Genomic DNA, 59,999 nt, shown 5'->3' with positions numbered 1-59,999 from the left:
CTCAAAATGTGCTGTTGGCAGGCAATTACAGCGCCTTGTGCATTTTGTATAGTAATGAGGGGTACTAAAGGCAATTTCTTTTTCCATTTCTTGTACAAGTAGTATAAATGACTGCTTTTCGGTCTATTAATGCAACGCTCACTTGCATGTGCCTGAAGCTAAGCTGAACATAATGCAAAGTGTGCTGGCTATCAGGAATTATACATGCACTCGCATGGCAACAGTTATTCTGTAATTAAAGTAAACTCTGAAATAACGTCACTGTGCAACATATGTCATGCAATAAATACACTTATTCTTTATTACCGTTTCTCAGCAACACTCATTTCTCGGCAAATTTGGATATGGGCAACCTGTTGTTCCAATGTTGATTGTGGGTTTACTTGTGAAGCTCATGCTTCAAAGCACTTCCTGGGTGACACTCCGACCTTAAGTTAATACGAATCTTTTAAGTGTGTCTCTATTCCCACAGAACTTTTGCCGAAAATAATTGACGAGTATGGCCTTGCCTATGGGTCTTTGAAGTGAATCTTCTGTTAAAAAGTGCTCGTAATTGTCTGTGGCCAGTATTTCAATGAAGGCTAAAATTTCAGGAAACGAATTTACATGCAGTGCATCACTTGTTACACCACTAAAACAAAATAATTTATGAGCTCGTGGCAATTTCTATTCAGGCCACATGGTTTTGAGAACACTGAAGAACTGATAGTTTTTGGTGCAAAGTTAAAAAAAGCAATTTGTACCATTCTTTTCCCTCTTAATAACATACTGCCATGAAACCAAGGCGAGTAAAAGTCCTTGAGTACTTTATCAATAAAAACTAAGTCAGTGTTTCAGATTAGCAAGCCTTTAATGTTGAAGTAAGGCCCATATTCTGAAATGCCCCTTGCCTCAGCGAGGAGGCCATAACTGCTTCAGGACGCCTTGCCGTGTATTCTATAACCCTTCTTACCAAGGTTCCCTCACTGAGGCCTTCCTTGGTGCTCTCTTGAGTTAAGGTAGCACTAGGGCAACCTTCGTGCCTCCTTACCTCGCTCCTCGCACTAAAAGGGTGCTTCTCTGCAGTACTTTGTCAGTGACACTGTGTCCGATCTTTTTTTTTTTCGATCGATTCCTTGCACTTCTGCACGAGCTCTGTAATTATATCCTTCCCATTGCCAATCAAAAATTGCTTGTCGGGCATGTTTTTTAATGTGCGGCTGAACAGCGGCCAAAATTTTCATTAAGGTGGTGCAGCACGAAGAGGACAGGGTACACAGAGACGACGAAGATGGAACGCTTACTGCCAACTCATGCTTTGCACCTCAAAGGGTTAAACATTCTTTAGCGAGACCCGTATTACACCTTTGAATGCGTACCACCCTGTGTTTGTGACATCATATACTACGTCCTACCTTCCCGTGCAGGCAGTCAAAAACAAATGGTGATCCTCCTGCACACAAATCGTTATTGCAGTCACCGCTGTCGGGTTCCCAAAAGCTGTCGAAGCTCACTGCAGTGTCAAATGAAAAGAACCACATGTCCTGCATGGTTTCCTACTTGTCATTCGGGCTGGCTATCACAGGAAAATATTAGCAACTGTCTTAAAACGGGCGAAATTCAGTGAAAACAGCTCTCAATGGCACAAAATAACTTCATACCAGTAAGCACACATGAAGTGAGAACAGCTAAGATGCAAGCATTTATGACAAGAGAAATCAACAAGAAAGGAGACATGGTGAAAAAAAAATTTCCACACTCCATTAACATTGGTCCTTGCCTTATTAACTGAAACGCCATGCTTCCTTGTTTAGAGGGTACAGGTATATATGGCTTTGTTGGTAGGTGGGTAGCTACAATTTGAAAACAGCTACATTTTTCCATTTGTGTGAATGTAAAAAAAATAACGTTCAGCAAAGCTTCAATTTGGGCTAGTTGGTGCGGCATACCAATGTAGATGCGCTGAGTGAAGCACAGACGAGAAACGTAACAAGGGACAGGACCACCACTGCGCACCACTAGTCCTGTCCCTTGTTACGCTTCTCGTCTGTGCTTCACTCAGTGCATCTACATTGCTATGTAAAAAAATGCTGAAAGTACACGGTAAACCATTCATGTGTGTCACTTTGTGAACCATTAAAGCAGCATATGCGAAATCGGCAACAGACATGCAAGTACACTTTTGCAACAGAGCATCGCAAAAGCAAAGGTCAAGGGATGAAGCAACACAAGTCAAAGGTCACAGGTTCTCAGTCAAGAAACAAACCAAACAACACAAGTGACATTCCCATTTCTGTTGTTTTGATGTCAAGTACAAGAGCAACACATGAAAAAAAAAAACTAATTTCAGTATAACAAAGGAGCAAGCATTTGCAGCTACAAATGTTGGTTGTGTGCATCTGCTCTAGTCTGCAAATGGCAGTTGTAGGTAGAAGAAAGTGCAGTAGCAATTGAAGGGGTGCATTCGTGGAATGGTGAAAGTTACAGTGCTGGGCTGAACTGAACGAAATGAAGTATCCCATGCCTATAGAAGTGTGTCACCCATCTAGAAGTTAAATGTACCATCTAATCTAATGATGGTGCATTTAACTTCACATTTTGCATTAAGCCAGTTATAAAGTCTCATGACCAAAGGAAAACTTGTCCTAAAAAGGTGCACCTTTACCAACCACCAACTAGAAACAAAGTTGCAGGTGCATTCACACCACTGATACACCCGTGCGACAACATGAATGAAAGCAGTCATGCTGCTTCTCAAAACATTTCGCTTCTCTTTATGTACTCACCATTAGACATATCCTTGTCATTGTATGTCCAAATATTGAACATTAGCAATGTGATTTAGAATAACAGAGAGCTGAGCTAGTTGGTACGTATTCATTCTAAAAAGAGACAGGGCGTGCAAACACGGACACAAGAAAGAGATCAGGACACCACAAACGCCGACTAACCTGATCCTGATCCTAACCTGGTCCTGATCTCTTTCTTGTGTCCGTGTTTGCACGCCCTGTCTCTTTTTAGCAATGTGATGTAACTAGCAGTTGCAATTATTTCTTATTACCACCTGGCGTCTAAGGATCCTGCTCGCCTCTTTTTTATAGAAGCATGGACACTTCCATTACTTTGAGTGCACGTGCCCTAGATATTTAGCATCAACTATATTAAAACTCAATCACATGCGCGGGCAGAATAGCTATTGCAAGCAATACCGGTGACACGCAGGCACTTTTGATCGCAGTCAAGGTTGACCCGGACCGGATTTCTTGATCGCGATCATCAATCATTGCTGCTGCTCGGTCCAGGCTAATCCGGATCGAGTTTGACGCAGACATCAGTCAAATCGCGATCTGGGAGCCAGATATCGATGCGCAGATCGCTGATCGCAATTAAAAGTGACCGTGTAGGTACACTTGATCCGGATCGAGCCCAATCCCGATCGGTCGTGATCGCGATCAATTGCCCGCGATCAGCGAAGTGCTTTCGTTCATGCCAATTTCCAAAAATGCACAATATTCTCAGCTACACTGATAATGGCAAAGAAAACGCATCTCGAGGCGTTCGACGGGATTAAAGACAAGGACGGACGGTAAGTGACAGCGCGACTATGGTGGCTACCATAGCGCGACAGGGCTACGTGGGATCATACACACCCGGCGAGCACGGACGCACCGTCCGCCAGCAACGTCAACAACACAAACCTCGCGCGCCAACCCGCGGTACCCGCGGGCCGCAGACGAGCAGCAAAGCTCTCCTAGGGATAAAAAGAGCATTGCACGTGTTCCTAGGTAGTACCCAGACATAGGGAGATCTTCAAGAAGCAAACGGGGAAAATGTCCCCAGATCCAAGTTACCCGGATGGAGTCTGTGAGAAAAGAAACGCTCGTCGAATACGAAGTTTGTGCGCGCGCGGATGGTGATCTGCGGCCGAGGTGTGTTTACTTTCCGTCCGTTCCAGTTTTTACACCCATCGAACGCTTCGAGATTGCCCTCTGCTTTAGTTAAAGGGCCTCGCAATTTCTGAAGATGTCGATCTTGTAGACGACGAACTTTTTGCATGTGGGTAGTCTCCCCGAGTGACAATCCACGTATGCTGGCGAAGTGAGTCAAGTGCGCTCCGTGAGCGACACACTGGACGGTACTTCAGCAACTGTTAATCGTTACGTCTGGGCGTAACGCTAGACACCGCCTTTACATCGCGTTTGAGCCCTATGGGTATTAAATTTATGAACAGCGATGGCCGCCTTCTTCAGCTTGAGTAAAAGACCCAATCATGATCAAGAAATTCGATGTGGATCAGGCCCGATTGTGATCGAAAGGGGTTGTGTGACACCGGTATTATGTTTTTCACCGCTTGTCTGAAAGGCTGAGTGAGGAAATCGTTGTCATATTCTCAAAACGCTGCCTAATGCATCCAGCAAAGCTGCTATTGCCGTGGCAGTGAAATCATGCCAGCTAGACATGTATTCAAATGTGCATGGTCATTCTTTTAGAACTGACCTGTTTCATTGGGCTGTAGTTTTCCTGCAAATTATTCGATTTTAATGCAGCTTACGGTCAAAGATTCAGGAAGGATAAAAATTGACTGGCTCGTCCCATTTTTTTATGCGCAATGCAAAAAAAAAAAGTAAGAAATAAGGAAAAGTGCGAAAAAACTCTGAATGTCATGCTGCATGCCACACACGACTCGTAAAGGTTTGTAAAAGTTATAAATCACTTGCCCTACCACAGGTGTTGAAATGACCACCCTGCATGATCACACACTTTTTGATGCATTTATTAGCATGCACAAATTTTAATGGACAAGTGGCATCGGTATTGCAAATTATTTGACACCATGATGCTGTCACCACATGCTCTAACTAGGACTTTTATATTTTTCATATTAGTGTAACGTAAAAGTTGCCCATGCAGACTTGCAGGGAGTACTGAAAAACCCAAACGACATTACAGACAAGCACAAGCAAGGTTTGGGGCTTTGCGTAGGCAGAGTTGCTTTGGGGAACGCAACATATAAATCTGCAAGAATTGGGCACACACCCAACAGCCAGTATCAAGCATGCTCTTTACCTTTCCATTGAGTTCGTAAAAACTTGCTTCGCAATAGGTAAGCAGATATAAACACATCACAAAATGGAGTAGAAGTTTTGTTTTATCTGTTACTGCAGGCCTTGAGCCCAGAACAGCAGGGCAAATGAACAGAAGTAGTTATATATGATACTTAAGTTCCTGTGTAGTAACGCCCTCATATTTCAAGTATCATGAATTGCCAACTCACCCAATCAGCCATTCTGTTAGGTATATCTGGATGTGTGTGCATGTGTGTTGTGTGTGTGTAAATAAGTAATGAACATAGAAAAAAAATAGTTGGTTTAATAAACACATGAAGCACAAGGCTAACGAATACACAATAAGAATAAACAATGATCAATAAAAACATATCATTCACATGCACCAACATCATAAACAAATGTACGACATGGAATCATACAGGTGTATTACAGTTCAAGATACATAGTTCTCATTCTCTTTGTGGACTGGTGGTAGTTCGTCCCAGTCACTTGATCGTTGAAAAAAAAAAAGTGTTTAAATGTCTTAGTGATCTCATTCATCTGATAGCTACAGGGTATAGATATGTAAATGCAGCGATCATAGGCTAGTGAGTGCAATCCTTGCCCCCAGTTTGAAGAACACACACAAAAAAATAACCACTAATGCACAGGCCAACCCAGGTATAGCCAGGAAAAAAAACAGAATACTTTAGAATTCCCCTAGAAAACAAATACGACACCTTAGAACAAGAAGAAACAAAAGACATAGAGGAAACCACAACTAGACCAATTTCTGAATCTGTAGTCGAAGTTGGAGGTAAAGCATCAATGCAAGAAGCAACATCTCTTGAACCACAAAAGACTGGATAAAGAAACAACAACAGATAAGTGGGTGGGCATAGATAAATAGAATTTGCTTAGCTATTAAAGCTATCAATAAATATAAGCCCAGTGACATATGGAATTATGATATCAAAGAGCAGTGAAAAAGGTGATGGCATCGAAACAGCTACCAGGTAACTCTATAGGAAAGACCGAAATGCATGCAGTGAAAGATAAGCATGGCAATATTAATGGTAAACTGAATGAGTGCATCACTTGTTACACCACTAAAACAAGATAATTTATGAGCTCGTGGCAATTTCTATTCAGGCCACATGGTTTTGAGAACACTGAAGAACTTATAGTTTTGGTGCAAAGTTAAAAAAAGCAATTTGTACCATTCTTTTCCCTCTTAATAACATACTGCCATGAAACCAAGGCGAGTAAAAGTCCTTGATTACTTCATCAATAAAAACTGATTCAGTGTTTCAGATTAGCAAGCCTTTAATGTTGAAGTAAGGCTCGTATTCTGAAATGCTCCTTGCCTCAGCGAGGAGGCCATAACTGCTTCAGGACGCCTTGCCATGTATTCTATAACACTTCTTACCAAGGTTCCCTCACTGAGGCCTTCCTTGGTGCTCTCTTGAGTTAAGGTAGCACTAGAGCAACCTTCGTGCCTCCTTACCTCGCTCCTCGCACTAAAAGGGTGCTTCTCTGAAGTACTTTGTCAGTGACACTGTGTCCGATCTTCTTTTTTTTTTTTTTCGATCGATTCCTTGTACTTCTGCACGAGCTCTGTAATTATATCCTTCCCATTGCCGATCAAAAATTGCTTGTCGGGCATGTTTTTTAATGTGCGGCTGAACACAGGGTGCACAGAGACGACGAAGATGGAATGCTTACTGCCAACTCATGCTTTGCACTTCAAAGGGTTAAACATTCTTTAGCGAGACCCGTATTACACCTTTGAATGCGTACCACCCTGTGTTTGTGACATCATATACTACGTCCTACCTTCCCGTGCAGGCAGTCAAAAACAAATGGTGATCCTCATGCACACAAATCGTTATTGCAGTCACCGCTGTCGGGTTCCCAAAAGCTGTCAAAGCTCACTGCAGTGTCCAATGAAAAAGAACCACATGTCCTGCATGGTTTCCTACTTCTCATTCGGGCTGGCTATCACAGGAAAATATTAGCAACTGTCTTAAAACGGGTGAAATTCAGTGAAAACAGCTCTCAATGGCACAAAATAAACTTCATACCAGTAAGCACACATAAAGTGAGAACAGCTAAGATGCAAGCATTTATGACAAGAGAAATCAACAAGAAAGGAGACATGGTGAGAAAAAAATTTCCACACTCCATTAAAATTGGTCCTTGCCTTATTAACTGAAACGTCACGCTTCCTTGTTTAGAGGGTACAGGTATATGTGGCTTTGTTGGTAGGTGGGCAGCTGAAATTTGAAAACAGCTACATTTTTCCACTTGTGTGGATGTAAAAAAAATGCTGAAAGTACACGGTAAACCATTCATCTGTGTCACTTTGTGAACCATTAAAGCAGCATATGCGGAATCGGCAACAGACAGGCAGGTACACTCTTGCGACAGAGCATCGCAAAAGCAAAGGTCAAGGGATGAAGCAACACAATAGACAAAGGTCACAGGTTCTCAGTCAGGAAACAAACCAAACAACACAAGTGACATTCCCATTTCTGTTGTTTTGATGTCAAGTACAAGAGCAACACATGAAAAAAAAAAACTAATTCCAGTATAACAAAGGAGCAATCATTTGCAGCTACAAATGTTGGTTGTGTGCATCTGCTCTAGTCTGCAAATGGCAGTTGTAGGTAGAAGAAACTGCAGTAGCAATTGAAGGGGTGCATTCGTGGAATGGTGAAAGTTACAGTGCTGGGCTGAACTGAACGAAATGAAGTATCCCATGCCTATAGAAGTGTGTCACCCATCTAGAAGTTAAATGTACCATCTAATCTAATAATGGTGCATTTAACTTCACATTTTGCATTAAGCCAGTTTATAAAGTCTCATGACCAAAGGAAAACTTGTCCTAAAAAGGAGCACCCTTTACCAACCACCAACTGTAGAAACAAAGTTGCAGGTGCATTCACACCACTGATACACCCGTGCGACAACATGAATGAAAGCAGTCATGCTGCTTCTCAAAACATTTCGCTTCTCTTTATTTACTCGCCATGTAGACGTATCCTTGTCATTGTATGTCCAAATATTGAACACTAGCAATGTGATGTAACCAGCAGTTGCAATTATTTCTTATTACCACCTGACGTCTAAGGATCCTGCTCGGCTCTTTTTTTATAGAAGCATGGACACTTTTCATTACTTTGAGTGCACGTGCCCTAGATTTTTAGCATCACTATATTAAAACTCAATCACATGCGCGGGAAGAATAGCTATTGCAAGTAATACCGGTGACACGCAGGCACTTTTGATCGCAGTCAAGGTTGACCCGGACCGGATTTCTTGATCGCGATCATCAATCATTTCTGCTGCTCGGTCCAGACTAATCCGGATCGAGTTTGGCGCAGACATCAGTCAAATCGCGATCTAGGAGCTAGATATCGATGCGCAGATCGCAATTAAACAATTAAAAATGACCGTGTAGGTACACCTGATCCGGATCGAGCCCAATCCCGATCGGTCGTGATCGCGATCAATTGCCCCTGTGGACACCGGTATAACGATTAGCGAAGTGCTTTCGTTCATGCCAACTTCCAAAAACGCACAATATTCTCAGCTACACTGATAATGGCAAGAAAACGCATCTCGAGGCGTTCGACGGGATTAAAGGGACACTAAAGGCAAATAACAATTTATGTCAGAGTGAAAGCCCAATGTATGACAACTTCTAAAACGGCAATATTATCAACAGCAGTGCCCTACTTACCGAGAAATTAAGCTAATGCATCACATGATGAGCGCCACGAGTGGGACATTTTCGAAGTGATCCCGATGACGTAGGGAAGTCGGCCTACAATAAATCACTAGTAATCAAACTAGCAGCAGTAAAAAAAAGAACTTTCCGAGCATCAAAAGACGTAATAAATTGCTGTTTGTTCGTTTCCGCTTGATTCATGGAAAACAAAACCTCCGTGGCGTTGCCATGGGGAACGGCGCGCGTGGTTCAAAGGTTCCGTTTTCGCCGAACTGCGCCTCGCCCGTCTCAGTGGTAGTTTCGGGATCGCGTACTGCCGTGCGTGTTTTGCGCGCTCGTGAAAGTCGCTCTGACAGAAAGTTCGACAAAATGCCGCATGCGTGTGATATTGCCGGATGCCCGAATGGTGCACAACGCCAGTGCTGCAGCAAGGAAACCGGTGTGTCTTTTCACTGGGTGCCGCGGAATGAACCCTTACGCTCGAAGTGGCTTAGTGTCATGCCATTGCGCCAGTGTGCTAAACAGTCAAAACCTCTGCGTGTGTGCTCGCTGCACTTTCGTACTGAGGATTACGAGACCAACCGCAACTTGGTGACGGCTTTGAATGTGCCCATCCGAGCAAGTCTTTGCCGCAGCGCCGTTGTTGCTACTGTGGGTCCCGCTACTTCCGCTCGGCTGCTACTAGTGTCGGCGGCCGCGTAGTAAAAGCGGGCAACGTTGAGCACGGCAGCAGTGACGTATGAGGGTCGTATTTTCAGGCGGGAGATTTGAAGCGCGCTAACGCGATGCGGACCACTAAAAACGTGATTTTATTTCAAAATAAGCACTTCCTTGGCACAAAAGCAGCACTACGAGGTTTCTGGACCGCTATTTCAACAATCAACGTCGACTTAATATTTGCCTTTAGTGTCCCTTTAAAGACAAGGGCGGACGGTAAGTGACAGCGCGACTATGGTGGCTACCATAGCGCGGCAGGGCCACAGAACACTTATGGCAGGGCTACATGGGATCATACACACCCGGCGAGCACGGACGCGCCGTCCGCCACCAACGTCAGCAACAAAAACCTCGCGCGCCAACCCGCAAAGCTCTCCTAGGGATAAAAAGAGCATTGCACGTGTTCCTAGGTAGTACCCAGACATAGGGAGATCTTCAAGAAGCAAACGGGGAAAATATCCCCAGATCCAAGTTACCCGGATGGAGTCTGTGATGGCATCTTCGACAAATCGCACTGGTGCGCACCGGGGCGCCCTGGTGCGCCGTTTCGTCCAATCGTCGTAGCGCCTGGGTGCCCCGGTGCGCACCGGTGCGATTTGTCGAAGATGGCATGAGAAAAGAAACGCTCGTTGGGTCGGCTGCTGCACGAGAGTAGAGTGACCTAGAATAGGGGGAGTGTCCAAAGCGCCGCGCGAATACATGGAAGGAGCGAGGGCCTTTTGCGGTGAACTTCCGCGCCGCGGCGCTGCCGTGCCGGACCCGTGGGCTTTCTCCGCGGCGGAAGCCGCGTCAAAGCGGCGGGCGTCTGCTACGCGCGTGATATTTTGGCCGCTAGTAGCTAAAATTGCGGAAACCTGGGCAATATTTAATACTGCGTCACTGCAACATAATACTGCAGCGACTCATCACACAGAGAGCGCGTTTGTTCGTCTGTGTGTTGTGAAACGGAGATTTTGTATATATCCTTTCAGCTGGTTTGTCACCGCATTGGTCCACACTTCCGCGGCTGTTTGAGGAACGCATCCTGCGCGCACTTCATCGTGAGAAAAGACGCTTAACTTACTTTCGTGTGGAATGACGAACGTAAATTTGCTGCAGGAAAGAATAAACTGGAGATAACCAGGAGAACGTAGCACATATGCACGTAGTAATTAGCTCATGCATGCTAACGCGTTTGCACCCTTCATATCCTATCTTTTATTTCGCGCATTCAATTTGTTTTACAAGGCTGCCTCCGGCGCTCTGCTGTTTCAAGCCATCTCATGCGAAGCCGAATGTGTCAGTCGGCGCGGCCGCGGTACCAAAAGTAAAAAATTACTCGCGTAACTCGCGTCTCGTTCACTTGGTATGCACGAAAATTGGCACAGAGGGGCACGAATGTACGTATGCCCAACACGACCGATAGGTCATGGCATCACTAACTTGACATGCTTGCCATTCGCGTAACGACTAACAATAATAATATGATGTGTGGCGCGCAAACCCGCTTTCTGTAGCCAGAAATAATTCTGACGATGTGTGGTCTGACGATTTTATTTCAGTCAGGTTATAAAAAATTTGGTGGTCACCAATATCGATGTCAACATGTTAGAGTTACCCATACATATTGAAGAACTGACCGCATAGGTAAAATGTATGCGAAAAAATTACATGAAAAAAAACATGATCCCTCATGCATTCGCCTGAGATGACTCGAAAACGAAAGCCATCGTCTTTTTCGTCAGTCAATGCACTGAACCTCCCTCGCCCCACTCCGAAAGCTTTCCTGCACATAACGTGGTTTCGACTGCCGACAGGATCGAAGGCATTGCAAGCTTTCTGCACCTCACCTGCTTTTACATTGCATCCGTGATCGGCCCCCGATCACGGAGGCAATGCAAAGCGACTATGTCATGTGATGGCGTCATCATATGACGTCATAGTGACGTCACAAGTTCTTTCGACGTCATCGCGTGGTGATTTTGTGCATCACTCGTGTTGGCTACGCGGGACTCCGACGGTCAATTTTCGTGTTTGATGATGTTTAGCCTTAAAAAAAAGACAAACCAAAGAAAATGAAACGATAACAGTGCAATATCGTGTATGCCTCACTTCATGTTACGAGCGATCGCCCGAAAACAAACGTGATTCTCAGTTCAAAGCATCTGATTGCACGCGTCTGCGGGACAAAGGAGGCTTGCTTTACCCGTCTGGTCATCTCTTTATATTTATTCAAGAGATGAGCAGACTCGCTATTTAGGTACTCCGTAGCTTCAGCACGAACTTGTGTTGGACGCTATAATGATTGAGGTCATCACGAAAAAGCGGGAAATTGCGGTCGGGTGCCCTGTTGGCGCGCACTCAACTGCCGCAGAAACTTGTATTTTATGTAACTACTCGTCCACATCTTTTCGTGAAGTCTCTGAACCGGGCGAATGCTAAGCTCCGAGAACCGTGAGAACATCTGAAGTTGAGAATGAGTTGTTTGAAATTGTTTTCATTTCGTATGGTTAAGGCTTGAAGCAATGCACGCATCTCGCGCGAACGTTTCATACTGACGTTCAGCGATCCAATGCAACATGCGATAATATATATATAATATTATCGCATGTTGCATTTTTTCTGGCTAGGTACATAAGGGATCTCTGCATTTGAACAATTTTCTGAAGTGATTGAGATATTACACTTTTATTTGTCAATTTCTTACCGTATTTTCGTTCAGACAGCTTGTGCAGCAAGAACGGGGGCACTTGTAACTTTGTTTCATGATATCTGGATATTTGTTAAGCATTTTCTACATTACGCCTGTTATGCAAAAACTTGTGGAATAAGGTTAGTTTACCTGGCATTGCTTTTCTTTCAAATGTTTGCGCACGGTGAACCTTGTCTTACGCTACCTCAGGAGCAAAAATAAGCCAACAGCATTGCGGTCGTATGGCCGTCTCTACTATTTTTTTTTTCTTTTTTTTCGTTTCCCTTGCGTCTTCCCGGTGTGCTCCGTCCATAATAAAGAGCTAGTGGAGGCTAACGAATTGTCGAATAAAGCGGTGTGCATATGGCTAGCAAACCAGTGGCGACCATGAGTAAAAAGCTCGTAGTGTGAAGCGGTCACTGCGCGCAAGTATTTCAGCTGACTGCGCGTGCAATTTATTTTTTTTATTACTCTTAATTCGCGCATGCGTGATGCTATTGCCCGATTACTCGTGCGAATAAGGTTTTTTTTTCGTTCTTTGCTTGTGCGTGTCTGTTTTGCGCGTTTTTACACACGCACCAACGTTCTCTAACTCTGTGACTGGAACTACGCCACGCTGATGCCGCTTGACACACTGATTTTTTGCGTTCTGTTGTTGCCCCAGCACTAACACAACGCCTAAAGATGGATAAGCTCCATTCCGCACCGCATTAGAAAAGTTAAGTAGACTTCAAGTGCCCTGTGCGGAAACGCGGCGCAAAAAAACTACAGCGCGTAGCAGACGCCCCTCGCTTTCCGCGCGCTTCCCGAGCGCGGAAAGCCCACGGGTCCGGCGCAGTAGCGGCGCGGCGCGGGAGTTCACGGCAAAAGGCCCACGCGGGAGCCGGCGCTTTGGACACTCCCCCTATTCTAGGTCACTCTAACGAGAGCCGCAAAAATGGCGCCCAGATGATGATGATGATGACTTGGGGCTATTCCCTTTGTATCGGGCGGGCAAGATTAATTTGCCCTAGCCAGCGAACAAAAAAAGAAGAAAAAAAAAACAAAAGAAACAAAAAAAACACACACACACACACACTCACTGCACCGTAAATAAGTCTGTACGGCTAATTCACTGCCGCTGCGTCGCTCGCCATCACCGCACCAGCCTTGCTTTGGTGGTGCAAACTGCTGCATAGTTCACTGCACCAGCCGTTTCATCGCCTGCGTGCAGCACGCGACATTTGTTTTCGTGGCCGCTACAGGGAGCGACCGCAGCGCCGCCATTCGGTAGAGCCTGAAACGCTCGTTTTAGGCACTTTTTCTCCCTGAAGACGGCCACTGGCCTAGGTACTGAGGAGAAGAACGCCCCTAGCTCCACATGTCCCTAGCAGTACTAGCAGCCTAGCTTGATCGGCAGCCATAGGCCATGCGCGCTTCACGCCGGTGTCAACCCGGGCCAAGGTAAGTTTTTGCATTCGCTGTCCTGCGGTGTTTTCTACCGCGCGACGGAGCAAATGAGTTAAACGGGCCAGGCCTTCTGCCTGGTGTGCTGTGTCTGTGTGCCGTTCGCCTTCGAACTCTACCTTTGTGAATTTGCACCCTGCGTGAGCATCGGCCCCAGTCAAGTATATGATTACACCACAGTACAAGTGCTTAGCTCAGGCCCGTAGCCAGGAATTTTTTTCGGGGGGGGGGGGGGCACTTGCTGAAAGCCTTGACTATTTGAGAAAAAAGCCTATTTTCCTTATTTATTTTCGGGGAAACGCCATGTATCACAAAAATTTCGAGGGGGGCCCGGGCCCTCCCCCCTGGCTATGGGCCTGGCTTAGCTCGAGCTCGGTTGTAGTCGAGGTGGAACTGCATTCAACAATTCATTATTTACGTGACGCTACGGCCTCAGTCCCGAAACTTGATTTGGTGCAATTATGTTACTGTTACTGCAGCTTCTGATCGGTGCAGCTATTTTGCTGGAGGGAGGCTTCAATGTAATGGAGTTACTGTTTTGTACTACATGTCCGTGTCGTTCTCTGCCATTGATATGTCATGATACACTTCAAGTGTAGATGGTCGACGCTACCATCTGTCCAATACATTACATGGTTCTCAGTGCAACTGACTAGCGCTAATTGTACCATTTTTATTACGTACCTCACTTCGCTGCAAGTGTGCTTCTTCACAGCTTTGTGCTTCTCCGCAGCACGGGGCACAGGCATAACAATTGCAGCACGTTTGGTGTAATGCAGTCCTACCATCAATTACATAGGACAGTGCACATTGGAACTTTGTGCAAAGTTTAGGTATTCCCTGTGACCTTGGGCGCTGCTGACAAATGTCCCATTTGTCTGGTTTGCGTAGAATGCTAAAATAATTTGCTGCATCAGCCAAGGCAAAGCAGAAAATTAAGCTGGAAATGGCCACTTCTCTGCATTACAAGCTCTGTGGAGTGGTGCTGTATATTCTGCATTGCCAGATATTGTTGCGTTAGAATCTGACTACCTGCAAAATTTTGACTGGCGCAAGCACCCAGTTGCTGCATTTCTGGTAGACCAGCTGCACTATTATTACAGCTGTCGTTTCCCTTGGTTTTGTCCTAGCAAAGACGCCACCTGGTTCAAACAGCCCACGTACAACTGTGATTAAAACTGTGAATAGCATGCACACATACACACTTTAATCGCTATGGTTTACCTTTAGATGCAACAGATTTCAAAGAACACTGACTGCAACGGTTGATACCACTTCCTTTAGAAACTTGCTCAAAGCACATATCATTTTGGTGTAAAGCAGCTTGCAGAGTTGTAAGAAAGCGGGCAGTTACCATTACAATTTGCAGTGTTCCACTACTTCATTCTTTGAGGGGCTCCTGAACCACTTTTCCAAGTAATCATCGAATGACCTCAGTATCGGGCCTCACAAATCGATTGCCGCAAAAATGTCTTGAATTCGTCAAGAACGAATAGAGTTACAGGGATTTGTCACACGCTTTCAGTGCTTCCCCTCTTCTCTCAGCTTGCTTGAAGGTACACGGAGGGATGGCATAGAGGAAAGAATTCACGTCATGAGCTTGAGCATGCATGATGAAACACGATTGCTCTCTGTTCTCATTATTCCTGTGCGTGAGTGTGGCTACTATAGAGCACAGGGCCAGCGTGTGGCAGCACCTTGGTGGCAAGAAACGCATCTTATCCAAATGCCGCTCTTTATTTATGTGGGATATTGGCCTGCCATGTGTTGTTCAATGTCAAACGGCAGGTGCCGACAGCTGCAAAGAGAGCGAGCACAGCCCCCTGTATGAAAAGAGGGTGCCTGTGAAAATGGCAACTTCACGCTCCACTTCTAATCTCTCCTCGTTGTGCATGACTGCAAGGCTTGGCTGAGCTTTTCATAGTGGTGTCTGCTTTCCACAGGATGTGGTTTCTGAGCAAAGAAACAACTGCTTGCAGCGCGAACTCAACACAAGGACAAAAGAAGACGCGGTGCTTGTTCGTGCCTTTTGTTTTTGTGTCAAGTTCACACTGCAACCAGTTGTTTCTAATGCTCTACCAACTTTCCAACTCTCGTTGACTATGTTTTCTCACCAAGACTACATTTTTTCACCAAGCTTGACGGGTGGTTCATGACCTCTTATAACAACTTTTTCATGAGCAGAGTATCCTTTAAAGCTTCATGCAACATTAAAAAAAATCATAGAATCGGCCCAAATTAGTAAACACAAAAAAGTGAAAAATTACATTTATTGAAATTCTACATCTGTCTTTCCACTACTTTCTTTTTCTATGTGCGATTTTCAACTTTAGAAGGCATCTGATTATTTATTTGAGAATACCTCACAGGCCCTGTAAGAGGCATAGGGTGAGGGGGGCATACAGTACAATTCAATACATTGTATGGTTGTATACACACTCTACATTTCAGAATTCTAAATGTGCATGGTGTGGCTGCACTATAACATGCATAAAATATACAGCTGTATCCTTACCAGGAAATGGCTATATTTTCACATTAAGCTGAGGCATCTGCATATTTAAACAAGTGTTGCAATACTTTATTGGATGGCTGTGCATTTGGGCACATGTGGCTGGCGGTTATCACAATCTTTGTATACAGGGCAATCTTGAGCGGTCATGCTTTATATCCTATAGATCTTCGACTAAGATTTTCTTGCTTGTCACTTTTATCAGTATCGAAACTTTGCAGTATTCATGCACCTTACAGTAGCTTTTTTTTTTGGCGAAACCGACCTGTTACTAGAAAATGTACTAATATGATAAAGGTCTTCAAACTTAGGTTACCTATTGGTGATTGTTGCCAGAAGAAATAATTTACTCCAGTAATCAGAGTGGAGTGTCTGGCAGTCCTATGCAATCTTTAGTGCTTGGGTGGTACTTTGTAAGTGTACACAATGATCTGCAGTGATGTTTTCAGGCTTGCTAACATGAAAGCAGTAAAACAAGCTGTATACAACTTATCCTGAAACAAGCAAATCACAGTGGTACCACTACCTGCAGCAGTGACACTTAGGGTGTATCACAGACTGTGCCCTGTACTGGTACATCATTGAAAGACTCATCTAGCCTGCACAGATGTAATTATTGTCGTTGCACCTCGAGGTGGCTAACTTCTTTTTAGTACTGTGTCATCTGTAACTCCGCTCATTCCCATTCTTTACTGGTTTGAAAAAATTTTGCGGCAATAGATTCATGAGGCAATAAACTGATAAGCTATTATATGATTACTTGGAAAAGTGTTTCAGGAACACTTTAACATACACTGTGTGTTCTAGCATGCTGCTGTTACCAAGGTTGATGCACAGCATGGTTTTGACACAAGAAAGAAGTCAAGACACCACAAATGCCAACTATCAACTGCAAAGGCACACAATGGCGGGAAAAAAAGAAGACATGAAAACTTATCTGCGCATGCTGATGCAATAGACGAACTTATCAATCCAGCACGTGTGGGGGTATATGTGAAAGATAACTGTTAAGGCAGTTGATTTATCTTTATGCAAGTTAATGGACGGTTAGCTCATGCATGCGCATGAGCTAATAGTGCGCATGCATGCGCACTATTATCGATATGCCATGGCTCGATTATTACATGAGTTTGTTCATTCATATGCCTGTAAAAAACTGCGTATTTATCGAATTTGGCGTGGACTTACACTCTCGACAATGTAAAGATAGATTAGAAGGTGAGCCTCTGCTTAACAGTATTTTATGTTCCAATAATCTCTGGTTAACACAGCGGCTCGTCTGTCCTATGTAGAAGCAGCCATAGCTAAAGGGAACCTTATAAACCACACCTGTACAGCAATCAGTGAATTTGTTGGCATGTTTTATGAAACAAATATTATTCCGCATCTTGTCTACTATTACTCGCTCATTCTTCCTCTGCACAGTGCACAAATCTTACCTAGATAATTGGCAGCCGTAAAGACAGCATTAACGCTGTATCTACTTCCCACTTTCTTTAGCCTATGAGACATGCAATGAATGTAAGCAATACCTACGACGTGTTTTTTTCTCATTGCTTTCTGCAACCATGCTCGGACTTAGCATAACGGACTTCTTTAAACATTCCGCAATAGTGGCCACCCTGTCTTTGCACGTCCTGTCCTTTACAATGAATACTTACCAACTAGCTCAGCTCTCTGTTATTCTAAACATTGTTTTATTCCACAGCCCTGGGGAAGGTCTTGGAATGCTTGTTCTGATTACAGACTGAAATGTTGCTAATCTGTGGGTCCTTATTTCTTCTTGGGCACCTTGTGCACTTGTTTCAGTACATGTGCTAGGTCAATACAAATTTAAGTGAGTCAGGATATGCACTTTAAATGATGTCTTCAAGTAAACAACAAAAGCGAGCTTTCCACATTGTAACTTTTATTGGCATTTCAGAAGCAACACCAGCAAGATGACCAAAGGACGTACCACTTCAAGATGGAAATGGCTATGTTCAAAGATATTTTAGAGATGTACAACAAGGAAGATATTGGGATCCTCGTTGCATCGATATATGCGATCTGCAATAGCAATGTCCAAAGCTTAATGGGCACTTTCACGTAGAGAGCCTTCCTTATTACAGCACTTATTCACAAAATTCTTGCAGCAACATGTTCACATCGTACAAGTACGCATTTATCTCTCCATGAGAAATTTTGGACCGCAAGGTTGTTTACTGCCACTTGAAGAAACACCGAAGCATGAAAGCCTCCAACCCGATAAACAGTAAACAAGAGTAAGGTAGCCAACATAAGAAGGTGCAATATGGAGAGAATTGAACATGCTCTAAAGAACAGAAGAAGCCTAAAAGCAGCGAAGAGAAAATTGGGCACAGGCAAAAACCATATGTATGCGCTAAGAGAAAGTCAAGGCAGTTTCACTACTAATATGTATAAGGTTGTCAAAGCAGCTATGATTTTCTACAGAGATCAGCCAGGACAACAATGGTAGTAATAATAGTATTAGTAGTAGTCCAGACGAGTCTCACCAGCAATGGCAGGTGAAGGAACGAAACTTCTTGTTAGAAGAATTGGTATCTGTTCATCTTAAAACCGCTTCATGCACAAAAAACACACCCCTAGAGAAGATTCTGCCAGGAGCAAAGACACAAAAGCAAGAGAATTAATGGAAGCTTTTTACATAAGAAAGCAAGAAAGTTTGTGTGTTAGTGATACATAAGTAGTTTTATATAAGACTGAGAAACAGTTTATTGAGTGTGTGTTATTGTATTACCCCTGATGTTCAAATGGATGTTTGTTGCGCAGGCGCGAATTGATGGTACATGTGTGTGTGTGTGGTTTCTGGGAATTAAAGCAGCTGTGAGTGGTGCCCTGTCCAGTCATCTTCTCTCGTGGTGTGCGTCTTCTTTTTTTTTGTGTGTCTAAAGCAGCTTTAACATGAAGGAAAGAAAGCCTTAGAGGGAATGCAGTGGGGCAAAGCAGCCGGTTATGATCAGGGGTGTTGCTGTACAGTGATGCTATTAGTTTTCTTGTGCCCTTTGCCGCCATCTGCCACTGGTCAAAAAATGCAGCCCAGGAATTTTTCAGCAGTGCCAGACGGCTATGGCGAGGAAAAGCATTAAAAAAAGTAATAGCATTGCTCTGCGATAACATGCCAGGTAGCAGCAGATCTGTTTAAAGACGGGGGACACTGTTCTTGAAAAACTGGCCAGTTTGTATATGCAATGCCTCTTTACTGTGAGCGTACTGAAATCTTTGAAGAATGTGAACATTGCCCTAATTAATTATGTATGACATTACTATACAGTTTTATGTACTTATAGGCTTTGTTTATCAATGTCTTGTATTAATGTATTTTTTCTTGTTTTCGGTACAGTTAACTTATGTACCTATTTGTAATTTGTATCCAATAATCATGTGCAGGGGGTCATGGTACGGTCTCATAACCGAGGGACCCTTTTCTGTATGTCCCTTTTTGTTGTAATCATGCTTTGCAAAATAAATGTTCGAATGAAAAGGGGCATCAAGAAATTGAAAAATTAGAAGCCGATCAGCTTACTCATAACTGCTAACAAGGCATTTGCAAAAGTAATAGCTAATAGAATTAGGACCACCTAAGAATCCAATCAACCAAATGAGTAAGCAGGATTTCATACAGGCTACTCAACAATAGACCTTATTAGCACTGTTGATGTTACGGATAAATGCATGGAATATAACCAACCCCTATATATAACCTTCACAAATCATGAGAAAGCATTTTGGTCAGTTGAAACCTCACCAGTCGTGCAGGCATTGCAGAAATGGTGTGTACACAAATTGTATACAAAAATACTGGCTAAACTCTAGCTTGCTGAGCCGTAGGAGTACATATGTAAATTTTATTACATTGTTATAAAACGGACAGTCAACGCTGCCACGCCAACTATTGTTAGACAACCGTTGATTAAAACATCTATTCACGATCTACGCGGTGTGGCTGCAGCATGGTGGTCACTGCAGCACATTTGCTACAGTAAAATCACCAACTATAAATGGTAGGTCTTTCTCTTGTCTAACCCACACAAGATGTCTTATAAAACTTCCAGTGTCTAGTTTCCATGTTCCTGGGATGATATAGACCAGGTGTCTCAAACACGCGGGCTGGACCTTTCGTAGCGGCATACCCACGAATGACCGTCTTTGTCCCGCACTTTTTTTTCTTAATAGTCTTTTAGCAAGCTACGGAAATATGGTACACAAATACGGTAAGGCAGTAGGGTAGCGCTCCTCCTTTCCTGCTCGTTGTGCTTAAGCCGCTCCCAGTTCAGGTGACAGTTCAGGAAACTGTGCATCCTCAAACGACAGGTTCCTCGTTAACAATGTGTAGGCTGACAGGCAACAATGATGCGTGACAACCGCACAGCAACTTTTGAGAAAGCTTTTGTGGTGTTGGGTTGCCTTCACCGGCAAAAGCACAACGAGCGGGAAAGGAGGAGCGTTACCATACAGCCTTACCGTATTTGCGTACTATATTTCCGTAACCTGCTAAAAGACTCTAATAAGTATGTTTATGAGCTACAGAGACGCGACTGGTTTTAAGCATTTTTTTTCATGTGGCACCCCCATGTGAGGTTGCAGTGCGGTGAATCATAACCATGGAACAAAAGCTGTATATTTCAGAATCAAGGTCCAGATTTCAGTCATTATGGAGATCTCTCGAGTCCTGCTGTCAAATCCCTCGAGAAATGACCCACATATGACATTTTGTTCAAGCTAATGTTGAAACTAACTAAATGGCAGATACAATAATGAAGCATCAAGTTCGCGATTGCAAGTACGCAGCATATTGTTTAACTGCATACACAATAAACTGTCAGTGCGTGGATGTTGTCAAGGCTTTTCAAAGATAATTTAAACTTTAGGCAAATTGACATCTATGGTGACTTGTGCGTGCTGTTGGGAAGAGCCTTTTTTTTTCTTATAATTATTATTAATCAAGTGGTGTCATATCTACAGTTATCAGTCTCGTCAGTGAGCAATTTCCAGCTGCTTCTTTTTCATAATTCAAAACATTCTTTGGATGGCACTAAAACAGACGAGAGCCTTCTTTTTTAAAATGATTCCTATTGCTCCCTTTCCATTATATCTACAGGAGGCCTGCACTGAGCTCGGCCTGCCAGGCGGCGCTAGCAAGTGCCTACATCTGGTCATTGTAGCCGTAGTCGTACAGCGATCAGGCGTACAAGTCTGATGTCACGAGAAAAAATATCGAAACAATACGCACGACCAACAACCTTGGTTGCAGTCCTAGAATGAGGACCACGTGGACGACCACGGCTATGGCAGCTGCCGCCCTAGTGTTTCTTTGCTCATGACATCATGCGATTACCTCCTATAGCATCAGAGCTTTCATACGCCAAAGCTTAAGACGGCAGACTACGCAACTGCTGTTAGAAGCAGAAGCAGTCTACAAGGCAAAACATGTGGCATTGTGCAACGTGGAGGTGAACAAATATCACATAGCAACGTTCGCTGGACTAGTTCTCCAAACAACGCCGGCAGACAAAGACGTGCATGCGCTAGGAATCGCAGAAACTGAGAAGTTACTGCAGCAACGAGCTTGCAGCTACAAAGCAAGGTAAAAACAAGGTGTAGAGACTGCAGTAGAAATTTTTAACGTGCAAAAGTCTATGGCAAGTTTTCCAGCAATTTCGGTGCCAATATTGTGTCTATAACGCAAAAGGTGTGGCACTTTTCCAACAAGAATACATATGGCTTTGTAGAAAACAAATGGATTTGGGACAGGTCAACTTAATTGAAATTAGCTTGAGTGCATCAACCTAATTTTGGGGGCGATATGGAGGTAAGAAACACATGGGCCACCTTGAGGAAGAAAAGCATCATTAGCTGGGCAGTGTTCACAGGCGAGTCTCGGTGAGTGCTTCCTGCTACTCACCGAACATCGCAGCCCCAAGTCAAAGCAGAAATCTTCCTTGCGGAAGTGCTAGCCAATAGCTGTTTACAATTTCTAAGTTCTGCATTCGCAGATTCATGCACCTTCTTACCCTGCGGACACATGTGAAAGCTGGCAGCAGGCTCCATAGCGTACAACCTGCATTGAGCACTGGCCTACCATACAAAACTCCTCCAAAGACAGTGGCTACATAATGTAGTGATTTCTTCCAAGTGTTGTCGAGCGCACAGCAACAGCAGGAAAACCTCCCCAGTCACTCAGAATTACAGCGCAGGTGGCATTCTAAAGTTTTGTTTTCAGCTCGCTCTGGTGCTCCCAAAGCAGACTAAGCAGCCACTATGACCACATGAGCCTGCCTAGCACGTTGCACCAAAGGTGGCGTCCGCTCTTCCAGTGGTATGCCTTACGCCCAATACCATTTACGGAAGTGGCCATGAGGGCACCCGGATAAGGGCAGCTAGAAGATAGATGGAGTAGATAATAAGATAAGGAAATAATTTTAAATGCCTCAAGTTAAAGGCACGCTGAAAGCATAGACAGCTCTGTACAAATGCACAATGTTGGCAGGTCCTTATGGTAACAGGTTGTCTAAACCATGTCACTTAGTAGGCTTTAAATAGTTTGATATATGAAGACTGCACTTACACCTATGTCTTCGGTCACCTTCGCTTGGCGGGGAATGCCATTCATGCAAACAGTGCGATTGGTTCCCAATGTGGTGATGTTGTAAATAGATGAGCCATGCCGCCCTATTTAACGCCTTGTTTGTTTGCATGCACGAATCGTATTTTATGTACGTGTAAAAATAAAACAATTTCAATGTACGCAGCTTGCAGCATTCAATGTAAGCATCGTAGACAGTCTGCCACATCTGTATCGGCGCACTCGCGCTAGGAGTGGAACGGATTTAAAGGCTGGGATAGTAGCCGCAGCAGCCCGTGGAGGGTCCCCTGTAGCGCCAAACACGTGACTGGCTTCTTGCGATGCAGAAAATAAGTTAGCCCTTTCAGACTTCAGGAAGCATGTCAATTTCTTTTTGACGAATTTTATGCCTTCACGGGCCCCTTCGATGGCGTGGTATTGACTATCTTCTTTTGCGAACAAGGCAAAGGCAACATTCTGCACGTTGCGTCAGTTGACGAACGAATGCGACCTCGTTTCAAAGTCCGGTGAAAAGGGCAGAATATAAACACAAAGAACGACAAAGTTTCTAGAGGTAGGAATCAGTCTTTAATCGGACGAAAAGCGTCAAAAGCCGACACATGAGAAGACACGATGTCTGGTTCTCTAGTGTCCGTATTGGCGCGGCTCACTTTCTTCTACGATAAACATGGGAGGAGTCGATCCCGCCTACGTCGTGCCAAGATGCAAGGACAGCGGTCGCCGTAAAGACGATACATATTTGCGTCACTACGCAGACAGCAGGAACGTCGTGCAGCATGCAGTGGTGTTTTGCTTACCTTCTAGTGGCAAAGCGCAAGTGTCGCACATCAGATTTCGATGCTTGATATCCCGGATGGTGCCTAATATAACCATAACGTAGACAGGCGCATATATATTCTACAATATCAAGTACAACAGTGCAAGGAAAGGTTGCAATCGCTTGGAGTTCCAAAAAGTTAAACAGGAAGTCAGTGGAGTGACATACCCATAGGGCCAATGGGGACGTTTTTCCGCTTCCGGCGACGGTGGCGGTTCCTGGGAGCGGCGGGGATTGACTGGATTTTGGATTTCTGCTGGAGGCGAGCCAATCCGAAAGGAAAAAATCCAATATGGCCGCGCCCGTTCGCGGTCGCTTCCTCGCTCGTGGTGCCGCCGGCCCCGCGGCCGCGACGTCGGTTCGAGCGTTTGCGCACTAATTGCTACTGCACTGTCTTCTCTCTTTATTGCCGATGTACGTACGTAATGTGTGTAGTTGTTTTTCTGCTTCGTTGTAGCCTCTGTGGTAGCATGGCGAATGGTGGCGAGCGGCGCCGTCGCAGCTGCATAGCAGCCGCTTTCGGCGCTCGCTCGAGAAGCAAAAAGCGCATATAACTTTCTTCACATGACATTTTATTGAAGGAAACGTAAATTGCTGCACGTTTAGGCAATATTTGGGCTATAATATCGGTAACAATAACAAAAGAAAACGAAAAAGATTCGAAATACTGCTGTGGTAAAACCTGAATACAGGAATGCGTACATCGAGCACGCGTACAATATAAATAGGATACGAAAACGCATAATACAGCATAATACAATCACATAAGCAGGGTAAGCATATAAAGTGCTACATCAGCGTAAATAAGTGTACACATACGAGTTGTACAGATTATGACTAGCAGCATGAAGCGAAACAATCCCGCGCATTGAAATATATCATAACAAAACAAGTTGTTCGAATGGTTGGTGCATACTGTGCAAAAGATAATGACGCAACGCAAGCCGAAGAAAACAAGGGGTATAGGAAAAACACCCTTTCCTGTACTTTTTTTTTTATTGCCCTGCGTTGTGTCACTCCCTTTTGCACATACACACACACACATACTTTTGCATATATGTACACAGAAAGTGCACCTAACAGTCATAGCCTTTGGCTCATGTAGACGAACCCATGGAGCATAAGTAGATCAATGTCATAATATGCTGCAGTGCTACAGCATATTATTTTGTAAAAGCAGTGAGACAAATCTACCGTTTGGCTCAGCTATCCCTGATCATGTTTTCCTCCAGGTAAATGTGTTGCAGGCAAGCTCACGTGATGTGAACAAGACACGCAATGCTTTAATTTTCAAGTAATAAAGGGAGAAAAACGCAACGAAGAATGGTCTAGACTCAGTTGCAGAGGTGACCTTTGAAATTTGTGGAAACATTGTGGTTGTGACTGGTGAACAACAGGAATGATCACAGGTCATTAGTCAAGTTGGAAGTGGTGCGAAATACTCAAGGTAACATGAAATATACACGAAGATAAGCATCTTATCAAAGAAATAAGTAGAGTAAAGTGCAAAGTTGAACGCAGCTTCCCTATTATTTTTCTACCAGGTATCATGTGGATCCATCACAATGTCAGAAGATTTTCTGAGCAGTACTTAAATTGCAGATGGGGAACGCTGCACAGTTTCATCATAATGTGTCATTAACTAGAACTGCATCGCTTGTCATTCGTTGGTTCAGGAAGTGGAATGTCGGAGTTTGCAGAGTTTAGTTAAACAAGAAACACAGTTGCTCTACACAAACAGTACGTTGTGAATAGTTTCAGTGAGTATGGATGCATGCTTTTATTTCAAACTAACATGCATGTCAACCGAGTCGCAGCTTCTGCACAAACCCCTCTGGAATCCTCACAGAGCTGAGCACTTCATCAATGTATCTTTTATGCCTGTGAATAGCTGACACCATCAGTTCTTTGCAGTGGCACAACAGTCATGACCAGAGGTTTGTAATTGAAAAGTGACAGAGCCCCTGGGTGCTGAAAATCTTTTGGACTTGGCGAGCACCTGAATTCATGCATGCTTCAACCTTCGTGGCCCGTCACAGTGGTCTAGTGGTTACGGTGCTCAACTGCTGGCCCGAACGTAGTGGGATTGAATCCCGGCTGCATATCAATGGATGCAATACGCTTGAGGCCCATCTGCCTAGATTTAGGTGCACGTTAAAAAAACGCCAGGTGCTCAAAATATTTGAAGTGCTCCACTACTGCATGCCTCATATTCGTATCATGGTTTTTGGACATAAAACCTCCACATTTTTTATTAATCAACCTATTTTTGCAACGTTCATTGTGAATTAATCACACTGTTACTGTTTGTAAAGACTGCTTCAGTGTAAAACGAGTCGTCAGTATTATATAAATTTTGGCATTTTTGGGAGGCTGGATGTTTGATTGCCTTCCAAACCATGTCAAGCAAACAGAAAGAAAGCAGAACGAGCAGGGTTTTCCAGTGCATTTTGGGAAGTGTTGGCATTTCCCAATACTAAAGCAATCCAGAACCTCTGGTTGTAATACTCATGCTGATAGGGGCACACAAGGCTTCAAAAAAAAGTTAGTCGGTTAAACTTGTATAATACAAAAGTAACGCAGCAGGAGCAAAAGTAGTCAATGCATTACATACAACCACAGCAGAATTATAAATACACATATATAAATATATACCCACATAAAATATACATATATACATAAAAATACGTACATATACACATAAAAAAGAAATAGTGCAACACATCTAAAAAATGGATAGGAAATGGGTGCAGAAGGCTGCACTGGAAATCCAATTTACATAATCATGTTCTAGAAAGGCACAGGATAATTTAGCCTGCTACTTTACGTTATTGCTGGCAGAAGCACTGTGCCTTGACTTTGTTTCTCGTGTGTTTTTGTTTACAAATGTAATGTGCCAATGTAGCCTTGTGCGGCAGAATATTAAGAAATTTCTCAGTGCAGCCAACTGAACAGAAAATAGCTTGCCGGATTGGCATCCTTTCCACCAGATTTTTGCACACATTGGAAAAATGTGCACAATAGTTGATTTCATGTCTGAAGGCCGAATCTAATTCCTTTATGTAATTCAGACACGATTCAGAGGTTACTGCAATGGAACCGAGGAGTTTCTCGGGTACACCACTTTCCTTGAGTAGTGCAAAGAATTGGTGTCGTCCATGGAGAGAGCCTCCATCCACTTCAAGGAGTGTTCTCTCACATATGCACTCACTAGTCCTCAGTTCAAGAAAGCTGTTCACAAGAGTACCAGCGACATGGTACACAACATTTTCATACACCATGTCGGTCGCATCTTGTGAAGATGCCTGCACATCAGATGAATCAGAGGCCTGCTGCGTGCTGTGGCTTGTGGTTGGTGTGCTGCTATAGTTGACAACAATGCAGATGCACTCTCCAAGTTGTTGAGGAAAGCAATTGTTGTCACCTCACAGTTTCCTTGAGAAAGCTTGAAGAGCTTGCCAATCCAAATATGTTTTAGAGCCGCCACGAATTGGTACACATTTGGTGTCTCATTGCAGCCATGTTTTTGACAAATGATTCCAAAAAAGTTTTCTAGGGGATCTTGCTGCAATCAACGTGTGAAAAGATGAGTGAAATCAAAGTCCTCTTTTAAACCAGTCCACAGCAACAACAAGGCTTTGATTCTAATCTGCCAACCTTTAACAGTGCGCGGCTGCTTGTCCCGAGGACTACCAAAGTGTCATTGGGCAATCCAACTGATGCATGACTCAAGGGAAGCACGGTGTTCCGACCCATCAATCATTGCATACCGCAACTTATCATCCTGATTTTTTGGGGTCGAACTGTTCTGGCTGTCAAAAATCTTATCCATTCTTTCTGTGAACAGAGCTGTAAATTTAGCATCAAGAGGAAGCTCTTGAATGGCAATGAGAGTGGGGAGTGCCACAGAGACAGATTCACTGAATACTTGTGTGGCATACTTCACTCTTATGTCAGCCACGGCCGCTGGATGAAAAAGCGCACTTTTTTCCAGCGGCCGTGTGTCAGCAAAGGGCATCTTGTAGATATGTTGCTCTTTGAGCTTCCTTAGCAATCTTTCTTTTTTAGATGTTCAGTTGGTGTGTTAGAGGCGTGATTTGCGAGTATTTTTGTAAAAGGTTTCAATGTACGCCCAGTCAACAACCTCGGAGCCAATCGTGACCTTGTGTTTTCTGAAATTATTCCGCGTGCATTTTATCAGGTGTGGGATGTCAAACATGAAGTATAGTTTGCAGTTGTTGACAGTAAAACATGGTTCATGAAGAGAATGGATCAGCATTCTTGACAGGCTGACATTGTTTGACCCTTGATCATAGATGACCACTTTTACCAAAAGACCTTTTTTTTTTCAAGCTGCATAATTACATCTAATAGCAGCTTGTGCATTGCAAGAGCTGACGTTGCATTGCGGGACACTGCAAAGGCTACTGGCTGCATCCAAATTCTCCATATGCCAGACACAGCCATTAGAATGGCTGCATTTGCCACACGAGAAGTCCTTGTGTTTCCATCATATGTGTAGCCAATCACTATATCTTTGATTGATCGTACATCAAATGTCTTTTCAAGGCTATTTAATCGAATAAAAGACAGCATGCTTTGTCTTGCAGAGGCCAAGCTTTAATGATTGATTCTATTGCATCCATGGCACCTGGAATGATACCAGGTGTCATTGGGATGTCTGCCAGCCAGCACCTGGGTGTCCGCACATGTGGCAAGTGAAGCATTTCTCTGAGGAAGCGTGAATTGAGAGTGAATTGTTTCATCCATTTGGACCAATGTTTTTTTTTGGGGGGGGGGGGGGGGGAATGTACCAAGCCTGATTCGTGCTTTAAGCAGTTCAAAAAGGTCCTTTGACAAATCCGGTTCAAGCTTGTTTAAAACCTCCTGCTGCGTTACTCGCCTCGCCTCGTCCCTTTTTTCATCTGACCGACTGCCTTGCGGTACCTTTCACTTCGTGAGTGAAGTGTTAGCAGCTTCTTTTTGGTGCGAAGGGTGTTGCACAGAGCTGCGTTTTCTTCGCCCACTTTCTTGGCGTTTCTTGCATCTGCTCCGCGCTGCTGCCCTCCTTGGAAAATTGGAGGCCGCTCGGACTAGGCTCAGCTGAAAAAAAAAAGACATGGAAGAATGCGAAGGTATAGGCTTTCATCAGTCTTGTAGAGAAAAAAAAAAATCACGATTAAGCTATCAGGGCGCAATCACAGGGCTACTAATATACGGACCACTATGTGCTGCCATGCCATTTTTCATTGGAAGCAATGTGTATTCTGCGACTGAGACAGGAATCATAATTGATTTATACATTCCAAGCATTTTATCTTCTAAGAATCATCCATGATTAAGGAAATATCACAAAGCATTGCAAAAATGAACATTTCATGAAATGCTGAACAGAGGCAATGACATTTACATTGTGGAGGATTTTGAATTATTCATCTCATAATAGCTATATGGGCTGCATAAGCCACATTTACATGAATGCACACCTTGATTGTGCATCATATTCCGCTGGCCTATCTCGCAGAGCTACGCTCATCACAACAAATCGGACAGCACAATTTTCAGTGTGAACTATGTAGGTCCAATTGCACCCACCTTATATTTGAATATAAATAATTGCGTGAACCAAATCACGGGTTGCAGGCCCTGAACTATATGTATGGTTTTGTCAACACTATAGGTTGTGACAATATTACACAGGCTTAGGTGTCCATATCTACTAGGAAAACATCAAGACTACTGGTCCATGCTTCCTTATGCAGATGCAGGATGTGTACTTTGCAATAATTCTCTCTCTCACTTTTTGCACTTACCATCACTTGGTGAAACCTGTGACGGTAGTGTGGGCCTTCTTGTGGTTGTGCTTGGCGAAGCGGCTGTTGAAAAAGAAATAAATATGCTATAAAAGGCTGGCAAACAGGTATTTTAATACCCTCACTTTGCATTGCACGTGTGAATACTGAGCAACAGACTTATGAAGCAATTTTCACATGTGCCTGAGGAAAACTACTCAGTGTTTTCATCTCTATGGAATGAGCTCAACAAAGAAAGCACTGAGTCTATGCACTGATGTAGAAAAAGAAAAGATATCTATACCACGCAACAAAGTTTTCTTGCAGGGAGGTTGGTTTGTTGTGAACTCATACCGAGCTCCACAAACACTAGAGGAGTAAGGACGGAAACAGGACAGAGTACAAACTATTTATACTGTGAGATGCCAAAAGCCATTTTCGCTGCTCTATCTCCCTGTTTCTTCATTTTGCGTTTGTGCAGCATGCTATCAGTTCATCCATACCATGTAAACAGTGCACTCAGACATTCTTACTGGAAAGCATGCAAAATGATACTCTATGAGTGCAAGCAAACAACATTTTTTTTCCCCTAGAGTACATTTCCTGCATTTAAGGTTACGTACAGCAATTGTTCTCATAGCACTGGTAATTGAAAAACAGCTGTGGCATTTCTACCTACTGTTCTAATTTCAGAGAACAATCTGCTCGAGTGTGCAGGTGTAGAATACAAAATAGTACCGCTCTTTGTTTTTATTTTTTGCAAGCTATTCGTGCAGTATTACAGTGGCACCACCAACCAAATATTCTGTACCCTTTCATTCCAAGCAGAAAGGTGAAACAGATCCTTGTTCGGTACACCTACCTTCCACACTAGGGGGGCAGTCTCAGCAGCAGGGACGGCAACTCGCTTGCAGTAAACTGGTTGTCTGCAATTAAAGTACTCGAACTTAGTCACGCTACAGTGAAAAAACAGCTGGTAGAGTAAATACACTTGCAAGCTTTTAAAGGCATGGCACTAAGCTTAATAAATGTGCTTGCTTTTAATCTCCACTAAATTATAATTACAGATAATTACATATATCCCGACAATATTCTCTGAATTAAAACTTGATATATGAAACACAACTCGATCGAGTTCTTGTTTTTCCACTGCTTTTGCGAGTCGAAACGATATTGAAAGCTTATAAGGAATTATGGTGTGTAAACGCTAAGCGCAAACAGCGCATTGAAAAAAAATACAGAAAAGTGAAAGGGTGGCGGTGGGGATGGGTCCAGATTAGAGAGGGGAAAAAAAAAGTGGCCCCGCGCGATAAGCGCGGCCTGTTTCATGAACATCCAAAACCGAGCTTGGCCATGCCTTCGCCCGTTGGAAGCATCACGAGGGAGTAATGAAGAGATAAGCGAAACTGTTTCCGGTAGCTTCCCGAGAGCGAAAAGGGGCAGGTGGGTATCACGCTTGGTTCAAGGTCCCCCGTCGAGCAGCGCGGCAAGGTACGCCGAAGGGAAGGAATGCGGACAATTTACGGCGACAAAAATCCGAGCAGGCGGTCGGTGTGTAAACAGACACACAGATGAGGAACGCGGTGGTTTTTCACTTGTGCAACACCGCAGCACACATTCGAATCTGAGGGCAGTGTCCCGAGTTCGCTACTGGGGCCTCCGCAATAACTTTGCGAGCGATACTTTCGTCGGCTGCGAGCACCACCCATAAACTACACGGACATGATGTATACGCACGCATTAAAGCGCTTAAAAAAACAGCTGCAGCGAGCACATCAACTATCCCACTCCGTTAATGTTACTAGCACGCATAAGTTAAAGTAAGACGTAACAAAACACCCTGAAGACACGGTTGCATGACACGGTAATCCGAATTGGTTAGATTTCATGAGATAGTAGAGGTAACGTCAGGCAGTGAGGCACGCACATATATACTAACGTGAGCAACCATAACTAGCGAACAGCTCCGCTTTTGAGAGGTGACGCGCGTCGAGCCACAAACTGCAGCCCGCCCACTAATTTTAACTTATTATCGTAACCATTTCTCAAACAGATAGCTGCAGCAACGAATGGCAGCAAGAAAACTCGCTGTTCATTCAGCAGTTTCAAATCATAACGGTCAACGACAGTCAAATCAAAACTTTGCGAACATCTTGGGAAATATATAATAGTGAAAGTATAAATACCTGTGGTCAGCAGGGATTCTGAAGAAGTGTTCGCCTTCATTCCCCGAGGAATCGCACCACTTCACGCCGCAATAAAGGTGCGACATCGCTGCTCCTCGCTGCGGTGGTAAAGTTTGCGTTTCTATGCGCTCTCGTGCTTGCTTGCGCGACGTCTGCTTGTGCGCTGCGCAGGCTAGAGTGCCTCGATGCGCTCGTTCGCCTCCGCTCCGTTCAGGGTGGAGACAAGCGCGTCGTCTGCTACAGCGGTCGCCATTACTGATCCCAATCGTCAAGGCGCGCACTGCCGGCGCGCGGATTCGCAGCCTTTTGCTCTCGAGTAAAAACACTTTGTGCCGGATTTGCCCTCGCAAACGCAAAATCGTTCACGGAAGTCGCTAGTTAAAAGTTTCCAGGCATGCATCAGAACAAGTAATCGAATACTTTGCGCCTAAAGGTGTCGCAGAACGCAGTGATACTCCCTGCCAGCGCGGCCGCTGGGCTGTGGCTGAGCGGCGCACACCTGCTTTGGATCCCTGAGAGCTGCAGGCATCACTATTTACTTTTATACTTTGCGGGTATATATGTTCGTGCGGTGTCTTTTTGAAGGCACGACAGTTTAGCTTTATTCAGGAAAGTTAAAGATGCGGAATACTGTCTATTAGAAAGCAATAATTGAAAGGTATCATTCCCGGGACTGCCGAAACGAAAAGCGGTGCAATAATGCGCCTTACATAAAGGCGCAGCATGTATGCTTTCATGTACGTCTGAAATTATTCCAGCTCGAATTCTCGAAACGAGACACGCAGTATTGGGACGCGCAATGCAAATTGCGCGTCTTTCTTAAGCAATCTTTCTTAATTTGAGCGAGAAACGCACCTAGTGAAGCGAACGAATTAGCGAAATATAAAAATTTGAAGACAGCGCGCGCAGATTTGACGGCTACATTAGAGATATGGAGTGAAAATAAACTTAGATGGAATATACCGGAGCGCAACGTTTCCATCCCATTCATCATTACGGGCTCTCTCTGCACTTGATGTGCAGAGAGAGAATGTTGTCAACATAGCAAACGCACATTTTCAGAGTGCCATACACACAGCATTTCCCAACATCCATCACCAGTGATCAATTTGGTGACGTGAGAGTCCTAAGTTCTACTCGCTGTTCAGCTAAATCTTAAAGCGATTGGAATCCGCGCGCAGGTTCCGAGGCTGCTATTATATGTGACCGATTGCCGGATGTATGCGTCTTCGTGTCCTCTTATTGAATACCTATTTTAAATATGGCTGTATTTCCCATTTCGAAAAAATACCAGCGAAATTGCACTAAGCATCAAAATGTCGTTTATTAATCGCAGCGGAAACGACTATACTTATGTAATGTTTCAATGTTTTTCAGCGCTGTGAATGCCGCGTTGAAACTAATGACCGCGTATGGTAATGTACACAAGAAAGCGTTTGTTCAGAGAAAGCAATTCTGGCAAATTATTCCACCGGATAACGAAAAATAACATTCTCGATTTCTAGTTCCTGCTAGGAAAGAAATCACAACTCGTACCAAATACTTGCAGTTCACTATAGACGCGACAATATTCATTATCACACCTTCGTGCATAAAAAAAAAAACAAAAGGAGATGCTCGCGACAATGAAAGCACGTTTTCCAAGCACACCCCGAAAACAGCGCCAAATTTATGCGAATGGTTCAAACGCGATAAAACCATTTGGCATTACCAGTTCGCTCAACGTTCGATCGTGTTCAAGTGCGACAATGCGCGCTGAAGAGGCACCAACTCGCACTCAAAACCACGGCACACATATAACTTACAATAGTCTATTCTGTGACTGCGTTACTAGTAACATATACACCGTTTCAGAAATCGTCCCAAAAGCACCCGACGTAGCAAAGGAAAGGACACACGAGAGGCATTCGTCGGCTGCCACTTGTCACGCTTTATCCTCACTGTCCATAAAAGTCTTCTTTTAGGATCCCTTGGGAAAGAAAACATCTTCCAACCATTCCTAGAATGGTTCGTGCACTGTGGCACGCAACATCCAGTCATCCTGCGGGACTCGCGGCGGAGCAGACGGGCGCCAAGGCGGTAGGCGCAGCATGCACGTTTAACCAAAGCGCGGCGTGGGCTAAAACATGGCGGACGCGCGAGTCGAGGCGGCGTCGACCCTTTCAAAGAATGACCGCACTCTAAGCGGGGGCGCGCGCATCGAGGCACTCTAGCGCAGGCGTGATGGCGGCGGTACCTAGCGGAGCCACGCACAGTCATGTTTACAAAACTTCTTTAAAACTTTGCCTTGTAATACGCGTGGCTGGTTATAGTTTAATGCAGAAGCACGTTTTTATTTACTACTGTGTACTACCGTGGCAGCGTTATTTTATTTTAATTAGGCTTACTGAGGCCTTCAATCCCCGCCCGTACCAGGTTCGCTGCAATCGTTTCGACGGTAGCGACGCCCCATGGCTCGGACGCCAAACTGCCATCATGCCTCGGGCCTAGGAAGTCTCCATGACACCAGTTGCAGGAAGCAGGTGGCGCTTCGCGCAGTCAAAAGCCGAAACCGAAAGCTATCCTTGAGCGCCTCCCGTCATTTACGGCCGCCGACCCACTCACTTCGATGAAAAGAAATCGAGAGAACTTTGCTCCACGGGAGATGTGGGGATTTTTGCTGTATTTTAAAACACTTATGCGCCATTTGGCTAAAATAAAGGTGTCGAATAGTGGTTTCTGCATCGAATTCTTTCATTCAGCAGCAATTTTTACCCTTGAAGAAGACAAGACTGCTTGTCGAAACGCTGACACCAGCGACACTCCGTGTCCAAGAATTTTTCACCTTTTCAAGCCTCCATCTTCCCCTGAACTTCTGCCGTTTTTGGATTATCATACTGGCAGGGTTTTGCAGCGCGCGAACAGAGGAAAAAAGGACAGAGTAGACAGAGAGTTCTCAGTTTGCTGGCTAGAGAAGCTCCAGAAATTAATCCGATGCCATATTATGCAGATTTCCCTTTAGTTATCACTTTTGATAGAAGTTATGTTGAGGCATAAAGACATTGTGCCACTGGGGTGTAACAGGCTAACAGTGAACAGCTAAAACTTTTGATTGTGAAATGCTGGCATGGTACAACGCTTTGACTAGGGTGTCACTGGAGCCAACATTTCGACAAGACTTGTCTCAAAGTTGCAGCCACGAAGACAAGTACGCTTGTCAAAACAGCTCCAGCATCACCCCGTGTACAGTAATTTTTCATATCAGCAAAATCGGTGTTCTTTTGTCCAAAGAATTAGTTAATGCTGTTTATTCCGACATGGCACTCGCTTAATCCATTGCGCTCCAGACAACATAAGCATTTTCAGTCGACTCATTTTCATTAGTAATGTTGCATGGAATGCGTTATGCTGCGCTTCCAAAAGTAAATGCAAAATTTCAACAAATGTTGTTGATCATAACCTTTATTGTAGCAATTTCAACCATTATCCTGGCCACTTGGCACAGGAAGAGCAATGGAATTGATGACTTTGTCCAAAAACCTGCACGCAAAAGGCACAATAAATACAAGGTGTCTCCATCGAGCAGGCATGTATCACCATTCACCACAACAAAAATCGGAAGGCTGACTTGGCAAACGCACAAGCACAGCAGCAATACTTTGTCGAATTGTCGAACATTTGTAAATGCCAAAAGCAGGGGCGGTTGAACAGCTGATTTTGTCTCACTTAATGAAGTAAATCTAGATATGCTAAAGAATCTAGGGTAGGCAAAATTAACGAGCTCCTCCACAGCACTGTGTGTGACAATCATATTGTGGTTTGGGAATATCTGGAATTCTAATTTCATCTTGCACACAAAAGGCATATTAAATTAAAAAAATGTCAGTCAAGCATGCACATACACCTGCATACCAAAAAAAAACAACAAGAGGCTATAGTTTGGTCAAAAGACAACAGACGATGCGGCACAGGGTGACAGAGGTTTAGGGAAAAACTCAGCCTAGTTGACAACATACTGAGAATTTTTTGCACATAAGCAACACGAGGAGAAAAATGGAGGGACACAACACATGCACTAACTTTAAACAAAATCGTTTATTGCACACGAGGCAAACATTTATACAGTGTTGGTACCCTCACACTGCACCAAGAAGCCATGCACAGAGATTTGTATTTTTCCGCTTCATTTTTACAAGACGTACGTAACACTAATCAACTAACGAACTATTGCACAATCAAGAAAGCAGATTCTTTATCCGACAGGGACAGAGTGCTAACACGATTGGTACCCAATTTTTGCAATTCCTGCAGCTAATAGTATTATAAATCTCGTTAGTTCAGCTCTGTTGGTTGACAAAACCTTTGTGTTCTGTAAGAAAGGTTCACACATTACAATGCTATCTTAACCTATCATTCATGCAGCTGCTTGTTTGCCCAGCATACTGCTTACTGCAGAAAAGAGGTATCAGATAAGCAGCAGCTTGTCTACATTCCGCAAACCACATCCTATATCGTTTTCTTACAAGCAGTTTTCTTCCGTGCTTGACTGCAAATTCTGCAAATTGAGTTCAGCTTTCATAGAGCTGGAAAACTATTTGCACATTTGTATGTGACACCAACCTTATTATGTAATGCTAAATTTTGTGCAAGTATGGCACATCAGCTATTCTTTTTTGAGCGACATCACTGTTGGAACAGCCAACTAGAGCAATGGAGCGGTACTTCCTAATTTAAGCCTTTTACGACTTACACTTCTGTTTATGCGACGCGTTGTGTGTGAACCTTTCCCATGTGCTGTGTGTCCTGTTGAGTTGTTAAGCTATCCAACTACCGCTATGGAAAGGATGGAGTCACGTGCTAATATACAAGTAGTTTTTCAGCTCCATGCAAGCTGAAATCGATTTGCAGAATTAGTAGTCAAGCACCAAAGAAGACAATTGCTTGCACAAAACGACATAGGACATGCTCAGAAGCTGTCGTTTATCAGATGCCTCTTTCATGTGGTAAGTGGTATGTCAGGAAATGGGCCACTGCATGAATGATAGGTTAAGAGAGCACTGTAATCTTGTGAACAAATGCAACGATGGATGGCTGGCGTCACAGTGTAGGGCATGAGAGTATGAACCTTTCTTTCAGGACACAAAGGTTTCATCAGCTAATAGAGTTGAACTAACGAGACTGATGATAGAAGCTGCAAAAATTGTAAAAGTGGGTACCAATTGTGTTAGCACTCCGCAACTATCCTTCTCGAATAAAGAAGTGACTGTATTGAATGTGTAGTAGTTCGCGAAGCGATTATAGTGTGCCATATATTTTGTCAAAATAAAACAGAAAAAGACATATCTCTCTGCATGGCATCTTGGTGAAGTGCTAGGGCACCACCACTGTGTCTATTAGTGCCTTGTGTGCAATAAACCATTTCGTTGAAAGTTAGTGCAGACGTTGTCCCTCCCTTTTCGTCCTTGTGTCGCTTATGTGCTAAAGATTCTTGCCAAGTGAGTTGAGGTTACTTATGAGTACAGACAGGAAAAAAGGTATGTTAAAGGAGTACTGACATGAATTTTAAAAATTTTCGGATTGATGCTCTAAATAAAGATACTGGTGTCGAGAAACCTAAAACGAGTATTGTGGTGCCTGGGAATGCATCGTATATATTTTATTTATCGTTACCTTAGAAAGACACTTTTGGTTTCGATATCGAGGGGGCGGCTTCTCGGTGACGTTTCATAGCAGTGTGATGTCAGGGGGATACAGAAACTCGCGATGTACTAGCGGCAAATCCATCATCTGCCCGTGGTGCACATAAACAACGATAAGTTAATTGTCGTCCAGTGACCCTGACAGTGATTTCTACGATATAGGCTGCATGCAGGATGCAGAACTTGCAAACTCGGGGGAACTGTCTTGACTCGTCAGGATAATGTCCATTGCACTGTGGCTGGCTTGCAGATGCTCAGCGACGAAAACTTCAAAGTCAAATTAAAATATTTGATACGTGTTCTCAGACTCCGGTGTGTGGACATCGTTGACACTGCATACCAAGGAAACCAAAAATGTCCCTTTTGCAATGTCTCAAAATCGTGTCAGTACTCCTTCAAAATTAAAGCATTTTCAACCACAAAATACACATAAGCGCAGCAGCGAAACATTGGTAAACAGCACTAAACTTGTAACAGCCAAAAGCAGGTGCAACTGAACAGTTGATATTGTCCCACACAGTGCAATTAAATTTAGGTGTTTTATGGAATCCCGGGTAGGCAAAATCAACGAGTTTCTCCACAACAGTATGTCTCACAATTGTGACCTGGTTATGGAATTACCAGAATGCTAATTTCGTCCTGCATGCAAAACGCACAATGAAGTCAGTCAAACATATGCATGCAGCAGCTTATCCTATGTTTCAGAAATTACGACAAATCGGAACATTTTCCAAGCATGTTTTTGACACTTTCTGCGATGCCGCAATGGTTATTTATACCACCTGCACAAATCCTTATAAGTGAAACACACGGTGTCTTTAGAAATGTTCACGCATCTGAGGGCAAGCTTGTGAAGCATTTGCGCGTTTTCAAAACCTTTAGTACCGATGAAAGTGCCATCTGCATTATACGTTTCGTAGCAAGCCCACTTTTGTAGCTGCCGAGCCATTTGTTCTAGAAAGTCTACATCGTTATCAGTGCCACGGTGCAGTTAATAGGTCCCCAACTGCTGCAAGTTCATAGGTAGAAGGGTATGGCACACCAGCAGGCGTTTCTTGTGTGAGGTGGTACCGGACATAATACACCTATGCTATTTAAAACTCTGCATGCCTTAGTTGGTTACTTGTTTTGTACTGAGCGCACTATGACAGTATGTACTTACAAATGCACATTATCATTTTCATAACCACTGCTATGTTTGTTAGAGCAAGCTTACTCTCTCTTTGCACTTTGAAAGCTCGACACCTTGGCAGACATCGCTTGGTGTTTAGTCAATTAACTTTTTTCCAGACATGCAGCGCTGCACTTTCCCCTGATGTTGGACTTTGGCAAGAGGATGCGCCAGCCAGCAAATGTCCACTGGAATGTGAATGCACCGTGCAGAATTTGCACATTTTCTCCAAACTTGTTGACTATCTTCTGTCCTGATCGGTTGGGACATGTTAGTGTGCACACCGTTGAACCTTCGGCAAACATTTCACAAGGATTTAATTGGCTTCAGCCCGTGGCAGGAGCACCAGAAAGATGGTAGACAAGGCTGCTATCTGAAAGGCTATGCCTTACCACCCTGCAACTGCCAAATTAAGCATAGCACACAAACTCAGTGCACCGATTCCAGACAAGGTAATTGAGCAGCCTTTCCCTATACAAATAAACTAGTTAACAACATGAAAAGTAATACCGAAGGATTCCAACATAAATATGCAGATCTTATGCGAATTTGTCTTTTTTTTTTCGAACGTCGATGAATTTGCATGGAGGTAAAGCATCACCTTCGAGATTGGAGTCCAGGAACTCACTTTCCAGCTTTTTCTTCCTTCAGAAACTAGGCAACTAACAATGCCGAATGCTGCTTTGAAAGATGGTGACGATAATACTGAAACTTTCTGCAGTATTTGAACACATATGGATCTCCGGTATGTGCAAAATCTATCTCATACAGAAACGTACCCATCCCTACAACATGCTTTCTATAACAAACAACGGAAGAAACTGTTGATGTACTTGATGTCTTGAGCCTCTAATTCATGATAGAACATAGCATGCAATGGAAGAATTAGGAAGCTTGTACATTAACTGCTGACCTAAAACAGCCAGAAAATATTCCGGTATGTCGGTGTTTGTCATAAGAGCCATGCTAATACATGGCAATAGCAGATTGTAATGAAACTGCCATGCTTTCATCTGGGCTCTTTGGCTCGCTCTTGCTAGTAATCTTAGCACTGTTAACGATTACAGGAATCTAAAAAGGAAATTTCCTTTTCCTGGAGGGCTATTGAAGACTGAATGACACAGTTATGCCCTGCCTTCTGTATTTTGCGGGCCTCGAAGATTTCGCGTGTCAACTGGTCGTGGTGGCGGAAAAGAATCCTCATTCTAGAAAATTCTGGGGTGTACCCGCAATGTTGGCAGTGCATTGCCAAGTGCGTCGAGCAAACATTACCTCTCGGGGAATTTTGATGCTCCCTCAGTTGCGAGTTTACGCCTCGCCCCGATTGCCCAATGTAAACACTTCCACACGTGAAGGGTATGCTGTACACAATGCCAATGGCACAAAAACATTCGTGTGCTTAATGGAATATGAATCCTTCACCACTGGGCCTTTTTCCGCACTGCTGTGCAGATATCACCAACTTTATTCTTGGCTGCGAACACCACTTCAATGCCATGACGTCGTCATGAGTTTCTTGCCTTGTAAGAGCATGCGCAGTAAGAGTATATTATGATGTTTCTTCAATAAACTTTTCAGTTGAAAGTCAGCACTCCTGTCGTGTCTACTCGTCCTTGGTCTCTGTTATTTCGCACTGTTTTGGCTCTACCAGCTATGAATTATTACCAACTCGCCCAATTTTCAATCGTACTAACCTGTAAACCTTCGGCCTAGATTTCTTTTACTTTGAGCGGTAGTCCTGCCCACGGTTTTTGAACCACGAGAGCCCTATTGTATGTGTTAGCCTCCTGTAAAGCTTCGAACAACGGCTTGAAAATAAAATTTTGAATCACAGTGCAAGTTGCCCTCATTAAAGCCAGACCGATGCAAAAGCTGTGCCCCCTTGAACTTCATGTCTGGCTTCCTGGCAGAGCAGTGGCTGTGCCCATTAAGCTAATGGAAGAAAGCCCATGAGCAGTGAAGTGGGGACACTACGGCTCATTAGTTTTATTAAATGCTTTTTGTTTAACGTTGGCAGATCAATTTTTGTGCACTGATTAGTACACCACTTCTGACATATTTCGCAATGGTCAAACGAAGAATATGCACGCACAAAGTTTACTTACATACAGCTCTACAGCTCCAACTTTCTCCATGGGCTCGGATCCAACGCCAAAGCGTTACGACTGCACTCGCAACATGGACACCTGCGCAAATAAAAGCTTTTTTGCACACTAATGTACAAGCGAAGACCTAGCTTATTGCATTCGTTCTCATAAGTGTGTCACAAACCTTTTACTAGTTCAACTCTAGGGCAAGAAAGTAACTACAAGCGGTATTCAACCGTTTCCATACAATAGCGTGAGACGGAAGCTGCATAAGTTTCTGTCGCACAAATTGAACGGTGTTCCCAGGCTACAAGAAAATACAAAAACTGTCACGATGAAAATAGTTACAAGTAGAGACGCGTACTGCGTGGAGAAATTTCATCGTCGCGCGTAGAAAACATCGCAGAACAAGGAATGCAAGAACTTACCTTGACGTGAGTTGACACCGGCGCGAAGCGCGTTTAGGGACAAGTGGAGCTAGGGGCGTTCTCCTCCTCAGTACCTAGGCCAGCGGCCGTCTTCAGGGAGAAAAAGTGCCCAGAAGCGCGTTTCAGGCGCTATCGGATGGCGGCGCGGCGGTCGCTCCCTGTAGTGGCCACGAAAAAAAATGTCGCGTGCAGCACCGTGTCACTCGTGCGCGCAAACCCCAGTGCCTCGGGCAGAGTAGTGCCCTCTCGCTGGCGGGGCACAAACAAGGAGGTTTAAATAAAACTTGCTGGAGTGGAGGCCGCCTATACTTACCAATGGGCCGCAGTGAAGCCGCGCCGCGCGCGCGGCGGCCATCTTGCCATAGGCAAGAAACGGGAGCCAAAGCGCGCCCGCCGCGCTGACCGCGTCTTTCCGCCGTGGTTTTTAACGGTTATAATGGCAAACATTAAGGGAGAAGTTGTCAAGAATAAGAAGCGAAATCGCAGATAAGAATGCGGTCAGTTTTATTCTGTTTCTTTTGGCGTTTTCCTTGCAAGCATATGCACACAGAAGGGCCTGTATCACTGTTGTTGTTTTTTTAATAATTATCCTCGTAAGAGCAGACCTCACTTCTCGGCATTCATTTTCCTGTTTATTTCGTTCGTCATGTGACGGAGTCTTATGCATATATGGAGTTCGGCCACTTTCTTTGAGCGGAATATAAATGTGGTTCCAAAGCACCACACTCGATATGCTCATGATATATATATTCGTCAAGGCTTGAAAGCCATCTCTTTTCTCAAGACAAGCTCGAAATCTCCAAAAAGAATAGTTTTGGCTTTGCATGGACGTGCTTCAAGGGCATTCAGCTTGCAGTCGACACTATTTCAATAGATAGCTTTTTCGATACTATTTCGTAGGCTCGCGGCCGCTCTCTCTTACCCTGTCAATGAATCAATTAAAAACGCCCAAGTGGCATACATCATATGTTTAAGCCAACGAGCATAGTCTGTCATCATGCATTCCAGTCCCAAAGTCCGCATATCTAACCGTTTAGTCGCCCACAATCTCAACATGTTTTCTCATTTGTCATCAACAATCAAAGTACAGTAGAGTTTTTGTGCGGCATTGGGCTAGCTTTTTCGTGACAGTGACTCATCTGTGAAGCCAGCATTTCCTTTGATGGAATTCTGTGCACCGTTCTCGTATAGAGCGCTCTGCTGACAGTGCGCGATTAAACTTCGTGCGTACATACTCATAAGCTGATGGAGAATAGAAGTGCAGCGTTAACGCAAACGCCCGTAGCTCGGATGGAATACGTGCCTTTCTGGTCTTTTCGTGCCCTATAGGGGTTGCTGTATGTATGGGAGAAGGCTGCAGTGAACATCGCCCTGCCCTACTCAGACATTAGCTTTTGATCCTTGATCTCCTTTATTATCGCTTGAGGATCGAGCCTCGCTCTTTTTGGTTAGCGTGCAATTTTTCTGCTGCAGAATTTTCATCTTGAGCTGTTTTATCTCTTCTTGGAAAAGATGAAGCATTTCTTCGTAATGCTGCCGTATAGGTGATGCAACTGTCACATCTTCAACAACATTTTTTCAATTTGAACGCATCTAACGGCCGGAGTACCCCTGGGCGATCGGTTAGGTCGCTTTATTTACAGATGGAAAGAGCACTGCACAGTTCAGACCTGCTGGTTTTACTCGCTGCACTGCATAAAGCAAATACAAATATAACGAAAAAATGCACGAATGTAGGAAAAAACAGGTCCTTGTATATTGCCCAAATGACGTTACTTAACCGTTGCGAGCTACTCTTTTATAGCACGAACAGGGCAACCGATAACGAAATCTCGCCTATTTATATAATTTCAATGAATATCAAGCGGTGCGTTATTTTCCTATTCGCGCTCCGCACCAGTGGTATCAACAAGCACAAGAATGTGTATCACTGGGTTTTGCGAGTGTTTTACAAATGCGTCAAGCACAGCTACTCGAAGAACTCCCCCCAGACAACACTCGACGTCCCGAGGTCGTCCTCAAATGGTACAATCGTCCTCGCACATTTCTCGATGTCCTTGGTACGTATTGAGTACGACACGAGCTGGTTTGGCCCGGAAACGTCTTTGAGAGTGCTTTCTGAGGACAACAAGTTGTCCTGAAAAGGTTCTTCCAGATACCTTTTGGGGATGACAAAAGCAATATCGAGAGCGCGCTAGCAAGTTGTCCTGAAAAGGTTCTTCCAGGGACCTCTTGGGGATGACAAATGCAATGCATGCACTGAGCGCTTACATATGATTCAACGCGTCCTTTTCGCACTAAGTAGATGCATATCATATGTGAAAATTTTCTCAGCACGTTTGTTTCACACAGAAATTGCATATTTTCGCCTCGTTGCTTCTCTTTTGGTTGAAAAGCTTCAAATTACGCGTTTCGCTTTCTGAAACACAATTAATTAATAATCTTGGGTATCGAAGCTGAAATTGCGAAATGTTCGTTTAAAATAGTGTGTTCCTAAACGTGGCAGCCATATATTAGTGAATATCCGCCGCTGAAGCGCGTAATAACAAACTAGCCACTGGCAACCATTGACCATGCGTTGCCGTTCTGGATAGTCAAGTAGCCAAACCAGCCAAGCCATTCCAAGTCAACTGACTGTCAAGATGGGATCTTGCAATGAAGGTGAGTGCAAACCGCATCTTTGTTGTTTGTGTGTACAGTACAGTTTAGTGCACAGTTAACAAAAGTAAGATGTCTGAAAGTGCAAATTGTAGACGTCGACGGGAGGTCAATCGCCGTGTTGATGGGTGCTTCACGTTACTCAACGCTCTGACTGGTGCTCCAATGAATGGATCGGCACCAGTCGAACAAATCGCGGTGAATTGTGTTTCGGAGAGTCCCAACGTGAATAACGGGGAATCGAGGTCTGCGTCTGACACATGGCCCGACCTCGGGCAAGTGAACTCGATGACCGTGTCGAGTGCACTGGTGGGCTGTCTGAGCGGAGCCTCTAACACTAATGAGTGCACTGTGCACGATACACGTGGTGATGAGGACATTGTGCCAGACTTCCGAGGAAGTTTACAAACATGGGCCATTGAGTCGCAGTCGTCGCATGCTGCGGTGACATCACATGAGACTGTCACGAAATGTAGCATTGTTCTACTCGCGACAGCATCTGGTTCCTTTTGCATGTATTAATCCTTTCATTAAAATCGTAACTGCCTTTTTTGACGTCTTTTTTTTTTTTGCAGGAGTAGCCCGGTACAGTAAAACATCTTTGCAAATTTGTGTTGAATGCCTTAATATTGCTTTTCTTTTCAGACACTGCCTCTGACTACTCGGACTTGGATGCCTGAGAAAGCGGTCCTCATAACCAGTCGGGACTAATTACTGTTTAAATAAATGAATTTCAGTCAACAAGCTTTGTCTGTATTTTTTGTCATAGTCAAGCACTTATTGTCGCCTCTCCGTTTCTTGACGCAGTATACATACACAAGACCTCACAGAGGTGTTTTTCCTTTAATGTATGTAAATACCTTGAAAAGAATAAATCATATGTAGTAATACAAAATATCACAGCCTACGGTACCGAACCGGCTGCACAATGGTTGTTCTGAAAACATACTAAAAAAGTCCTGAAATGTTGTTTTGAGGACGTCCTGAGGTTGTTATGAGTACGGACAACAGGACTGGATTAGTGCCATTCTAGTACCATAACAGGACGTTCTGAGGATATCATAATGTCCTCAAGGTGGCATACTGAGGATGTCCTGAGGTTGTTATTGTGTTGTCTGGGCCAGGTCGCAGCCTAGTCCGGTCGAAACAATTTGGCGAAAAGTGCCTCCAACATATGCGATCGCCGTCTTTTGGCTTCCAGACTTCCCGTCAAACAGCTTGCCCCGACGTGCTTCGAACATTTGAGTCCTTACGAAACCGGTTAGGAAAAAAGAATGACCTTCAGATGTGAAATTAGAGACAGATTGCGGGCTGTCAGCATATGGGCATATAGAGAAGTTTTCATCTAGCTCGAAATGTTCTGCTTACAACTGAAACTTCATCCGAGAGTACCTTTTCGCTCGATTTATACAGCCGTACGCAACGCACAATGTATCCAACAACGTCCGGACGCCACCACGCCAGAGAACAGCCAGAACATCTATGCGGCCGCTGCAGCATGCGTTGCGGAAGGCGCGCTTTCTGCCTATGGCAAGATGGCGGCACGCGGCTTCAGCTGAGGGGCGCGTCCTCCACTCCAGCAATTTTATTTTAACCTCCTTGGGCACAAAGACGTACAGCGTAGCCACGGCCACCTGGATCGGGGCGCGCGGCAACACCGCCGCGCGCCCCGATCCAGGTGGCCGTGGCGTAGCACAAGGTGGGGGATGGTTTCCTCTTCCTGCTCGCACACCCGGCATAAAGCCCTCGTGTCGTCGGTAGCTTCGTCGAATCGACGGCGGTACACAAGTGTTCGCAGTGCCCCAGCCCGCGCCTCAAACAAAAGGCCGCTACCCCCATTTGTGTCGTAGATGCGCTCATTTTCTATAACACTTTTGTGCTTGCGGTACTCCGTCAATGTTGTCTTGGAACACATCGCCTTCCGCCACTTTTCGTTTTCCTCTTCCCGTACTTGTTCTTGAACGGCCCGAGCCCATTGGCACTCCCTGGTTGCCGTCACGGGCTTCGCGAAGAACCCGAACTTTCGGCGGAGGCTGTGCAACCGCGCAGCCCATTCAGTCCTCGTTCCGGTCAAGTGTGTGTAGCGGACCAAGCGCCGTGCCCACCTGCGGTCGTTCATGAGACGCAGGCGGCCCTCGTAGGCGATCTTGCTCCTGGCTTCTCTGGCCTCATACGACGACCACCCCACGTCTCCTTGAATGGCCTCTATGGCAACTCGTCCGTGGCAGCCCAACGCCAGTCGACCAACCTCTCGCTGCCCTCGCTCCAGCCACTGTCTAGTTCCTGACTGGAAGGTCAGCACAGCATTGGCAAACGAGAGGCATGGGACGTGCACACACTTCCACATTTCTCGGACCAGCAGGAAGCGGTTGCAGCCCCAGAGACTTCGCTTGCGCAACACGTTCGCCGCTTTGCGTGATGTCTGACGGATGTTTTCCTCGTGGATGTCCAGGACATGGCTCGATGTGCTCAGTTGAACACCGAGGTACCTGCACTCATCTCTCCACGGAATCTGCCCACCCTCCGGCAGCGACACCACCGCAGATGTGCCCGTGCCTGCGAACACCAGCACCGCTGATTTCTTGGCGTTGAAGCGCAATCCGAGTTTGCTCAGGTGATTTGCCGATAGTGAGACGAGATGCTGCAGGTCTCCCAGATTGTCAGCCATTAGAACAATATCATCGGCATATACCAAGCCCGGCAGTCTCCAGGGCACGGGTGTTCCGCCATAGGAGTGAGCTAGCGAGAATCCACCTCCATCCTCCAGCAGCATCCTCTCCAGGCTGGCTGTATACAGCATATACAGCAGCGGCGACAACGGGCAACCCTGTTTGAGACCTCGCATCACCTTCACTGGTTCAGCTTGAGCTTCGGCAAAGCACGCAATAGTCGGCGCAGTAGACTGACCCATGTCTTCGGCATGCCAATTTGTGTCATACAGTGAAACAGCGGGTCATGCGGTACGCTATCATAGGCCTTGGCGACGTTGAGAAAACAAGTGTATAGCCCTCTATTCTCCTTGCGTGCTATCTCGATAGCCTGTGTGAGCACAAATACATTGACCTCCAGGCGCCGTCTGATTCGGAAACCATTCTGTAGCTCAGTCAACTTGTCGTCGTGTTCTGCCCAGCCGCTCATCCATGTCTTTAAGATTTGTGCGAAAGTTCGGTATAGAACACTTGTAACTGTGAGTGGTCTGTACTCACGCAGCAGCCCTGCATCCCCTCCTCTCTTCGGCACCAGGATTACTCGGCCACATAGCCAATCCTCTGGTATCGGTTCTCCTGTCATAATGCCCGAGAAGATGTCCGCCAATTTCTGCCTTGCCTCCTCCCCGAAGCATTTGATCAGCCCCGCAGGTATGCCATCAAGCCCTCGGGCGGTGTGTGCTCCTATACGTGCAATCGCTCGGTCTAGAGCTGGACGGGTCACTTCCCATTTCACGTTATTTCTCAGGCGGTATTCATTTATGGGGTGGTATTCGATTGAGTCAATCTCCGGTTCGCCGCTGCCGACATCGTACAGTTTACGCATGTGATCCGCTAAGTGCCTGCCCATGTCAGATACTGGTTGTCCCGTATCCTCGTGCCGGATTTGAGGTACCTTGGCTTTGCCATCTAGAGATGACACGTAGGTCCAAAACTTCCTGGCCCCGTTGCGACCGTCCGCTGTGAAAGACTGGAGTTGACGGCTATTGTGCTCGGCGATTTTGCTCTGGACAATTGTTTGCATAGCCTGTTTGCAGGTTAGGTATTCCTGCCATGCTTGGAGAGCATCACTTGCGGAAAGGGTTTTCACAGCTTTCCTGTGCAGGCGGTTCGCCGCTTTTCGCTCATCCAAGGCTTTCCGCACCTCTTCATCCCACCATCCTTTTCGCCGCACCCCTCCACGGGAGTTGGTGCGAACTTCGTATTGCCGCATTAAGCGCTGCAGTTCCTCCATGTACTCTTCATACTTAAGAGGTTTGGAGGTCTGCAGGTTGCTGTCGAACTCCTTAGCAATGTCTTCATAGGCCGCCTCAGGTAGGAATCGTTGCCCAGGCTTCCGGTGTTCTCGCTCTTTTTTGCACCATGTGGAGGAGCAGATAGTTAGCCTGATCCTGTTGTGGTCGCTCCCAATGCTGAAATCTCCCTCCTCATCAATGCTGATGTGCTTGACTTGACACGCCAGTCGCGATGAGACAAGCACACAGTCGATACAGGTACGACTGTTTCTGGCACACCATGTAAATTCTCCTTCGCAATCTGGCCGAAGGTTTGCTACATTTAGGTTGCGCCTCCTTGTACATTGCTGCATGAGGTCCCCATTGAAGTCTAGGAAGCCATCAATTTCTTGGATGTGTCCATTGAAGTCTCCAAGAATCAGCACTTCACTATCCGTCCCCCAGCGCTGGATGTCCTCACTGATGCACTGCATAACTCGAACGTTGCCGTCGTGTTGTCCATTCGTGACCGTAAGATAGAGTACACACGCGATTGTAGGAGTCCCCGAGATCGCTCCACGGATCCACATGTGTTCGCTACACTGGCATTTTAGTTTTTCCCACACTTGCCCACTCCGCCATAGAAATCCTATGCCGCCACCTTTGCGTGCTTCCCCTTCGCGGTTGTTGCCGGCCCACTGCCACAGTGGATTAACCGGTGGCTCCTCCAGTTCCAGCTCGGGGCACCGCAGCGCCACATTGCGGCTCAGTTTCAGTGCATACTCCCTATACGTGTGGGCACGAGTCTACATGAAGCCTTGGATTTAGGGACAACAATGGAAAGCTGAACACGTCCGCGATAGAAATATAAGTAAGAGACGGGTAGAGTATTGGTGGCAGAAAAGTAGAGATAAAGAACAAAAATAATTAAGAGGCGGAGAGATGGAGCGTGAATTTATATTTTTTGGTTTAACATAATTTAATCAATGTAGATAAGGTAAAGTTTGGGGTTCTTTACCCGCGATACGATAATCGCGATTCGGCCAGAGGCCGACCACCAGGCTTGTGAAGAATCGGCACCGGAGGTGCCCCGTCAGCGACGGTCGTGGTGGCGATTTGCAGGCAAAGGCTCGGAGATGATGGAGAATGAAAGGTATTAGGTCAACATGAAACAAGGAAGCTTTTTTTTTTCTTAGAGCCTGGTGGCAGACATGTCAACGCCCCGTTTTAAAGGGGACGCTCATAGCATCCATCCATCCATCCATCCATCCATCCATCCATCCACGATAGGCTGGTGCTGAACGGCCGCGCGCATTACGAAGCTCATAAATTCGTGTTTGCAACCGAGTTCAATTGCATTCATGCTTTTCGCAGGCTTTCACTGGTACAGGGGGATGGAAAGAAACGCGAACATACTGGCGCGCTGTTTTCATCACGCTCTGACCGTGGCGGCATAAAAAGATGCTAGATGTTTTTTTATTGTATCATGGATGACTCCGTCTTTTCATCAATCATCCAGGCTACAACTACTTGAAAATAAATGTGAAACAGCAAGGAATGTAGATGCCACACTTTCGCGTTTCTTTCCATCCACACTATGTATTCCGCAGGCTTCTCGTGTTAAGGTTGACGCCAACTGCACTTTACGATGTGGTTGAACCACAAAGCGGCACCCACACTGAAATGATCCTGGCGAACGCAGGGCACGACGACCACACAGAGCACTCTTGACACCTGCACTCACTGATCTTTTTACAATGCATATACAGCCTAGAAAGGCCAAGTGCTTTTGTACATTGTGGTAGGTACACATGCATACAAGAAGTTCAGAGTGCGCTAACACGTACAGCATACAAACTGCCCTTTGAAGACGTGCATGACGTACGTGCCTATGCAAACACGCCATGGATAGCAGACGACACAGGGAGCCATCCACACTAGGTACAGTTCAGCCAGGGCGAATAGGCTTGACTCAGGCTCGAGGCCAACCTGTGCCCAAGCCTGACCCTGGCCCAACACGGCAATTCTTTACCTGCCTTGCGCAGTGCTCTACTACATATCAAATTATGTAAACAGTCTTGCTGCCGGAGAGACCCTTGGAAGGTTTTAATTTCCAGTCATTTTAATCAACATTTGATGGTCCTTTTTTTTTCCGTCATTCCTATTTGTCCCTCTTAGAATATTCATACAAGTCTCTGCTTTTCTCAGTATGGTTAGCAATAGAAAGAAGCATGCTCAGGGGTGCACACATGCTTGTTCTTAAAGGGGGCGCATTCTATACACAGTGTTCATAAGGTGGCTGTGCTTATGAGTATGCCCTCTGTTGCTTGTTAATATATCCATTGCTGATTGCTTTCACTTCCTTTAATATTACAAAATACAAGCCCTGGTCATCTGAGCAGTGGTGGTTAAGTGTCTCACCTTAGCACAATAACTTCAATAGCATTGTGTAACATGCTGAAGATAATGTTTACTCTGCTGGACCACTTGGTGAACTGGTTCGTTGTTGCAAACCTGTTTGCAAACTACGGTAAATTTTATTTCACTAATAATAATATCTGGGGTTTAACGTCCCAAAACCACGATATGATTATGAGAGACGCCGTAGTGGAGGGCTCCGGAAATTTCGACCACCTGCGGTTCTTTAATGTGCACCTAAATCTAAGTACACGGGCCTCAAACATTTTCGCCTCCATCGAAAATGCAGCCGCCGCGGCCGGGATTCGATCCCGCGACCTTCGGGTCAGCAGTCGAGCGCCATAACCACAAATTTTTATTTCACAATACCAGAACAAAATAAAGATCCAACAAAATGTGTTGGGGTTCTGATCTTTTTTCAGTCTGACGGCGTGTTTATAACAATGTCTAAATTATATATGCTGCACTTATTTCAAGGTGTAAATGCATAGCACCACTTGCCTACTACAGCAAAGGTCAGATTTATTTTATTTTTTAGATGATGTTTGTAGGACATGCATTTTCCACCTGTGAAATGATGTCAACAAAGGGTGGATGACAAAATGTTTTAATATTGTCTTTGAAACTGACAGTGGGTGCTTCCTCAGAGTTTATCAAGGCTCTTCAAATGCCTCACTTGATTAAAGAAGTGGGCGTAGTTTGCTTTTGTTCGTAATGTTGCTTTTGTTGTAAACAACAATCATTCAATGAAATTTTCTTCCGTACTTATCAGTGTAGAGAATTGCACAACGAACGCTCCAGTACTCCACAGAAATAGTTGGTACAGAGGGCCTTGCTGTGCATGTAATATTTGATAGGCAAGTGTACATACTTTCACCAAAATTTCTTGACGAGTAAAAAAATCTCGACTCTCAAAAAAGAAAGAAACAGGCGCACTTTGAAAATGATAGCATGGCTGGTGGTGCATCTGGGTGTTGAGAAGGGTATATTCCAGTGAGTTTTTCATATTTCACAGCTACTAGAGATGACAGAGATGACTTGCTGCAAGCTGTTACAATGCGTAGTTTGCACAAGCCCATGTGGGAACACTAGCTTGAATTAGGACACAAATTACAATTCAGGTTACACAGGTAGATCAGTGATTGCGAATGTCCAAAACATCAATATCATTGACAACAGCACTTTGGACATTGAAATATAGGACACAACTTGCCACTCCCAACAGGGCATTCTAGTACTAGCTAGCCTGATGATTTAAATGATTGCTTAGTATTATTGAGTCGCAACTAGTAATCAAGCATTGCTGTATACTTTGAGAGGATAAAATACTAGCTTTGCATTTATATGCGATATCATTTTTGACATTAGCCTAGGTGGTGCATCCAAGCAAAGATTTCCTGCGGCCTCAAAGGCTATGCAACTTTTGGGTACAGCATGCAAAGCATTCAACAGCAAGAGCTGGACCACATCATGGCCGTCATGTTCACAACAATGCATACTTCACATCTTCTTCTAAATCTTCTTCGCATAATCTTCTCTTAAATGTGGTATTTTCTTGGCATGGAACAAGCACAGCAATGTTTCTGGTATATTGTTTCCCTTTAATATTTTACAGAATGCTTCAGATATAGTACACAGACCCTACTGCTGCTGCTGAGACATAGTTGGCCTTCCAAGGCTGTTGCCATCTCTTTGCCACAGATTAGCTTTTCCCACTGGAAGCCAAGCCGCTCTATGATTTTGAAAACAGATGACTGTTACGTGGCCCTGGCTAGTGGCTAAGCTGCCTTGGTGTGACTGTATGCATCTTTATGAAAAATTCGTAAACAGGGGGTGTGGACTGCTTGTTGAAAAGTCGGCCTCTGTGTACGAATTTTTCATCACAAGCTTCCGTCTTCCCCTCGCTTTTCTTGTATGCATCACTTTTGTCAAAATAGCTAATAATACAACAACGCAGACAATTAGAATCTCATCATTTCATGTATCACAGCATGCATTGTCATATAACATACAATAAAAAATAGAGCCAATAAAAATGAGCACATTTCTGCGGCAAATGCCAACTGTCAAAATAGTGCAACAGAGCTCAAGATTTTTGGCAGCACAATGTTTGCTGCAGAAGGTATAAGTGTGTGATAACCAAGAAATAGTTTAAATTGAATATAGTAGCTAACTTAACTTCAGCAGATGTGTTATAATTGTGGTCAAAGGTCCTTACAGCTGGTAGGTAGAGTTGGTTGAGCAATGCAAGCACTCACACACCTTATGGAAAAAGGGCTGCTAATTTACTAGAGTTTACTGTAGCCGAAAAACTGCATACATATTGTCACAAGATCTTGTGGCTTTCAAGTCCACAAAAAATCTGCATGCTTAAGCCAACTCCGGTGATTTTTCGAGGTCAAGGAATTTCAATAAAATTCGCTGGGTACATTCCTTTCCACGTTCCCATCATTTATGCCAAGTTATAGGCTGGAGAGATGTGCAGATTCATTACAAATGAATTTTATTGATTGCCCCGACTCTCTCCACCTTGCTTCCAGAATTATTGGCAACATTGTGTGCGTGATGTCACTTTTGGCAAAGTGGAAGTGACGGAAACGAGGTGCCACTACAACGTCTGCAACAATTATGTGTGTTGGTCAGCACTTCGTTGGCTGGGTGTGCAAATTTCCGTTCCTTGTGACTGTGCGTGCGATGGGTGGCAAGTGCTGTTGCGTTGTGGGCTGCACACGATTCCCCATACAATTACCTTGAGAACCACGAAACACTCACATCTAACGGTTACCCTGCGTCTTTTGTTTTAGCTAGTAGGGCCAGTTTACCGCACGGAAAGTACGGTAATACTGTACCGGCTGAACAGTGCACATACATGAACATTACCGTACGGAAACACTTTCCATAACGTATACAGGGTGCACAGTGGCCGGGCTTATCGGTATACGGTGAGCTGCGCATCATGCGAAAGGTGGCTCATACTCGGCTTATATTAAATTCTTTCGGCTCTACCAACGCGATGTTGAACGCCGCTTTGCCGAACTTATGCACTCTTCCCGTAGCAATATTAGGAAGCATTAGTTAGTCCGCAAGCTTCTCAGCGATAGCATTTTACCCGATTGCGGCTGATCCGCCTGGACAGGTGGCGCCATCTGGCGATGGACATGCGCAACCACGCATGCAAATAACTAAACAGGTGTGTTCTACTTCATCGAAGAGGAATGGCGATTTTAGTTGGCCTCCAAATGTGTCCGAATCGCAGCTGTCATTTTCCGACAGCTCCGAGCAGCTTGGGCGCGTAGCACGGTCAGTCAAAGACATGGTACGGCTGTTGCGACGGGGTCACCTTACCCCTGAGCGTCTGCTCTTCGCCGCTTTCGCAGCTTTCACACTACACGCTGGCAGGACCAACATGCCTTGCACGATTTCCAGTTTTTGCCAACTTCTACGTCACGAGAAGACAGTACTGCTCGGCTGGGTTTCGGTTCCGGTATAGAGCTTTCTTGCCTATTTAAAATTATTGTCTAATTTGCCAAGTATTTCTGCTATCGGACCCATGACAGGAGTGTCCCAGGAACATAAAAGCACCATTACTTTGACATGGTAAAAAAAAATCACCGGAGTTGGCCTTCAAGCAGATGAAATCATTGGTTCTTGCAAATAACAGTGCATCTCTGATGTGTCGATATTAGGAAATACCTTTTAATAAAACACTATAAAGACTTTCTTTGGCTTTGCCTGTGTACTGGAGTGCTAGCTGTTGCTTTAAGGAAGAGCACAGAATGAAATTTCAGCAGAACAACTTAAACAATGATTTCTTGTGACTTAGCCATCAAGAGAGCAGGGCCTTTCTTCCATGGTGAATAGCAGCACTGTCTCAATTTTCAGCTTGAGCCACTTGAGTAAATCTTGATCTTGGCAAACAAGGAAGCGCTCACTGCCCGTAAAACTTGCTACAGATTCATCCTGTGAAAAACAAGATGCTCGTCAGTAGAGTAGCCGTGGCCACACAATAAGAGCAGCTCACCTGTCTGACCTGTATGACAAGGCTGGTGCCAGAAATGAAGGGCACCGAGACAACATCCTCCAGTCGGATGCTCCACTGGATTGCCCAGCCGCCCCAGGGTCGACATTTCTCCAAAGAAACACGTGCCTAATAAGAGTATGAAAAACAGGGCTTGCACAGGCACTTGCTGAAAGGAAACAGTGCACAGCGAAGAAAATCTGTACAATTGTCCTTGTATTGTGTGCACAGATTCCGATTTGCAAAGTTGCAAACTAAAATCAGTACATTTTGCAGTCTCATGGAAGCCTACAGTGAAACGGTGGTATCGTATTCTCTCAAGTATGTCAAACGCTTTCTTTTCTTCTTTGTGATCAGAGAAAAAGGACATATTTTGTACATCTCCTCCTAAACCTTGCTGTCCCAAGGGCTTAGTTGATTTGTCAGGACCAATGTGACTGTGGCTACAGGCAGAGGTGGGGGGAGGGGGGGGGGAGGGGTATGACGAACTTCCCTCTCTCTCTTTCGCAAAAGATGGGGTAAATTGGAGATCACTGCAAGAGGCCTGCAGTAGACATATGACGGTGATGATGATATGCTCAGCGACACACCATATTAATGAAAACTTTCCTTCATAAAAAGAACAGTAGGATCAAGTTAAACGGCAGCCTGCACAAAATGGTCATTCTTTTGATAAAGAATGCTTCCAAAGCTAGCTGAGATGTGCAGCTCTTGCCATTCTAAAGTCTTCCAGAGTTGTGGCTCACTCGTCTGCTCATTAATACGTAGTAGATAAGTCTGGCTGATGAGATCTGCCCACATGACAATGGAATGGAGTAAACCACTCCGAATAAGCATTTTAAGAAGGCACATTTTAGGGGGGCCTTACACTGTACATTCATTAAACTTGAGCACAGATGCAAGGACACAACTCTTGCACCAAATCACAAAATAATCGGAGGGAGTCCTGTCTGCCTACAACCTTCTTGAGGTTTTGTAAAACCGAGTGCATAGATGGCATTATTTTAAATGCGAAGCATTTCTTAGCGAACTTCTGCGACTTTGAGCGTATCCGTCGTCCGTCCGTCGCTCTGTATGTCTGTCTGTCTGTCTGTCTGTCTATCTATCTAGCCGCCTACGACTTTGTGCTCTCCTGGCCGTTTCGTTAATCGGATGTATACCGAAATTGGTGTGTCATAACATGGCCTTATTGCGAACATAAATGACAGGCCATATCATGAAAATCATGACACGCATGTCATGAACAACATGATTTACATTCCACGGCCTTTGGGCTCCCTGGCCGTTCCGTTAATCGGATGTATACCAAAACTGGTGTGTCATAACATGGCCTTATCACGAACATAAATGACAGGTCATATTATGAAAATCATGACACGCATGTCATGAACAGCATGATTTACATTCCACGGCCTTTGGGCTCTTGCGGCCGTTCCGTTAATTTCATATATACCAAAATTGGCCCGGCGTGGCAAGAGTTCATGACAAACATAATGACAGGTCCTAACATGCAAATCATGACGCGCATGTCATGTGCAGCACGATTTACATGACATGGTCTCGGGGCGCTCGCGGCCGTTTAAATGAAGGGATGCATACGAAAACTGGTATGACGAGACATATCTGTATGACGAACATAACTGACACGTGGTAACATAAAATCATGATATGCATGTCATGTATGACATGATTTACATGCCACGCTCATGGCGCACTTGCGGCCGTTTCGCTAGATTGATAAACACCAAAATTGGTACTGTGTGATGTGACTTTATGAAGAACATGAATAACAGGTGGTAGCATGAAAACCATGACATCCATGACATGTATGTCATGATTTACATGCCACGCTCATGGTGCATTCGCGTCCGTTTCGCTTGCGTGATATACACCAAAATTGGTGTTACGCGACACGACTGTATGACGAACGTAAGTGAGACGTGGTAGCATGAAAATCATGACATGCAAGTCATGTACGACCTGATTTACATGCCACGCTCATAATGCGCTAGCGGCCGTTTCACTAGATTGATATACACCAAATTGGTATTGCGCGATGTGACTGTATGATGAACATGAATGACAGTTGGTAAGATGAAAACCTTGACATGCATGTCATTTATGTCATGATTTATTTGCCACGCTCATGATGCATTCGCGGCCGCTTCGCTAGCTCGATGTACACCAAAATTGGTATTGCGCGACGCGACTGCATGACGAACGTAAATGAGAGTTGGTAACATGGAAATCATGACATGCAGGTTATGTGTCATGATTTACATGCTGCGCTCATTGTGCATTCCTGGCCGTTTCGCTAGCTTGGTATACACCAAAATTGGTATTGCGCGACGCCACTGTATGACGAACGTAAATGAAAGGTGGAACGTGATAATGATGACATGCATGAAATGTACGCCATGATTTACATGCCATCTCAAGGCGCATTCGTGGCCGTTTCGCTAGATTGATATGCACCAAAATTGGTATTGCGCGATGTGACTGTATGAAGAACATGAATAACAGGTGGTAACATGAAAACTATGACATGCATGCCATGTATGTCATGACTTACATGCCACGCTCATGGTGCATTCGCGGCCGTTTCGATAGCTTGATATACACCAAAACTGGTATTGCGCGATGTGACTGTATGATGAACATTAGTGACAGGTGGTAACATGAAAAACCATAATATTCATGTCATGTATGGCATGATTTACATGCTCTACTCATGGTGCACTCGCGGCCATTTCGCTCCTTTGATATACACCAAAATTGGTATTGCGCGATGTGACTGTATGACGAACATATATGAGAGGTCTTAACATGCGAATCATGTTATGCATGTCTGTACGGTATGATTTACATGCCACTGTCATGTTGCGCTTCCGGCCGTTTTGTTAACATGATATACCAAAATTGGTATGGCATGACACGAGTGCGTGATGAACATAAACGACAGGTCATGATATTATACCAGAATATGCTTTCATTGGCATGGTGTACACTAGATTGTGCATGCATGCGTGCATGGCAAACATGCGATATATGGTGGACTAGATGCCATGGCATGAATGATTTCATTTCGCTCAAAGACAAACAAGGCGCTCTTGCAGCTCTTTGGCTGCTTCGCATTACATCAATCATTCCACAGTGCGTGGGATCTGCTGAATTTTTTCATACCGCATTACGACATGTATAGATGGCATTATTTTTTATGCCAATCACAGAGGCTTAGCATTCAAGCTCCACGCTTTGCTCCTTGCAAGAGAGACTCGGCCACTTCAATGGCGACTTTGTTAGGAAAGCCCTTTGACATGAGGTGCAGTCAAAACTACCTTGCATGAGATGTGGACGTCATTACGGATTCTATACAATGACACATGATAGCTTTTGAAAATTTGTGACTCAACAGGCAGCACATGGAAAATATTGCCCAGCATACGTGGTTAGCATCAAATTCAGTGGACTTTTCCTAACAGTTGCATCGCCACCGTGTGTCCGTGCAGTGTACCGGGGAAAAAAAAAGCACTAAACTCGGTCGTCTGCTTCAGCGGCAGTTCAGGATTGTTGAACGCACATTGTTTGTCGCTTCATGACATGCCGTCTCCGGACAATGTCATGCTGTATCGTCATTCTTACATTGTGTGGGTCATCATAGGCTAAGGAATAAAACCACATTGCATCTACCAAGATGTCATGCGACACGCTGAAGTTAGCAGAAACAATGTAAATAATCCTTCGCCGACAGCTCACGCTGCCTTTCACTGTGTGTCAGCGGTGTTGTAGCTGTGGAAAACGGCTTTGGTCGTACCAAGCTTGCACAGAGCAAGCTCGTAATCGAACAAATTACTCTTGTATTGGAAGAATATCACGCACAAACGATCCTCTAAACTGTACAGATCTGTGTGAGGTGTTTTGATAACCCACGTTTCTCTACGCTTTCGTCGTTCGGACTTGGACTATATTTTTTGCATGGACAATTAAAAATATGAGATACGTTTCTTTCTTTTTACATTAGAATGCCAGTTTCTGATCGGAATGCCCTAACATTGGTTCCAACCGTAAGCGCACGAAGACGGGAACAAGAAGACTTCAAATGATATTCACTGCGACACAAACGCAGTAAATTTCACTTGGAAAGTACTACGCCTGTGGTCTTCTTGTTCCCACCTTTGTGCACTTACCGGTTTCATAATGTCCCTGTACAACTAGCTCGGACCTGCCTCTGATCCGTGGTTCTAAGTTCCCACAGCATTTCTGTGCCATAGTACATGTCTCTGTGTGAAATGTGTTGCAGTGCTCCTTCCCACAGCTCCCGTCTGGTGACCGCATTAACACAACTCACATGATGCCATGCAGTTCTGCACAAAATGTGGCCTACTCTAACGATGCTTGTTTTCTCGGACATGGCCGTCGAAAGCAGACTTTGATATGGTGGTCGTCAGCCTGCTAGTTTTGACTATGATTCATGGGCACTCTTTCCAAGCATGCACTTTTTCTCGCCATATTACACATTACCACATCTCGCCACGCAATGCTCAAGTGATATAGACAGTTTTTGCCGGTGACGCCTAGCTGTTGTGTCCAATTCTTTTCTGCTGTACCCGCTTTCTTCTGCGTGCTAGCTGACCCAAGAAGAGTACAACAGAAATGAAAAAAAAATTGCAAGTGTGTAGCTTGTGACCATCTCCGCCTATCGCGTTTTCCTTTAATTTATAGCTATGGTTAACATCACACCGAGTACAAAGTATGGCTTAGGGAGCTTTTAATTATTTAACAAGACATAATAACTATTTTGGAGGCGTGAGATCTTGGTAAGTGCCACGATCCTTTGTTTCAAAGGGTCCCTAAAATTGCCTGTAAAAGCAGTAGAGAGATTTTCAGTCGTTATTCTGCGGGCCAGAGTTACTAAGACAAAGCCAGCATGGCACAATAAAACATGCCACTTGAAGCTGTTCACAGCGCATTGTGTGCAGAGGGTGTAAACCATTTCATGCCCTTGCAGTTGCTCTCACTTTTAGAGAGTGAAATGTGTACACGCTCATAGATCCTTATCACAACGTGGAACATGTATGGAGGCAGCCATTGCCAGCGACATCACCCTCCTGTCTTTTTAAGGACCAAACATGGCCCGTTTCTCTGTAACCTGTATAATGTTAATAAACAGTTCCAAACCCACACATGGTGTCAGAAGCAGAGGACCGAGATGACGATTCTAAGAGGACCATGTAGCAAAGAAGCGAGCACAGGATGGCATCTGCAAAGTGAGTCAACGTAGTTGCGAAGGTGCAGGAGAAGAAAACGGGGTGGACATGGGCTGCGCCCGCCCAGCCTCGGGATCTTCAGCCCCAATAAGATAGGCTCCAAAGCTACCACTGGTATGCAACTGCGGTGCAACTGAACAAACAACCGCCGGAACTGCAAGTTGCCAACTTACGACCGCAATCGGGTCCGAAAGTGCAGATTTTCAAGATGTTCGCACTGAGCGAGGCGGGGAAAGCAGGATGTGGAAGCCTAAAGGTTAAGTTCAGGAACACTTTACATTGACTATCAACCCCGCTTTGAGCAGTACAAGTTAACAAGAGGAAAGCAACAAGAAGGGCGAGCTTTACAGGCTTCCTACAACAAGCGAGGTTGCAGGCTTACAAGTGCCAATTTGGAGACCTGACTGCAAGCGCCTGAGAGACCGGATCATCGTAGGCATTCAAATGAGACGTTCGAGAAAAACTTCTTAGTGACCCAACCATCGAGCTAGAGAAGTGATCCCACTTGTGCCGAGAAATGAAAGGCGATGCTACAGCTGAAAGAAATGACGGCGAAAGAAATAAAACGCTGGAAATGGTGAACACAGAAAAAAAGAGGTGCCCAAGTCAGCAATACAGACTTCAAAAAGCATTGCAAGTATGCGGATACACAAACTGCAGAAAAGAAGGCCCAAATACGGCAAGACCATGCACTGTGTGTAAAAGGTAGCTTATGACACACAGTGCAGCCTTGTCCTGTGCATTTCCTTTTGTGCTCGTGTTTGAAATGCTGGAACCCTTCACTACTCGTAAGGTAGGCCATTTGCGCTGTGTGCGCAACTAAAAAAAAATTTTTAAAGATCAG

The 59,999-nt window shown here is 44.7% G+C and overlaps 2 protein-coding genes and 2 long non-coding RNA genes across 4 annotated transcripts; all 4 read right to left on the bottom strand.

Annotated features, from left to right (window-relative positions):
- Nucleotides 1-34,766: 34,766 nt before the first annotated feature.
- LOC119376526 (uncharacterized) lies at nt 34,767-41,052 on the bottom strand. The gene is made up of 3 exons (XR_007414597.1): nt 40,873-41,052; nt 40,463-40,543; nt 34,767-35,027 (listed from the first exon to the last, which is right to left on the bottom strand). It is a non-coding gene; the product is annotated as an uncharacterized LOC119376526 (long non-coding RNA).
- Nucleotides 41,053-45,386: 4,334 nt separating this feature from the next.
- LOC119376528 (uncharacterized) lies at nt 45,387-46,375 on the bottom strand. The gene is made up of 2 exons (XM_049411435.1): nt 45,620-46,375; nt 45,387-45,563 (listed from the first exon to the last, which is right to left on the bottom strand). Exons 1-2 carry the CDS (start codon nt 46,373-46,375, stop codon nt 45,387-45,389), a joined length of 933 nt encoding a protein of 310 aa, XP_049267392.1.
- A 5-nt stretch (nt 46,376-46,380) lies between these two features.
- Nucleotides 46,381-47,946, bottom strand: LOC119376525 (uncharacterized). Its single transcript, XM_037646324.1, has one exon. The coding sequence runs from the start codon at nt 47,944-47,946 to the stop codon at nt 46,381-46,383; it is 1,566 nt and encodes a 521-aa protein (XP_037502252.1).
- A 5,668-nt stretch (nt 47,947-53,614) lies between these two features.
- On the bottom strand, nt 53,615-54,005 carry LOC125756559 (uncharacterized). Its single transcript, XR_007414596.1, has 2 exons — nt 53,892-54,005; nt 53,615-53,830 (listed from the first exon to the last, which is right to left on the bottom strand). It is a non-coding gene; the product is annotated as an uncharacterized LOC125756559 (long non-coding RNA).
- Between the last annotated feature and the right edge of the window lie 5,994 nt (nt 54,006-59,999).

Source organism: Rhipicephalus sanguineus, unplaced genomic scaffold, assembly GCF_013339695.2.
Source record: "Rhipicephalus sanguineus isolate Rsan-2018 unplaced genomic scaffold, BIME_Rsan_1.4 Seq12653, whole genome shotgun sequence".
NCBI classification, from domain to species: domain Eukaryota; kingdom Metazoa; phylum Arthropoda; class Arachnida; order Ixodida; family Ixodidae; genus Rhipicephalus; species Rhipicephalus sanguineus.
This window is presented reverse-complemented; position numbering and strand designations above follow the sequence as displayed.

Excerpts from the sequence above, each read along its gene's own strand:
- LOC119376525 (XM_037646324.1), bottom strand. The coding sequence starts at position 47,946 with ATGCAGTGCATCAGTGAGGACATCCAGCGCTGGGGGACGGATAGTGAA.
- LOC119376528 (XM_049411435.1), bottom strand. The coding sequence starts at position 46,375 with ATGCGAGGTCTCAAACAGGGTTGCCCGTTGTCGCCGCTGCTGTATATG. Across the intron at positions 45,564-45,619 it reads GCAGGTGGGCACGGCGCTTG|CCTCCGCCGAAAGTTCGGGT; the intron begins GTCCGCTACACA and ends GCGGTTGCACAG.